The sequence below is a fragment of the Xyrauchen texanus genome, chromosome 8, assembly GCF_025860055.1.
Source record: "Xyrauchen texanus isolate HMW12.3.18 chromosome 8, RBS_HiC_50CHRs, whole genome shotgun sequence".
Lineage (NCBI taxonomy): Eukaryota > Metazoa > Chordata > Actinopteri > Cypriniformes > Catostomidae > Xyrauchen > Xyrauchen texanus.
Window position 1 is genome coordinate 42,844,365 of NC_068283.1, and position 72,089 is coordinate 42,916,453.

The 72,089-nt window shown below is 38.2% G+C and overlaps 3 protein-coding genes across 5 annotated transcripts; all 3 read right to left on the reverse strand.

Annotated features, from left to right (window-relative positions):
* Window positions 1-8,894: 8,894 nt before the first annotated feature.
* LOC127647778 (uncharacterized) lies at window positions 8,895-43,160 on the reverse strand. Its single transcript, XM_052132245.1, has 16 exons — window positions 43,004-43,160; window positions 23,189-23,533; window positions 22,754-23,110; window positions 17,354-17,455; window positions 16,279-16,380; window positions 15,948-16,040; window positions 15,731-15,781; window positions 15,409-15,522; window positions 15,083-15,241; window positions 12,523-12,600; window positions 12,134-12,235; window positions 11,891-11,971; window positions 9,994-10,098; window positions 9,798-9,896; window positions 9,457-9,494; window positions 8,895-9,359 (listed from the first exon to the last, which is right to left on the reverse strand). The coding sequence occupies exons 1-16, from the start codon at window positions 43,080-43,082 to the stop codon at window positions 9,222-9,224; spliced, it is 2,043 nt and encodes a 680-aa protein (XP_051988205.1). The 5' UTR covers window positions 43,083-43,160; the 3' UTR covers window positions 8,895-9,221.
* On the reverse strand, window positions 41,199-42,014 carry LOC127647789 (uncharacterized). Of its 2 annotated transcripts, none has more exons than XM_052132263.1 (2): window positions 41,509-42,014; window positions 41,199-41,412 (listed from the first exon to the last, which is right to left on the reverse strand). In XM_052132263.1, exons 1-2 carry the CDS (start codon window positions 41,810-41,812, stop codon window positions 41,351-41,353), a joined length of 366 nt encoding a protein of 121 aa, XP_051988223.1. In that variant the 5' UTR covers window positions 41,813-42,014; the 3' UTR covers window positions 41,199-41,350. The 2 variants fall into 2 exon arrangements, with proteins under 2 accessions (XP_051988223.1, XP_051988221.1); XM_052132261.1 differs by having other exon boundaries at window positions 41,461-42,014.
* Window positions 43,161-59,526: 16,366 nt separating the features above from the next.
* LOC127647785 (uncharacterized) lies at window positions 59,527-68,952 on the reverse strand. 2 transcript variants are annotated; one of them, XM_052132258.1, is made up of 9 exons: window positions 68,650-68,952; window positions 68,387-68,485; window positions 62,223-62,306; window positions 61,978-62,073; window positions 61,551-61,649; window positions 61,244-61,272; window positions 60,966-61,037; window positions 60,397-60,431; window positions 59,948-60,088 (listed from the first exon to the last, which is right to left on the reverse strand). In XM_052132258.1, exons 1-8 carry the CDS (start codon window positions 68,858-68,860, stop codon window positions 60,399-60,401), a joined length of 723 nt encoding a protein of 240 aa, XP_051988218.1. In that variant the 5' UTR covers window positions 68,861-68,952; the 3' UTR covers window positions 59,948-60,088; window positions 60,397-60,398. The 2 variants fall into 2 exon arrangements, with proteins under 2 accessions (XP_051988217.1, XP_051988218.1); XM_052132257.1 differs by lacking the exon at window positions 60,397-60,431 and having other exon boundaries at window positions 59,527-60,088.
* Between the last annotated feature and the right edge of the window lie 3,137 nt (window positions 68,953-72,089).

Consider the following 72,089-nt stretch of genomic DNA (forward strand, 5'->3'; position numbering starts at 1 on the left):
AATCCACTATGGGTACTTAATCTACCCTGTACTGGAATAGGTGCTCCACAGGTCAAGGCCTCCTACGCGGACTCCCCCTGTGTGTAATTTCCGCGGTACTGTCCCCTTATGAGTGGACTCCCGTGTCTCCCTTAGGCAGTTCCAGCTGCCTCGGTTGCCATGCTGTAGCAACTCCCCCCTCTCTGAGGCTGGATCTACCACCGTGTCATCTTTCCCACATAGGACCTAAGCGGCCATGTGATGTATTCGCCACCTTTACCTCCCCTGCAGGGTCTTCTCCGCCTTGCTCAAGGACACAATGGTGGTGGCTGTGGGAATCAAACCCAAAACCTTCTGCTTAACAGTTTAGTGCTTTATCCCACTACACCACCACCACTCCCAAACCAAAACCAAGATGTCCGTCCATCCTTTGTGTGCTTTCTCTTGTCTTAAACATGTTATAAGACATTCAGTTGAAGGACTGCAATTGGTGCATCCTGCACAACGCTGCACAAAGTAACAGGTGCCACATTACAACATTATTTATGAACTGTTTCAGAAGAGGCAAGGCAATAATTTACACATGAAAAATTATATGAAGGGCTTTTAAAGGGATAGTTCACCCAAAATTAAAATTCTCTCATTATTTACTTGCCCTCATGATATCCAAGGTGTGTATGGCTTTCTTTATTTACCAGAACACATTTGAAGAAATTAAGAAAATGATCTTAGCTCAGTGGGTCATTAAAATGCAAGTCAATGTTGATCAGATTTTTGAAGCTCCAAAAATCACAGACAGTCAGCATAAACGTCATCGATACGACTCTAGCGTTTAAATTGGTGCAAAAAATATCAATATTGAAGTACTTTTATAAACTCTAAGTCATGATTACGGTTGGCAGCGGTATGTGCATGTGACATAATTGCATTAGCAATTGAAACACGGGAGAACTGATACATGTGCCTCACAGCCGGAAGAGCAGCACTGTTTACAAGTGAGGATGAACACTGCACAGAAGCTTCGTTGGTTATGGATTAGATCTGTTCTTATCTTTTCTGTGTCTGTGTGCTTATCCCTGTATGTCTCAACCAAGAGGAGAATGTGAGATTACATCCGTATCATGGCAACGGTAATATGTCACACAAGAGACCGCGTGATCTCCATCCTCTCATGAAGCTCACTGGAAGCATGATTTAGAGTTAAAAAGTACTTAAATGTAAAAATGTTTTGCACCCAAGAAACCTTTAGAAAACATTAATTTAACCACTGGAGTCATATCAATTACGTTTATGTTGACTGTCTGTGATTTTTGGTGCTTCAAAAATTGGATCACCATTCACTTGCATTTTAAGGACCTACTGAGCAAATGTTTTCTTCTATTTTTCTTCAAATGCGTTCTGGTGAAAAAAGAAAGTCATAGACACCTGGTATATCATGAGGTTGAGTAAATAAAGAGGGAATTTTCATTTTTGTGTGAACTATCCCTTTATTAGTTTAATAGTTTAAAATAAAAATAAAAAATAGTACAAAGTTAAAATATTTTCTGTGTGGTAAAAATGCCGAAATGTTGGTCGGGACATTTCCGATTTTCTGAAAGTTGATCCCTGTCTTTCCTCCTTAAATCTACACCTATGCTAAAGATAAAAGAGCCGAAAATGTCTTCAGACTTGGTAACTGTGTTTTAAACGGACTATTTGACATTTAATGCAAACCCATAATGTAACACCCTGTCTACATAAGTGATAGAACCCCATTATAATCAATGATGCTGTCTACACTGTAAGCTTCCGTTTTGGCACGTCTCTCGCGCCGACAATAAATGCGTAGCAAAAATATTTTACCACCACTGTAGGGGTTATAATACTCAATAAAATCCTTGGGTAGCGGAAAGCATGACAGGATATAGGTCCCCACCTTTCAGCACAATTTATTCCAGCATTTAAATTATAAATGTTTTTATCTTGTTTTTCACAGGACGGACTGGTAAAAGAAGGCTCTAGGAATCAGTTTAGACACGGCAGCCTCCTAGAGTGAGTTGTCGTGAGTATGGTGTCTGTGTAACTCCTCTTACACTTCCTTCGCCAGCCTGCAAGATAGATGGAATGCCCCTACTCCAAGGTAACAACACAAGTTTAGCATGAACTGTTATTTATGTTAATTAATTCATGTTTTACTTTCTTTTTATTTTATATTTGCTGATAATTTACTCACCCTCAATCCATTCAAGATATATATGACTTTCTTTCTTCATCAGAATAGAAATTAAAATGTTTAGGAAAGTATTCCAGCTCTGTAGCTCAATAAAATGCCAGTGTACAGCAACCAATTTTTGAGGGTCCAAAGGCACCTTTAGGCAGCATCACAGTAATCCACTCCAGACGATCAAGAAATGGTTAATTAAAACTTTATTAACTTTAAAATGGAGCAATCGTTAAATGTGTAGCTGTTTGGATTTACCGAACTCTTGCGTGAAGTACGTTCCTTTGAGGTAAACAGAACTACATTTTTGAATTCTCCCATGAATGCGCCAACAGGATTACATCACGCGACTGCGACATGAGGCGTGGAGTGCTACCAGGTAGCAATTTATCAAAAGATTTGTTGATTTGTTCTTCACAAACATATCGATTCACTTCAGAAGACATTACTTGATCGACTGGAGTCATGTGGATTGCTTTGAAGCTGCCTAAGTGTGCCTTTGGACCATCAAACATTGATGGTCGTTCACTTGTATTGGATGGAGCAACAGAGCTGGAATACTTTCCTAAAAATGTTAATTTCTGTTCTGATGAAGAAATAAAGTCATACATCTTGGATGGCCTGAGGGTGAGTAAACTGTCATCAAATTCTCATTTTTGGGTAAACTATTCTTTAACTTTAGGTTTAGGGGTAGTGGTTGCTGTCATTTTTCTGTGGGACTCCAAATAAACCATAAACACACTGCAGAGATGACCCTATACTTTGTTAGTATCTACACTGGGGTGCAATGCGGTAGTATCTGACACTATTTGCACCAGTTTATAAACAGCATGTACTATTTTGTACATGGGTGCAAATATCATCTGTCTATAGTATTTGATTTTCAAAAATTGGATTGGATATAATCAAGCTGTCTCTTGGCCAATCAAAAGGCAACATGTTCATAGAAACAACTCAAAATTCAATAAAATAATGAAAGTGAAAACATAAAAATGTATAGATATTATTTTCATAGCGTGTCATGGTGTATTGAAATCCTAATTGTAAACTTAACATATTATATATTCAATCACAACGTGCCTATTATTATAAATACATATTTTCATTTATTGAAAAGCCAGTAGAGGACTGGCTCCAACAGCTGAGTCTGGTTCCTTGCAAGGTTTTCATCACAACTCTACTTTAATATATTATGAAGCTTTTTAACTTGTCGCAGTTGCCTTTGGCTTGTTCTCTGGGGGCTTTGAGACATTACGGCATGATTACAGCAGTACTTTTCATAATACTGAGACAATATTTATGATGAAAAGGGCATAAAACACACAAAATATTACACATAAAACTGATTTAATTAAAGTTAATACATAGCAAATGTGTTATTACACTGTTAACAATTAGAATATTACTGTTTCACTATTTTCAAGCAAGTAAAAACAACAAATACAAAAAACAGCTCACAGTACAGAACCACCTGCATTCATAAAAAACCAAATTCAGATTGTGGACAAATCTGCAGAATCATTTTCTCTCATTGCAGAGTATATACAGGTATTAGCACGTCCAATTTGATGCTTTTAATACCTTTTTCAAAAACTTATTGTGGCAGGGTGGAGGGCGGGGCCGGGTCGTGATCCAACACGACCGGTCCCGTATTAGGCTAATTATGCCTCCGTGAGGTTTAAAGGCTGACTGCAGAGGGCCGTGCGGGAGAGAGAGATCCTTAGCGGACATGTCCGTCATATGTGTTTGTGTCTTCTTTTAAGTTTACCAATAAACTATCATTTATATTGAAAAGCCGGTTCTCGCCTCCTTCTTTCCATTGAATACGTTACATTGGTGCCGAAACCCAGGAAGGAGGAGGGATACGCTGTAGTAGAGTTCTCGCCACTACCGTCCACCCCAACGGAGCAGCCGCGGCCATCTGCCGGGGGACGAGGAGCCCAGCCGCCTGATCGAGGACGATGGCCGCCGACCGCGAGGGGAGAAGGGGCTCCTAGCCGACCGCCTGGAGCGGTAAGAGCCGCTGCCAGGGGCGGAGGAGTCGCCTACCGGCCACTGAAACGCAGCTGGGTTTAAGACCACCGACCGCGAGCGGGGAGGGGCTCACTGGCAACCGCCTGGAGCGAGAGAAACGCTGCCAGGGGCGGGGGAGACCCCTTCTGATCCCCGAGAACGCGGCGGGGCGTTCCGTCCGCCAGAGGCTGGAGGACTGCCTCGGATCTGCCCGGAGAGGCGCGGCTGTCGTCCGATAAAGGGTGGAGGAGTGGCCGAGGAACAAGCTGCGGCGTATCGGAGAACTGGCGAGTAAGAGTTTTTTTTCCATCTCTCTCTCCTCTCTCTCTCTCACTGTCGCTCTGCGTTGGCCTTTATCGTCTTTTAAATTTTACAGTTGTTGGGGGGGTACTACACTGTTACAGGAAGTACCCCCCATTTTAATTATTTCTGTTTCCCTCCCCTTGTCCCCTCCCTCATCCAGGTAGATGGGGTGACCTGCCGGCAGACAGCGCAGAAGGCGCGCCCTCCCCCAGGGAAAGAGGGGAGGATGTACGTCAGGCCGGGGGTCCCCAGCCTGAGAGAACGAGGGAGGAATGTGGCAGGGTGGAGGGCGGGGCCGGGTCGTGATCCAACACGACCGGTCCCGTATTAGGCTAATTATCCCTCCGTGAGGTTTAAAGGCTGACTGCAGAGGGCCGTGCGGGAGAGAGAGATCCTTAGCGGACATGTCCGTCATGTGTGTTTATGTTGTCTTTTGAGTTTCTCATTAAAATATGATTTATATCATCAAGCCGGTTCTCGCCTCCTCCTTGCCCATCCTTTAACTGTTTTACACTTATATATATATGTTTAAGAACTGTGTCACTATAATCACTATTGGGCTATATCAGCTACAACATGTATTGTGTTCATGCATACACTTACAAAACCATGCAATATGCTGTATTAGCTATATTCATTATTTTATACACTGCATGAATAAAACAGTTATTATATTAACATTACTTTAGATTTTATCTTTCTTTCATAGATTTTAACAAATTAAACATTTGAACTTGTACACAAACACACTTTTATATTGTAGAGAAAATACAGACCTGGAATAAATGAAGAGACCACTCCACATGTTCAGATTATCTGGATTTACTATTAATGATGTTGATTTGTGTTTTATTCTATAAACTACTGAGAACATTTCTCCCAAATTCCAAATAAAAATATTGTCAATTATAGCATTTATTTGCAGAAAATGAAAACGGTTCAAAATAACACGAAAGATTTTTAGGCCTTGCAAAGAAAACAAGTTCATATGAATTTTTAAACTACACAATATTAATGTTTTAATTTATGAAGAGTTCAGAAATCAATATTTGGTGGAATAACTTTCAAGGATCTTGTCATGCTCTCTACCAGTCTTTCACATTGCTTTTGGATGATTTTATGCCACTCCTGGTGAAAACGTTGAAGCAGGAATTCAACAGACACGGAATGAACGGCAGCATACATGTAGACATGCTTATTAAGAAACATTTTTCCAGAGCTATGTGTTGAAACTCATCAAATTAAAGGTGCTATAAGCGATTTTAGCCATGCTAGAACTTTCACAAGACTGAAATTTCACAAGCCGTTGAATTAGACACACACCCTCTTTTCAAAACTCTGCACATCAAACATCCGTTGTACCATTTACCGAGCAGAAGAGTAGCTTCACATCTTCTCAAAGTGTCAAACACAAAAGTAGCAAAATGGCAACCTCAACTGAAAACTCGATATCACATTAAACTTGAATGATCTGCGTCAACTACAACAATGCAGAAAATGAATGACTGGCAGAAAGCCCATTAAAGTCATGTGATCAACTGATCATGGATTGTGTCCGCAAGCCGTGGTCACTTTTTTGTTTGCTGTTTTCACAGTCTAGCGCTGTCACAGTGACCAGTGAGATATCTCAGGACATTTACTTCAGTGATATCTTTCAAGGAGTAGTTACATTTTCAGGATATCTTTCTATATAAAAATGGCTTACACACCTTTAATTTCATCTAGTTTAAGGGTTAGGGTTAGGGTTATCATAAATTCATATAATTTTTTATAGGGTTTTACAAGCCCTGCAATCATGTACTGTATGATACCATGGCAACCATAGTTAATGCCAAAACTACCACAGTTGCTACAGGTATTGTTACTACAGTAATACTGTTGCCTCTTAGACAGTGCTGAAGTGATACCGTATCAATGTAGAAGTTTATAGTTGGCCTATAATCAGATCATTATTCATCTTCAAATCACAAACTGTTACACTATTTATTTAGACTTTGAAAATAATGAACTGTATCACACAACACAGAGTGATATTTTCACTCTTAAATCAATTCTTTACTACATCTTACAAACTCTTAATTCTTGAAGAAATGCTTTTCGTCTTCTCGTCCTCGTTGTAATTATTCACGACTTATTAATTAGAACTTGCCCACGTAACGCATTGTGGGTGCACCTCAGTGTTTCTGATTCTTTTTTACAAAACAAATCAAATCAGTCACTGAATCTGTCATACACGGGTGCAATGTGAGAGACAAAGTGAGTGATAGCTCACCTCATGTGCATGGCTGAATCCACAAAGAGACGTGCTGTTCCTCTGGTGCGGAGTGCGTATGATGATATCATCATAGAATCATCATAAAAAGAGCAGAGACATGTCCTATGGCATTCATTCCAGGATGTTTTTCCTGTAACTCACTGCTTAACCACCAATCTATGATGCCTCATTGGAAAAAAAAACTAGCTAGCTACGACTGTTTCCCAAAACCGAAGTATCCATGTCGTATATTTATAGCTCGAACCATGTTGGATCAGCAATATAGACCTGTCGTTAATAACGTTACATAAGGGGTGCAGTAATAACATTAAAACAATCTACATTTATGGCTTTATTGGGATAGGAAAATGAAGAGATTGGACAGGAAATAATGGGAGAAAAGTGTAATGGCATCGGGAAAGGACCTCACAAGCCGGGATCTGATCTCGGGTCACCCGTGATGCATTAGCACAAAATGTCGGAGCATTGCCCCTTAGGCGACGGCTCTGACAGGAGTAACAACTTCTACTGAGTTTAAATGTATATCAAATTATAGCTCACTTATATCGACACCAGAAAGCTGTTTATTATGAGAAAGCTGCTGAAGACACGAAAGCCACATGCACCGTAATGTAATGCTAAACATGCAACAGTGATATTTCTCTCTCACGTCATCTGGGTTTCAGTTGAGCACATGTGCACTCTGAAAACTAACAGCACTTTTGTGATCTCATGGGCATAATATGTGTCTTCCGACAGATATGAGTGTGTTATTAAATTACTTTTTCTTAACATTTAATCCCTTAAACAGTGTTTCAGAACACCGCTTTCTTCAAAACCCCAGAAAAATCCATTTCCTTAAGTGCATGTAAACATGGTCAAATCTTAACAGAATGAAAGTTATACAGTATAGGCCTATGAAATAAAAGATACAGAAGCGTCAGTGAACTCAAACAAAATATGCTTCTAACCGCAGGTGGAGAGCTGCAGTTCCAACCACACAACTTTACGATGCTGTTTGCAAATGTTTGTTGGATTGATGGTCTCGGGAAACGCCAAATTGTTGAACTATGTTGGTAACTTGTGACCACAGTTGGCTAAAATTGCTTTTGGGAAACTCACCGCTGGTTGGTTCTATGAGACAATCCAACCCGATATCATGAGCAGTGTGACATAATGAGGAGCCAATGAGATGCCGAATGTGTAAAGTTGAAATAATCTGGGGGTTTTTTTATCCCCCAACCCTAACCCCACATCTAACCCTAAACATAGGGCAGAAAAGCTAAAACAGAGATCATAAACAAACATGATTTTGGACCAAACAAAATACCTTTTTGTGCACACAGAAAGAAAGCAGAACTTCTGGGTTTGGTGCAACATAGTTTCTGACAGGAATAAATTGTACAAATTCGCACAAACAAATTTGAGGCTGTGTTGGACGAATGCGCAAACAGTGTGGAAGAGCAGACTGAACAAAGTGCATTCACAATTTCCAATACTCTAACCAGAGAAATAATTGCACCTTTATTAAATCAAGCTGTGACCCAATGTTTATAGTAATTGGGTCGCAATCCATTGTTGTTGTTTTTTTTTCTCCCCAATTCCCAATGCGCTCTTAAGTCCTCATCATGGTGTAGTGGCTCGCCTCAATCCAGGTGGCGGAGGACGAATCTCAGTTGCCTCCATGTCTGAGACCATCAATCCGCGCATCTTATCACGTGGCTTGTTGAGCACGTTACCCCGGGACATAGCGCATGTGGAGGCTTCACGCTATCCTCCGCGGCATCCACACAAAACTCACCACGCACCCCACCGAGATCGAACCACATTATAGCGACAACGAGGAGGTTAATCCATGTGACTCTACCCTCCCTAGCAACCGGGACAATTTGGTTGCTTAGGAGACCTGGCTGGAGTCACTCAGCACGCCCTGGATTTGAACTCACGACTCCAGGTGTGGTAGACAGCGTCTTTACTCGCTGAGCTACCCAGGCCCTGCAAACCATAGTTTAAGCACACGCTGGTTCACACTGTTCCTCGATTCAAATCTGCTCAAATGCAGTGATCTACTTTTCTGTGATACTGTGTCACATTTTTACATTTGTATTATAACTTGTAGCAGTTCCACATGTTTGGAATTGCACTAATGTGTGAATCTACACAACCGCACTGAGAGCAAACAGCTGGCGATCATGAGACTGTGCATGGACAGTGTGGTACCTGTTCACTCTAGTTTGATAGTATTACCCTGCGCAATAGAGATATCCACATAAACAATATCATTTAACTTTATGACCAAAGGAGGTTTGTAACAAAATAAACAATCAAAACAATCAACAAAAACAAAACAGAGAAAAAATGTCACCTCTTGAAATTAATTTAAGACTTTAATAATACTTTTTCATTTTCACCAAATTAATTTAATTAGTTTTATATATTTGAATGACACTGTTGTTACACCAGTTAATCAGTCTAAATGTCCTTTGTCTCTTCACTCCTACCGGCCTCCTGATCTTCAGTGTTAAGTCCAATTTCCATTTCTTGTGTTTCTACTGTGTTCTGGTTCTGGCTTGATCCATTAGTTTGAGTGCCATCAGATGTTGCTGTGTTCTGTGTTCAGCATAAGACACAAGTATATAAATGTATGTTAATTACATTTCAGGTTGATTGTAAATCTCACATCAATGCGGTTCAGTATGACACTAACCTGATAACACTGCTGAAACTTTGTTGTGTTTGAAATCCCTGCATGATCACAGCGGTGAGAAGAAAATAGATTTTTTAACATATTTTCAGCTAAAGCACAGATGTACTAAATCCATCAGACTGTTTAATGGCTGATTTCTTGATTACATTAACAATTCAATTACTATTCATTCATATAGCATGCACTTATATCATGGAAATATGATACGTTGCCGTGTAAAATTTTATTGTAAACAAAAGATACCAAAACACAAGAATGTGTAGTATGTGAAATGTAGCATAAACCGTTTTAAACCAAATTAAATATTTGTAATAAAAACAAGAATTCCAGTTTGTACTCACAGGGTGCAAACATGAGTAAAATGAGCATAATTAAGGTGAAGAGGCTTTCAGAGGGAAAGACAACAATTCTCAGATCCCCCACTAGACGCTCACCATTAACTGAAAATAGAATATACAGTAATAATCATAAATCTCATTTTAATGACTTTCATGTGCTAACATCAAACACAGTGTGATGATAAATGTGTTCATTTACCTGTTTTAAATATCAGTTCTGTCATCAGAGCAGCAGAGTTCAGTAAAACAACACCGACTGATCCAAACAGGTACACGATGTTTTTATGTGGAATATCTGTCAAATCTGCAGATTCAAGATTTATTTATCAATGGAATGGTTTACAAATTTTCTTTCAATTTACTTATGGATAAGATCAACCGTTTTAATTACACAATAAATACAATGTTGAAGAAATTCAGTACTAAAATATTTTTGTGTTTAAAGACCCTGTGAAATCAACATTTGTTTATCTGCTTTTAGTCAACATCTATTAGCTTTAAGGTCATCTATATGCTTGTGTACTTCTAAACACTGATTTTCAAAATGTTTTTCAGAAAAAAAATAAGCATTTAATTTCTGCAATCTCTCTCTACCAGCAGACCGAGGCACAGTCATGACTTCAAAGAGCACCTAAGAAACTTTGTCCAGTCATATGCTTAATAGAACTAGAAAGCACCCAGCGCCCCCCCAGCACGTGTGGCTGTCTTCTAACTGGTGCTGAATCAGCTGATCAGCAGGAGAGTGAGATAAAGGGGAGCCGGAGGCGCCACTTCGAGAGAGAGAGAGACGGCCGCGTTGCATGTGTGTCTGTTTGTTTATGTTTGTTTTAAGTTAAGTTTTACATTAAACCTTTATGAGTGGTTGCGAGCCTGCTCCTTTAATACCCATATGTCCGGGGGAGTGGCATGCAAATTCCACTCGCCAATTCCAATTGGCATTTTCTCAAAGATCAGAGGTGATTGGGGCTCCCAAGGGCGACCCCTAGTGTCACTACATCGACACAATGTCTCGTTCCCTCCATCAGGGAATGGAGGTTAAGAAAGTAACCAGGACGATCTCCGGCTCTGCAGACAAATGTCTTCCGAGTGTCAGGTAAGCTCAAACCATGAGATTCATCCACACAGTGAGCAGGCCTGAACATGATGCATGTATATGTTCCTCTGCAAGTAACTTGCAGTTTTATGCTTCAAACGCTAGAGGGCCCAATGCTGCATAGTGTAGCTTTAAAGCAATAGTTCACCCAAAAATTAAAAGTTGCTAATAATTGACTTACTCTCAGGCCATCCAAGATATATATGACTTTCTTGGCAGGAAATCATAGCTCTGCAGATGCATAAAATGCAAGTGAACGGGTGCCATCACTTTGAGAGTCCAAACAGCAGATAAAGGCAGTATCAAAGTAATCTACATCTTGCCATTTCAGTCTACAGGCACAATCATGATTTCAAGCTTGAGTACACTTTCTAGTGCCATCTAGTGGCTCTGCCCATGCACTAGGAAGTTTAATTGAGCTTGAATTCATGATTATGTCTTTAAATTGCAATGGCAAGATGTACAGTGAAAAAGGAGTTACATTTTGGTCTGTTCACAACCAAAACTGACTGGATCACTTCAGAAGACATTTATTTTACCACTGGAGTCATTTGGATTACTTTCAGCTGCTTTTTTGTTTTTAGAACTTCATAGTTTTGGAATCCGTTCACTTCACTTCTAAAAATCTTGGTTTGTGTCCTGCTGAAGAAAGAAAGTCATACATCTTGGATGGCCTGAGTGTGAGTAAATTATCAGCAAATTTTTATTTTGGGGTGAACTATTCCTATAAGAGGCGACTAGGTTAATTATGCACCTTTATTAGAATACTATACAAAGATTAAATGTGTTCTTACTGGATTTGTTCCCCCACAAAAGTCACTAAAAGGCTCAGTAGAACCTGCATATTTATTCTCTGTGTAAACGTTCTGTTCAACCCCTTGTGTTGCCCTTGACCTTTGAACTTGGACACAAAAGAATCATACAAATGGGTTTACAGACAAGAAATTAAACATGAGGATTAAAAAAAAAGCATGATAGTACATGTCAAATGTTAATACTGCACCTAGATCATTGTCAGCTTCAGTGTACACAAACAACATCCACAGCATTTGTTGAAATAAAGCTGCACAGATCCATCCTGCATCTGTACATAAAGTTTTATTATAGAAAGAAATAATGGAAGAGCTGTTAAATAGGAGATATTAAATAATAAATTAAACACACTGTATATCACTATTTAACACATACTGTATATTTAACTGGATAAAAATAGAAATACTTTCCATTATTAGAAATAAAAGTGTACCTTTTTCATTTTTCACTGCTGCAATAAAGAAATTACTGACTATTATTGCATTCACTAAAAGCATGAAGATTATCCATGTTATGTTATTGAGCAAATATGAACCTGAAAAAGATTTGGAAAGGTTTGTATTAAATAAACTGATCATAAATTTATTTGATTTTTAAAACTGAATATTAAAGTCAAATACACCAGACTCAAGACTCATACATTCAGATTAGACAGCCTGGCCTTCCTTCCATCCATACAGTTAGAAAAAGGTTTCAAAATTGAAAGTTTGAGGATCCACAAGTACTGAAACTGGATTTATTCTTTGAACACAGAACAAGATATATATATATATATATATATATAGCCATGCAGTTATAAGTAAGAATTAATTTCATACTTACATCTTTTCTCCCTCTTTACTTTCAAACATGTAAATGACAGTAAAAAGGCAACTGGGAAAATGAGTGCAGCATACAACACTAAAAAGAGAAGAATAAAAACATTAATGTGAAATTTGAGATTTATTGACAGATTTAAATTAAATCAATCTAAATGTGATAAAAAGTCAATAAACACATTAATTTATCATTCACCCTAAAATGAACATAATTGTTAAAACCTCATATGGCTTTCTTTCCTCTGTGGAACTCAAAAGGAGATGTTAGGCAGAATGTTAGTCTCAGTCACCATTCACTTTCATTGCATCTGTCCTCCATATAAATGGTGACTGAGGCTGTCATTAGGTTGGCTTGAAAAAGCCAGTCTACTGATCTACTATTTAAGCTTATAATTATTATTATTCTGAGACCACACATTTCAAAATGTTGTAAATGTATCTCCTCCTAGAGCTTTCAAGCTGCTTCAACCACCAAAATTGACAGATTTCAGACATTTCTGAGTTAGTGTAGTATATATTTTCTAACAGATCGGAATTACGGTATTCCCATTGCAGACTTCTGAACAGGCCCAATTTCCCATTTAATCCAGTTCAAAAATAAATTCATGGACCTACTGTTAGGAAGATTTCGAGCTATATATCAAATCCAAGATAAACTAATAAGAAATACAAGAAATGCCTAGCAACATGCTAAAGCATGCTAGCAATGCCAAGCTAAGCACTAAAACATGCTAGCAAAGCCCAGCTACATGCTTGCAACATCTGGCAAGGAAAACTTTTATGTAGCACCATGGTCCTGGAGGAACGTTGTCTCGTTTCAGCTGTGTACTGAACTAACTGTATATGGTTGAAACGACAATAAAATCCACTTGACTTGACTTCAGACCCGGCTTTTACAAGCCAACCTCAAAGTTTATCAACAAACTTTTTTTGTCTAGTTTTTATTATTATTATTCAGAGACTAAAATGTCTGACTGTATCTCTGAGGAGAGCTTTTAAGCTACACACAAAACTCTGTGCAGATGTTTATTAAATCAGCTTCTCTACATGTATGGAAGCCATTCCAGTATCTGCTGAATTCCTGCTTGAATCTTTGCGCCAGGAGTGGCATAATTTCACCCAACAGCAATGTGAAAGACTGGTAGGGAACATTCCAAGATGCATGAAAGCTGTGATTGAAAATCATGGTTATGCCACCAAATATTAAAATATTAGTATTGTGTTTGTGGCAGGGCGGTGGGTGGGGCCAGGTTGTGATTACACACACCCAGCCCCTAATCAATTAAGCCCTCGAGAGGGATAAAGGCTGACCGGACAAAATGTGGTGAATGAAGGCTGTGAAACGAGGCTGCCTTCCAAGCGTCGTCACAATTGAGACGGCCTTCAATGATGATTGATGACGTGGCTGTGGAGATATGCAGCCTTCTGATAGAGAAGCACCCATGGACTGACAGCAGTCAATTTCACCATCTCCAACCTCCGGATATGAGAGTCACATTTCACCCTCTATTGACAATCTTGATTAACTCTTAATTTTCTCGTTATGGATAATATTTGTTGCAAGGGAGAATATATACGGAGATCGCAATGTGAAACACTCATCTGCCCTTGTGTCCTGCCTATAAGTGCAGCTCAACATTCACCAAGGGATAAGATACAACATTTTACATTTACATTGGCAGATGCTTTTATCCAAAGTGACTTACAGTGCCCTTATTACAGGGACAATCCCCCCGGAGCAACCTGGAGTTAAGAGCCTTGCTCAAGGACACAATGGTGGTGGCTGTGGGGATCGAACCAGCGACCTTCTGATTATCATTTATGTGCTATAGCCCACAACGCCACCACCACTACCAACTGTCCAGAGATTGTAATTTAAGCAGGAAAATTTGCAGTCTTTGCTTGTTATAGGGTGACAACACGTTGTTTTTCCCAGGACATTCTATTTTTTGACCCTTTAAGTCCGGACAGGATTTCTAAATTACCTACAATACATGGGAGTTGGCTTTTCCATATTAACACGTCATACATACATGTTATACATTCTGTGTGTGGCCAGTTAAAAAAGTGAAACCCAAAGCATCAGTTTACATATTTCTGAAAATGTCTGTTGTATCTTATCTCAGTTTCAAGGGACTTGTGTACGTTCAGTTGATCTGTTCACTGTTAAAGTTAGTAAGAGCTGTCAGATATAGATAAACATAACTTGTGCAGGCTTTTAAGAAGCAGGAAAGATTCTCGACTGTAAATAAATAATTACATGCAATGGAGGTTTGCGTTGTGAGGCTGTAGAGGCAGATTTCAGATATAAATCTGTGACTGAATGACCGTTTACTCTTTATCTATCTTAAGATAATTGGCACAATGGAATGTTTGGGCATACAAAGATGGTGGTGTGGTGGCAACATTGAAATGATGTCATCAGCAATCCAGTTCTATATTCAATGGCATTAATACACCTCTCCTCTAAATGATTAAATGCCACCATTACAGCTGTTTCCATTTGAGAACATTTTCATTTTTATTTTTTAGAAAAGTACTAGATGTGATAAAGGGTCACTAACCATTTTTGGGAACTCCAAATATGTAGAACATGAGTATGAAATGTATTGAAGAGGTTATATGAAAGGTGAATACAGCGACATCTGTTAATTTATCCCATATCCATTCACACATCTCTCCATGAGATATCCCGATATCCAGATCCCGTCTTTTCATCAAGCCTATTTTTTTCAAATCAATAAATGTCCATATCAATAATTATTCTGTTTTTTTTCTTAATTGTATTAAAATAATGTTAAATTAAAAAAGAAAAGAAAAAAACAGTTCCTCAGTACAGCACTAAAACAGAATAACAAATGGAAATCAGAATCACAAAGCTGATACTTACGAGAAATGATGTAGATGAAAAAGAGCAGCATACTTAATCCACACGTGACTATTGCCAGAGATCTGTCAACCCATGAATAATGTACAAGATATTCCCAAAAACGTCTGAAAAGAACTGGCACAGAAAAATGACCAATTTCAAATCTACATGTATTAATGATTGCGCTTCAGTCATTATTTATAAAAATAAATAAACAATTATTCAATTTTGCAAAATATTTAAAACATTTACAAACATCTGTTTTGGTTCAGCAATTAATGTGTATTAATATCACCATGAAAATAAACATTATCAGTGTGGTGCAATATTTGGATTTACCAACCTGAATAATAAACTAACTCAAAAATGGCAAATTTAATGTGAAGAATGGCATCTGTAGAAAGAAATGGATGACTCAAATGAATGATAATATCAAAATATCATGTTAAGAATTAAAGCACAGCAGTAATGGTAACATTTAAAAGCACTATCAATATGTTTTATTCATTTGCTGAGCTTCTCTGACATCTTAAATTAAAAATGTAAAATAAAACTCAAACCTGATATGTCCTTTAAATATGGAGCAAAACTAATCAACATCAGAGGCCTCAGAATAAAAAGAGTACAGCAGCAGATACTCTCATAGAAAGATCCTGAAACAAATATATTTTTAAACAAAATAATGAGCTCATATATGTCATATATTAAGATAACCTGACTTTGATCATGACACAATAAATGAACACAACTTTAGGCAGTGGTAAATAGTGAGCACATCTGAACTGCCAGTTCTATTAGATTTAATTCAGCTCAAACTGTTACAATGATGATGTTTTCTAATCACATATTGATTATATTTAGGGATATAATTATTACCACTGAAACACTCACCTTCAGTAACACCCCAGAATACAAAAGCCAAGAACATAGCAATGTTTGGAAGAGACACATGAAAATACTCAAGAGCCCTCACAGGTTTCGTTGTAGCGGCATCTAAAGTGGAAATACAGAATATAACTGCAAGTCAACATCCTGTAGTTTGTTTCTTTTAGGTCTCTGCTGATTTGAAAATGTTTTGCGCCATATTTTTGTGGCTATTCCTGAAGACGGTTGATTTAAAACACCAATCTCCAAATATATCTGATTCCAATAAATTATTGAATTTATAACCTGTGCTTCAGTGTCCCTTTATGTTTTAAAATGATCACCCCTAAACAACATTATAACGTCTCTAAAACTAAGGAATTAAAGTCAAACTTGTACGAACACACTTCATTGGCTGTTTACTGTTTTGTATTGTGTATTTGTTATACCCTATGTTTCTCTGTTTAATGTTTAATTTCTGTATAGCATGAACTTGAGCTCTGGAAAGGTGGAAAACAAATTGTATTATTATTATTGGGAATTGTTAGCAAGCTTTCCGACTATATACACCGCCTTTAGCTTTGATTATTCGTAATAGCAGTTAATTCAACATCCTTATGCAACATCACAAAATGTATTTCCATCCAGAGTTGTATTCATTTTTGGCTGAGATCTTGTATTGAAGACGAGAGAGTTGAACCACTCCGTAAAACCGTTCCAAAGACTTTCACTGGGGTGAAGGACTCTGTGTGAAAATGATTCCTCGTGCTCCCTGAACCACTCTTTCACAATTTGAGCCTGATTGAACCTTGGCATTGTAGTCCTGGAATATGTCCTTGCTGTCAGGGAACCTGGTCATTCAGTACATTCAGGAAGTCAGCTGAATACATTGTATTACTGCATAACATTGCTGAGCCTAGACCTGACCAACCCCAGATCATAACACTGCCTATAGAGTCTTATAAAGTGGGCACAATGCATGACGGGTGCATCGTTTCATGTGCAGGCAGTGTATATAAAATCAGCCGATTTGTGTGTTTACTCAAACTAAATATCTAAACACACTTAGAAGGGAAATCAGAAAAGAATATGTTTAACATACTTGCATGTTGTGATGTGCAGTAAATCAGACCGCAGAGCAGAAGTGCAGATCCAGATGCAGTAAAACAAAGAATCAGCACCATTATGTGTAAAGCAGAGAAACCTGTTAGACAAAGACATCAGTTACTGTACAAAGAGGTTATTTTCCAAATTATATTGCTTATGAATGTCATTATTTTTTATGTGTGTAAGTTTCTAAGAGTGTCAGTCATAAAGCGTAACTACGTTTGCCATTAAACCATGGACCTTATTCAGACTAGCACTGTTTTAAAATGTTGATGGGAATAAAAAAGCTGTGAGGTATAGACGGTCTCTTCAATGATTTGTACTGTTGTTAAAATCGATGATGATCATTCACAGCTGACAAAGTCATTAAAAAAATCTATTTTATTTGTATATAGCGCCTTTCACAACACACATCGTTTCAAAGCAGCTTTACAGAAAACAGCAGATAAAATACTCTAGAAACATGAGTTGTGAAAAATAAATATGATCTAGGGCCTTTATACTGCTTTACAACACTGAAGAGAGTATAAAGGCCCCAGCTTACTCACGGCAAAGCTCTTTTTTCATTCTTTGCTCTGATCTAAAAATAACTTTTAAACAGTTAAACAACAATATACTGTTTGCAAACATTCAAACAACAGCCACGCTTCTGGGGAGGAGTTTAGAGGAGTATTTACATATGAAGATGCACAAGACTAAATACAAATAATGAACTAATGTGACATTAAAATGTGTCAATGACTACATGCCTCATTCTATTGTGAGTAGAATTCACATGATATGAGTAAAAGATGCTGTTTTAACAAATCAATGATAATTTAAAGTAAATATATTCCGTAGATAATGTGTAAACTGTCATGTTTACATTCTGGATTCATGCCGATACTGTGCTAACATGCTAATTACGGCCATAATATGCACTGGTGTCATGCTGATTTCTGACTAGTAGGGCTGCACGATTATAGCAAAAATCATAATTGTCAATTATTGCCCTTAATATTGTAATAATCACGATTATTAATGTTAAAATATTAAATTACCGTGATATCACAAAGCAACCAACCATGTGGTTCTTCAGAGTAGCAGATTTCAATGGTGGATAAGAGCTGCACTCCAGTTTCTTTTAAGCATCTTTTAAGCATTATATTGTAATAATGTTTGTTAAGGTAAGGCAAATCAAAATTATTTTAAATTAATATCTATGGTTATAATACATGAAATTATTGCAAAATTACTGCTTAAATTATTAGTCCATGTACTGTAAATAATATGGCATATTCAATATTCAAACTTATTAACAGCTGATTTAAATCGATCAAGTTACTGCTTTCAGTGAGACCTTTCATGGAGAGACAGGGGACCATTCACCCGTTACATCTTCAACGGTGATCTTGTTCATGTAAGATCATCGTTAGATCATTTTTGTCATCAGTGTTTGCGCTTAGTAAGTTAAAAAGTCATTTGTGAACCGAGTTTGTGCAATTTGTGTAAATGTTTATCAAGCAATACCTGCCACGTGGCAAATGGGTTTTATTAGATCAGATGCGATAACAATGATGGTGATTCCTGACATATGCTATTCATGCCATATTCTTTATGTTGGCTACACCTCCAAAACAAACTTAGAACAGTTAAGCTGAATTACTTTATTGCTATTTTGTATAAATCAAATTCATATTGTCCTACTTATTAACATGACAAACAAAATTGTTATTAGATTTTTAATATATTGTATACAGAAATCAAGCAACGTGACAAACTTTCCCATTACAATGACTGCAGGTTTACACTGTTTGAGATCTGTTTTTCGACGTGAGCTCAATGACGCTCCGCACAATGTTCTACACTCTCGCGAATGCTCTCTTTAAAAACAAAGCTGTCTGATCAGCATAATAAATCAATTATTTACACCACGTCTGTGCCTTGATTAGATCGGGATCGTTTTTGTTTTGTCGTGTTGTACATTTGCAGTGTATTTAACATCTACATTCAAAGCGAGAATCCAAAATCATTACAAAGTGCTTTTTGCTCTTGTTCTACAGCTTCTTTTCAAGTGTCAGGTGATGTTTCTTCAGTATTAATTTTCATGTGCCACTTGAACAGAGCAAGAACATAAAGCAAGCATCTGGGCATTCAGACGGTTTAAAACTTGCGCATTGGATCAGTTGTCATTGCTGATAGGACGGAAGACTCTGATTGGCCATTGCCGTTTCATTGCTCAACGGACATGTTAGTGATTGGTTAGAATACTCACTGCTGCAAAAACACATTGTAAATAGAAACCATTGACGCAACAGGAGCAGACTATAATTGAACACTGTAATCATCAGTTTTCACAATTACATAATCGTGGCAGACGTAATCGCGATTAGTTTTTCGGTTAATTGTGCAGCCCTACTCTAGTATCCTCATGTTTAAGGATGGGGACCAGGGGCGCAATTACACATTTGCCGAGGGGTATGCTACATCACAACAATCTTATCCTTGGGGGGCACCAAACAGTTCACTGACTGCCCTTGAAAGGCCAATAGCGGTCACAGAACACTCTCTCCACCAGACGATCACCTCGCTCCTGCACATCTCACGTGCACCCACTCCCCCAGTCAATATGACCAGCTGCGTTTGTGCACAGCACCTGCTGATGTTTCTCAAAGTTACCTCTTAAAAGGCAGCCTTTTATTTCAGCTGATTGTAGGTAAATATCTACTTCATCCAGAGGTGTTTGTTCTCTATTTGTAAGTATCCAGATGCTGTTTTACAGCGTGAGAAACCGCTCCAAATTATTAAGTAAGAGATAGGATAATAAAACGCATATTTGAACCCATTTAAAATGCAAAAAGAAATTCGTTTCATAATAGTTTTAAAATGTGCAATTGGTTATTTGAACTTGAATATAAAGTACACCAGTCCCAATGTTCATATACATTGTAGCGCATGTGCTGTAAGTGGTGACAAAAAGCAGTAGACTGCTAGTTAGATTTGACAATTCAACAGCTAGCACTAGCTAGCTCCTCTAAATATGCTTTAAAAAGATTATTTGGAATTAAATTAGCTTTCGAGTACAAAGCTACCAAGGTTTGGGTACTAGGGCTGAAACGATTAGTCGACATTATACAATTTTCATCGTCGAATAGTCTTTTGATCTCATTTAATGTAACATGGGATCACATTAAACTCTAATGATGGTGCGCGAGAGCAGCACTTCAGTTCGCGCCTGACTGAGAAGAGGAAGAATTACACAGCTCACAGTCCAGACGCACTCTAAACTTTGCAAACAGCTTCAGGTGGTGTACATCACTAAGTACAATGGAATTATACAAAAATACCAAATAAATAAATACAGAAGCACTCTTGTTGTGGAATAAGTGGAGTCGGAGCTCTTTAAGGGAAACACATCTTAAATGTTATTTTATGTATTATGACTATGCCTCAATATCCTGTCCATGAATATCTCAAACAGGATTGGTGACAAAACGCAGGCCTGGCAGAGACCAACCCCCACATGGAACGAACTCAACTTTGTGCCGAGGACCCGGACACAGCTCTCACTTTGGACGTACAGGAATTGGATTGGCCTAAGAAGGGACCCCCCCCATACTCCCGCAGCACCTCCCACAGTATCTCCTGGAGGACCCGGTAATCACTGTAGCAATATGGTCAAGACCAATATTTTTACAGATGTGACATCAAATCGCGAATACAGTATACACTCATTTATTAATTGCAATACCTCATTCGTTGTCTATAGACTTGAATGTCCTTGTGGCTGTTTTTATATTGGAAGAACTAAGCGTAAACTTAAAGAAAGATTAGCAGAGCATAAATATGCGATAAGAACAAGCAACCACCAGTATCCTATGGCTCTACATTATAAAGAGGCGAACCACAGAAGTAGCGAGACTCTAAAAATCTTTGGGATAGAACATGTTAAAATATCACCAAGAGGGGAGATAGACTCAAAAAACTTTTACAAAGAGAATCCTTTTGGATTTATACTTTAAAAGCTAATCAATACCCTGGTCTAAACTTGGAATTGGATTTTTCTCCTTTCTTGTCACTGACTATATGCACATGTCAATGCTTTGCTATATGTATCTATCTATATTTCAAATTGTATCTTGATGTGGAAAGTGGTAAAATATAGAAAGTGTGAAATTATTCATCATCTGAGACTGCACATATTTTAGAGCATGAAATGAAATATAATATGTTTTACAATGTAATATTTTTTGTAACTTGTCTTATATAAAGTAACATCTTGCTATATGTATCTATTTATATTCATATTTTAAACTATCCTGATGCGAAAATGTGACTTGTCTTATCTAAAGTAACTTGTTGTAATTGCTCTCTATCAGGTGATATGTGCAGATGAGCACCTGTGCTTCTAGGTCATGTGACCACATGCAGATATATAGCATGCAGTCTACGGACTGCCATTTTGAATTTGCTCTGAGGAAGGCCAAAGAGGCCGAAACATGTTGGCATATGTTTTTTAATGGATAGCCAAGTTTAAATAAAGGCTTTTTAAACTTATATTCCTTTTGAGTGCCTCAGACTTTCTGTTTATTTGGGAAACATTTTGGATCTCCAAACTGAAGAGCATCAAAGGAACACATCTCTCAACACCCAAGTAGCACTCCTAGTAACTCATTTGTGGACAGAAGTGAGTCCTTGTTTGATTAATATATGTAATTGTAATCTAAATGTAACCAGTTACAAGTAATCCCTTACAGTAAAACGATTGTAAATGTTTTGTCATAAAGAGTTTTCTTTACTGAAAGTGTTTCTTGCAACTGGGTCTCAGTTTTATTACATTTAATCAATTCTTTGTGTTCTCATTTGTTTTATTGGTTTTTACAGTGGCATAAAGTTATAAGCCCCAGAAATATTTAACAAATAAAACATCAGCCTGTGTTAAAGACATCGACTTAAAATGGGTTTGACACATCTGTAAATGCACACGGCCAAAAGTATTTATGTAAAGTGCCACACCTGCAATATTAATAGAAAACAAAATACTGACCAAAACACAGACACACACACACACAAACACACACACACACACACACACACACACACACACACACACACACACACACACACACACACACACACACACACACACACCCCTAAAGCAGGACTATCCCACATTAGAGGTGACTGAGGTGCTTTTTGTCCACAAACAGGAGTAAATATTCAGACTTTACTTTGAAAGAGTTTCTGAAGAACTGAAGCAGTTAATGAACAAGATCAAACTCAAACTGTTACTGTCACATTTATAATGCTAATTCAATTTACATGCAACTAAACAACTAAACTGTATAAAACTCAGAAATCAGTTTAAACTTCAATTATTGCATTTATGTGTTTTTCTTATTTATCTGTGACTCACCCAGTTGTTCCAGTTCTACAGTTGTGTTGGCTGAAACTCCTCCAGCAAACACTTGACACATATAAACTCCTTTATCTTCAGTTCTGACACTCTTCAGTCTGAGAGAGAAGTTTCCTTTGGAGATTTCATCAGTGAAGAACTCAACTCTGTCTCTGTATTGCTCATGTGATGATTCGGGTAAAGGTTCATTGTTTTGGTAGAGCAGGACCAGAATATCTCCATCTTTATCTGTTTTCTTCCATGAAAGCTCTTCAATCTCTTCAGGTGTGATGTGAGAGTCCACAGAGCAGTTCAGAGTGACGTCTTCACCCGCATACGCAGATATGGAGTGATCTGATCCCGAGACTATCAAACGCTCTGAAAAAGAACAGTTGCAAATATACAGCGTACAATTTTATTATTCAATGTTAATATGCACCTCAACGAGATTCTTACCAACATGTTTTATTTCGACCTCAGTTGCACCAGAATCCTGCCCACTGAAAACTGTACATCTGTATTCTCCCTCATCTTCAGCTGTCACATTGTTCAACAGGAGGGAGAAGTTTCCGTGTTGAATCTGGTCAGTAAAGAAATGAGCTCTATCATGATAATCCTGCTGCTGGACCTCTGGTCGACTCTCACCATCTTGATACAGATGAACCAGAGTCTCTGAGTCTGATCTTCTCCAATCCACCTCCAGATCCTCCATTGTTAAGGGTTTGTCGACATAACAAGGCAAAACCACTGAACCTCCCAGAGGAACAACCAAAGGATCAGAGAGACCTTTCACTGTAATGCCTAAAAAATTTAAAAACACTTAATTTAATAATCATCATGAAGCCATTATTGTTTTATACTGTGATACATCATATCACTTTGATGAAGATGAGATCACATTATCTCTCAACACACTCAATTTATATTCTTTCATGGCTTTATTGAACACATCCCATTAAACATTTGCAGTGTTGTGGAAAAAAGTAAGTGAACCCTCAGATTTAATAACTGGCTGATCCTCCTTTGGCAGCAAATAACCTCAACCAAGCGTTTCCGGTAGCTGCGGATTAGACCCGCACAATGTTCAGAAGGAATATTGGACCATTCTTCCTTACAGAACTGCTTCAGCTCAGCCATATTCTCTGATAATAATTCTACATCCAGTATATTCTACTTTAAAGTTTCAATTCTGGGGCAGAAATTATGTTTATGTTTTGGCCTGTGTGATCCCGCCCACTGCTCACTCACCAATAGTATTTCAGCATTGCTGAGTTGCCAGATTTGAATAAGTTTGCAGGCAAACAACACTGCATAATGCAGCCATGTACGCCAGCAAACGAACTGGATCAGAGATAACAGATTCCACCCGACCTACAAAGCCTCACCATCCATCTAAAAACCACCATGACCGGAGGCGTAGTAAAGCAATGATAAATATTGGAGATGCCTTTGGAAAAAGGAGACAGCTTAAAGTCCTGAAATCCTTTAAAACGCATGTTGAGTGTCCTAATTTGCATGTCAACATTCTGGCAACACTCATGAGCTCTGAATCTGGGGCGGGCAGACAACTCACCAATATTTTGAATTTGGACTGCAGTACCCATTTCAAACGCTTGTTGTCAATCTTACATATAGCACCTTTAAGATAAAATGTTGATTTAGTAATTAAAGTATAAAATATTTATTTTTATATTTTTTGTTAAGGACACAAGCATTGAGATTGTTTGCCAGTTGCAACGATGTAAAGGAATTGTGTGTTGTTTCATTTCTTCCCTTTCCCAGGAAAGGCACGACTAGATGCATGACAACATTGCACGATAACCGCTGACCAGCCGGCCTGCTGTTGTCTTTCCCTAGATAGGGATGTGCGTTCAGCGTGTATCAGTGGCCACCCAGAATTTTATGCCAGATTTGTCCGGTTTATTGACCATACAGCCTACTCTGTGACATGACAGCGCGCCTTGGTAGGGAACAGTTATTTATCAATTGTTATGTTCTCAAGGGGCATGTATGAAGCAATGCTGTTTTTCACAAATTTGTCAAATATCTCAGATATCATGGCAAATCTATCTGTCACAAGGTGGGCAGTTCTTGTGTTCTTGTTATCAAAGCACAGATAGCACATGATATCTCAGGATTTCTGTCGCGACATTGTCTCTTTGAAATAAGAGTGTCCAAATTAATTAGACCAAAAGTCACCCAATCTCATGCTTTTGCCTCCCGTAACACCTCTCAAATAAACGTCATCTGTCAGTTTGAACTTTTCAGCATTATTCCGCCCATCTTCCACATTAGTGTACTTTCGTATATTTTTCCACATTACTGTGTCAATCAGGGCGGGGCCGACACAATAAACAAACTAAACATTTGTTTAGGGCCCCGCAATCGTTTGGGCCCCCCCGCACCCGCACTTGAACCGTATCAATGAAACGTCATTTTCAAAATTTCTTAAACCTAATTTTGGAACGAGGATGGAGGATTTTAAATTGTGTGGGTGCAGAGAGGATGATGCGTTCTGCCCGCAGCACTCTGCTGGTTACGTGTCAACTGCCAGGAGCAGTAGCTAGGCAACAGACGTCCAGCCATCATGAAGGTAACGTGCCCACCAGGATCAGAGAAAAGAAAAAATTGAAGACAAGAAAATAAGTGAAGATGAAGGTAAGCTGCAAGTAGTAAGCATATTGGTATCTATCGATATAATTTTTAAACCATCACAACAGCAGCTGCAGCGCCAAAGCTCTTCTAAGCTAGATACAAACTTTAGCTAGCTAGCGAATGTTTACCAAGGTCCTAATGCTGTTTTCCCGAATCAGATGATCTGTGGCCTCTTTTAATACTGTTTGCTACTTTTTTTTAACCCTTTCCTGCCGGAGCGTTCAAATTTGGGAACAATTATTCCCATGGTTAACATTCTAAATGTTTGTTTTATTCCATTTTCCCACTAATCACTAGAAAGGTCATAACTTTTAAACAGTTGATTATATTTCTAATCTGTCTGCTGTTCTACATTGCCCACAAAATGTATATTGTATATTTCATACAATCTAATTTAACCTCTAGCTTGTGATTTGCCACGATCCCTTGTTGTCTGCCCTGTGTTTTCTGTTTCACATGTCACTTATCACATTCCATGTCACGTTTTCCTTGTTGTCCGCCCGAGTTTCACTAGTCTTTGTATAAAAACTACACTTCCCATGATTCCCGGCCCTCATCACTGCCTGGACTGTGTTATTGTCCGCACCTGTTTGTTATTTTGACATTATCGTGTCTGTTTATTTAAACCCTGCTGTTTCCCCTTTCCTTTGTCGATCGTTGCCAATGTTCTCTGATGTTCAGCTTATCATGTGTCCTGTTGTTCCTGTTTTTCCTGTTGTCCATTCGTGTTTGTTCGAGGAAACCTTGCCCTTCGTGGATGTTCTATAAACCAGTGTTCTGCTGAGTGTTACTTTGTGTTTGAGTTTGTTTTTTCCCATCGTGGACTTTTCATTTGTTCCTGTGTTTCTGTTCAGTTATTGTTGCAAATAAAACCGTGTTTAGAGCTCAACCTCCAGTCTGCCATCTCCTGCATTCCTGCAATCATAACAGAACGATCGACCAAACAATGGATCTAGCGGTGCAACACGCCAACTACAGTCTGCTCTGCCTGAAACAAGAGGACCGACCGGTGGAAGACCACATTTACATTTACATTTACATTTACGCATTTGGCAGACACTTTTATCCAAAGTGACTTACAGTGCACTTATTACAGGGACAATCCCCCTGGAGCAACCTGGAGTTAAGTGCCTTGCTCAAGGGCCCAACAGTGCCCCACATCCGCGACTTCATCTTCCTGGCGAATGTCTCGGACTTCCCGGATTCCGCCCTGGTGGTCTTCTTCAGGGACAATTTGAATAGTTCGCTCAAGGAGCGGTTGCCACCGGCGACGCGCGGCTGGACGCTCCGTGACTTCATAGAGGCGACTTTACTGGTCTGCGGCTCGCCGTTCACCATGGGCTTTGCTGAGGAGGATCCTACCTCTCCTCCCACAGTGGTGACTCTCCAGTCGTCCATGGCGCTTCCTGTCACGCCAGCCTCACTTGGCATCGAGCTCACCCCCACACCTGTCGTTGTCCATGAGCCAGCACGGTCAACTTCATCCGCCCAGAGGAGGAAGAGAAGATGGGCTTCCGTCTCCCGGCCCCCGCCTGCCCCGGGCTGCGAGCCAGAGCCCCCGCCTGCCACGGCCTGTGAGCCAGAGCCCACGTCTGCCACGGCCTGCGAGCCAGAGCCCACGCCAGCCACGGTCAGCGAGCCTGAGCCCACATCAGCCACGGTCAGCGAGCCTGAAGCCACGCCAACCTCTTCCAGCCTCTTCCATCGCCTCCTTTGGCTCACCCTCCTGAACCGGCCCTTGCCCTGCGGCCAGCTCCGGGCCGCTCAAACCTGTCCCCATACTGTGGCCGCCTCCCAGGCCTCCTAAACCTGTCCCTGCCCGGTGGACGCCCCCCAGGCCACCTGACCCGGTCCCCGTCTCATACCCCCATGGACTGCCTGCCTGCCCTCTCGGCCTCCGTGGACTGCCTGTCTGCCCTCTCGGCCTCCCTGGTCTGTCTGTCCGCCCCTTGTGCCTCCGTGGACTGCCTAATTGCCCCTTGTGCCTCCTTGGACTGTCTGTTTTCCTCCTGTTCCAGCCCCTCACTCCTTGGACATTTTTTTGTTTTTGTGTTTTTTTTTAGGACCATCTGGAATCCAGTCCTTTTGAGGGGGGGGTTATGTCACGATCCCTTGTTGTTTTCCCCGTGTTTTCTGTTTCACATGTCACTTATCATATTCCATGTCACGTTTTCCTTGTTGTCCGCCCCGAGTTTCACTAGTCTTTTTATAAAAACTACACTTCCCATGATTCCCGGCCCTCATCACTGCCTGCACTGTGTTATAGTCCGCACCTGTTTGTTATTTTGACATTATCGTGTCTGTTTATTTAAACTCTGCTGTTTCCCCTTTCCTTTGTCGATCGTTGCCAATGTTTGTTAATGTTCTCTGATGTTCGCTTATTATGTGTCCTGTTGTTCCTGTTGTCCATTCGTGTTCGTTCGAGGAAACCTTGCCCTTCATGGATGTTATATCAACCAGTGTTCTGCTGAGTGTTATTTTGTGTCTGAGTTTGTTTTTTCCCATCGTGGACTTTTCATTTGTTCCTGTGTTTCTGTTCAGTTATTGTTGCAAATAAAACCGCGTTTAGATCTCAACCTCCCGTCTGCCTTCTCCTGCATTCCTGCAATCATAACATAATTAAAATGGTTGAAAATGCAGTTGTCTGATGAAGTATTGTGGCTGGAGAAGATTTTTAAAAATTGCTGTGTAAATTCTTATTGATAAATGATTATTAGCCTTAAATAATCATACATACATGTATATCATTTGAAAGCCCTAGTTCTTCTCTTCAATATGGTATAGTTCAGGTGTGTGACGTTATATGAATATTCTATGAATTTGTATATGAATACCATATTCTGGCACAGAATGGAATTTTCAGAATTTTGGGCTCAGGCTGGAAAGGGTTAATTGTAATGCTCCTTCCATCCATTTTTTGTATGTATAATTTCCTTCTCCTCAGGAGCACTATTAAAGTATTTCGGTACAGGACCACAAACCACCTCCACCGATGACACTGCCACCACCATCATCCCCATGCCAAAGAAGTCTTCAGTGTCCTGCCTCAACAACTACTGTCCCATCGCACTCACACCAATCATCATGAAGTGCTTCGAGAGGCTCGTCATGAGGCACATTAAGACCCAGCTGCCCTCCTCACTAGACCCACTGCAGTTTGCGTATCGTCCAAACCATTCAACAGATGACGCCATCGCCACCACCCTCCATCTGGCCCTCACCCACCTAGATAAAAAGGACTCATACGTTCGAATGCTGTTCATAGACTTCAGCTCAGCATTCAACACAATAATTCCAGCACGGGATTGGAAAGCTGAACCTGCTTGGCCTGGAAACCTCCCTCTGCAACTGGATCCTGGACTTCCTGACTGGGAGACCTCAGTCAGTCCGGATCGGGAACAGCATCTCCACCACCACCACACTGAGCACTGGGGCCCCCCAGTGCTGTCTGCTCAGTCCACTGCTGTTCACTCTGCTGACTCACGACTGTGCAGCAATGCACAGCTTGAACCACATCATTAAGTTCGCCGATGACACGACCGTGGTGGGTCTCATCAGCAAGAACAAATAGTCAGCATACAGAGAGGAGGTGCAGTGGCTGGTGTAGAGCCAACAACCTGTTCCTGAATGTCGACAAAACCAAAGAGATGGTTATTGACTTTAGGAGAGCACAAGGTGAACATTCTCCGCTGAACATCGACGGCTCCTCTGTGGAGATCGTCAAGAGCACCAAATTCCTTGGTGTTCACCTGGTGGAGAACCTCACCAGGTCCCTTAACACCAGCTCTATCACCAAGAAATCCCTGCAGCGTCTCTACTTTCTTCAAAGGCTGAGGAAAGCACATCTCCCACCCCCCATCCTCACTACATTCTATAGAGAGACTATTGAGAGCATCCTGAGCAGCTGCATCACTGCCTGGTTTCGGACCACAAAGCCCTGCAGAGGATAGTGAGGACAGCTGAGAAGATCATCGGGGTTTCTCTTCCCTCCATCAAAGACATTTACAAAAAACACTGTATCCATAAAGCAACCAGCATTGTGGATGACTCCACACACCCCTCACACAAACTCTTTACCCTCCTGCCGTCTGGCAAGAGGTACCGAAGCATTCGGGCCCTCACGGCCAGACTGTGTAAAAGCTTCTTCCCCCAAGCCATCAGACTCCTCAATACTCAGAGACTGGACTGACACACACACACACGTGTCCTGAGTTGCACTTTAATTATTGTCACTTTATTACTGTCTGCTACCTCAATAACTGCTAAGTGCATAGAACATTATCTCATAGTATTTTATGTTTACGTTTTTAGAAACTGTCATCTTTTTGCACTACTGTGTACTGATCGGCGCTGCACTGTCTCTCACTGTGCCTATTGTCCTGTTCATTGTTAGAAATTTCTTTTACTGTCCCGTAATTTTTGCACATGTTTGCACGTGCACTTTATATAGGTAAATAGGTATATATAGGTATTTTATATAGGTATTTTATTTAGTTGTGTAGTCTCATGTGGTTCTGTTTTTGTCCTATGTTGTTTTTATGTAGCACCATGGTCCTGGAGGAATGTTGTCTCATTTCGCTGTGTACTGTACTAACTGTATATGGTTGAAACGACAATAAAAACCACTTGACTTGACTTGACTGCTAGTGAGTTCAAATGGCCCTTACTACAGTTCTGGTATCTTATTGGTAAAATTCTCTCTCTGAAATGAGAGGTTTTTGCATTCATAAAATATATAATTTCTCTTCTTTATTTCATGATACCAGGTCCGTCATCTCCAGCGGCTGCTGGTCATTCTGGTGCTGCATCAACAGGTGAACCAAGACTTTGTTTTTCCAAAAGACAAAATAGAAGATTCCACCATCGTTCCACCATTAAGATTTGCAAACAAATCTGCTAATCTTAATGCAGTGGGACAACAGGACTGGATGAATATTGGGATGATACTGGGAATACATGAAAACAGCACAGAACATGTAAACAACTTAAAGGCTTGGAAGGAACTAGAGCTCCATTTAAAAAGAGAAAACTATAGACCAAACTGAAATTGACCTCCTGGAGGCAGAGAAGAGGAGATGGATAGAGGTGCTAATTCGATTAGTTTCAATCATCCAGTATCTAGCAGAGAGAATCCTTGGATTCAGGGGTCTGTTGACACCCTGCATTGCCATAATAATGGGAAGTTTCTCAAAGAAGTGGAACTAATAGCCAAGTTTGACCCGGTTTTAAAAGAGCATATCAGGCGCATTGAAAGTGGAGAGAATTATGTCACATACTTGGGCAAAACCATCCAAAATGAGCTCATCACCTGTATCAGTGACTCAATCCTAAATGCATTGGTGGCTAAAGTAAAGAAGTCAAAATATTTTGCAATTATTCTGGATTGCACCCCAGATATCAGCCACCAGGAGCAGATGTCTGTCGTAATCAGATCTATCTGCCTAGACAAAACTCCTCTAATCAATGAACATTTTCTTGTGTTGCTAATAGCCCCTGAATCTACAGGCCTTGGGTTATACACTCTTATTCTGAACAGACAGGAAGAGCTCAAAATCCTCTTTCAGGACTGCAGAGGCCAGTCTTATAACAATGGTGCTAACATGAAGGGGAAGAACAATGGGGTTCAACCAAAATGCTGGAGAGGAACCCTCTTGCATTTTATGTTCCATGTGGAGCACATACGCTCAATTTGACTGTTGCAGATGCTGCCAAAGGGTCAGTGGATGCCACCAGCTTCTTTGGAGTGATACAGAAGGTGTATAAATCAGCTACTATGCAGAGGTGGGCCATTTTAAAGAATCACGCCAACCTCACTCCCAAGTCTTGGAGTGACACCAGGTGGGAATGCCGGCAAAATAGCATTGAGCCTTTATGCTTCCATTCAGACAAAGTCAGGGATGCCTTACTTGAGGCCAGAGACGAGGCAAAAGATCCATCTGTGAGACACGAGACACAGTCTCTAGCTGAAGAAATAGGATCATTCCATTTCCAAATATGCACCATTGTCTGATATGACATTTTGAGCAAGATTACTATTACAAGTAAGCATCTTCAATCTGTGAACCTGCAGCTGGACACTGTGGTCAGTCTAATAGACAAAACCAGAGCATCGCTAGTGAATTACAGGGCCACTGGCTTCAGAGATGCTCAGACCACAGCAAAAGATCTCTGTGAAACAATTAATGTGGAGGCAGTGCTTCAACAAAAGCGGCTGAGAAGCACAAAGAGGCACTTTGCCTATGAGACAGCTGAAGAACCAGTGGCTGATGCCATGAAGAAACTGGAAACTGCCTACTTCAATGTTGTGGTGGACAGTGTCATCCAGTCTCTGGATGACCGTTACAAGTCTCTAGGAGAAGCCAAAGGTACATTTGGAGTGCTCCTGAACTTCCAACATCTTGATGACACCACCTTTGGAAACCAGTGTTCACAGCTTGAGGAGACACTAACATGTAGTGATGCAGCTGACCTTGATGGGAGAGAGCTAGTGAGGGAGATCCAAAGCCTTCCAGACTTTCCAAAATCAGAAATGACAGTAATGGAGCTGCTTTCCTTTATCCACCAAAAGGAGCTGTCCGAATTGTACCCAAACCTCTGGATAGCTGAGAATAGCATGCGCTCTTCCAGTCACTGTCGCATCTGCAGAGAGAAGCTTTTCCAAGCTGAAATGAAAAAAGACCTACCTGAGGTCATCCATGGCTCAGGAGCACCTAAGTGGACTGGCTATTATTAGCATCAACCATGAAGTTGGCAACCAGATGATTGACAGAAACTATGAAGCAGTTATAGATGATTTTGCCTCTAGAAAGACTAGGAAGCAGAAGTTCTGAGGTCCAGGCAACCCATGGTTATTACTGAAGCCTAGGCCATTGCCCTGCTGTGAAGAGCCATTTTGGGCTATAGAGTTTTTATCTCTTATTGTACTTTTATTGCACTTGTGTATTTGGACTTAAGAATAGATTTATAGCCTGTTGCACTTTGTTAAATCTGCTCTTTGAATTTGTTAAATCTGTTTTATCTAGATATAAATCTGTTTTAATATATTTTTAAATAAATAATTGTGTTCCCTAAAACAATGGCTTTTTGTTTAATCTAATGCAAATATATTCTATTCATAGGCAATGGGGGCAAGGGGTATCATGTTTTGTTGTACTCTAGGGCTTAATATGTGTCAGATCGTCCCATCATTGTTGACATGATTGGTGCTTCATGCACATCCTTTGGCTGGTTCAGAAACCTGTAGGGCCCAATACACTATTTTTGTTTTGGGCCCCCAAAACCCTAGGGCCGGCCCTGCTGTCAATCAAGCACAGTAAGCTGCTCAATGGACTTGTAATATTGTCCTTGGCATAAGATGTTGGCCCTGGGGATTCTCTCATTATATAGGCCTGTATATTTACTACATGATTATGGATTGATTTTAGTGGCATATAGATCTGATGCTACAAGAATGACACTTCCAGGATTGCCAACACAAATATCTCATATCATGAACATCGACAAGTGCACTGAGAACAAATGAATGGCCACTGTTTGTGATTTTAATTTAATCTTAATCACGGTAGACATCTGTTTATTTATTAAAGTTGCTTTCCACACCATTCAGGATAATGGACGGCAATCTTGGAATTAGCAAACAATACAAAACACATATACTTTAAGTGCACAAAGATGTTTTAAATAAAAACATTTTACTAGTAGAAAATCATCAGTGCTTTTTTTTGTTTTCATTCTTTTTTTGGAAAAATTACAGCCTGTTTCTATTAAATTACTGTTTAGTTTACTTTTGAAATAATGCCGGCAAAATTCAGTGAATTAAATAAAATAAATGACCAAACGAAAAAAGCATTACATTTAAAAAATGTATTACCAAACGAAAAAGATATATATATTTTTAGACCTTTATATGCCTTTTCTTTTCTCAAACTTAAATTAGCCGTACCCTGTTCTGTAGATGAAGTCTTCTGAATGACTCTCAGATTATAAACTATCAGAACTATTTGTCCAATGCTGAGTTCACTTTCAGAAAACAAGCATTTGAACCTTTTAAAACGTTTACAATTTTTTAATCTGACCCTCTTTACCTCAGATGGCATTTGCTGAGCTTCTTCAGACAATGTAAATCGCAATATGAAGCTAAAATACATTTTAGATGATAATCAAGTTCAGTTGGTGGTTAAAAGTTGCTTGAAAAATATGCAGGACATAAAGCAGTTGTGATTGTGATGCTTTTGATTAGATGATTGTTCAAAATATTAAATATCACGGATGTATAAACCCTGATATTACACAGAACAAATGATTATTTAACATATATAATGCACGTATCTATGTTTATATATATATATATATATATATATATATATATATATATATATATATATTGTACAAAAATGTATTAATATAAACTCAGTATATTCACATGGATACTTGCGTTATTTTAAATATATAGACTATATGCCTACTGTCTATATTTTCAATGTGTATATATATATATATTGTATTTAGTTATAAAATAATACACTTTACATGGATATATATATATGCTACACACATACAAAATTATTGTAGGACTTCAGTGATTCCCTGCGCCATCTGCTGGGAGAAAAGAGAATCGCAGCCTTGAACGGCACAAATAAACATCACGTGGACGCGAAGCGGCCGTCAATTCACAGAATTAGAAGCAATATACCTTTAAACCAGCTTTTCCTGGTGCTATTTTGAAAATTTAAGTGCACTGGCGATAAAACTCAAATATCTAGGATAAAAGAAAGTAGGGCCCTGGATTTTGATTGAGTGCAAAGATTTTTTTTTCTTAAAGCACAAAGGTCGGATGACCGCATGCTACCCTTCTAGTGTTAATAACAATGGTTTTACTTTAGAAATGTTGTAGTAACCATGACTGAAATAACCAGGACTGTTGTCACCATGGATTTCTTAGCAGACATCATGGTTTTGATAGAATTAACCATGGTTTTTTGTAGTAGTAGTACTTTAGTAGCCATATAGTAACCATGGTTTTATGTAGTAGTAGTACTGTAGTAGCCACATCATAAACATTGTTTTTTGTAGTAGTAGTACTTTAGTAGCCATATAGTAACCATGGTTTTATGTAGTAGTAGTAGTAGTAGTACTTTAGTAGCCATATAGTAACCATGGTTTTATGTAGTAGTAGTAGTACTGTAGTAGCCATATAATAAACATGGTTTTATGTAGAAGCAGTTCTAAGGTAGCCATAAGTAACCATGGTTTTTTTGTAGTAGTACTTTAATAGCCATATAGTAACCATGGTTTTATGTATTAGTAGTGCTATAGTAACCATATAGTAACAATGGTTTTATGTAGTATTAGTACTGTAGTACCCATATAGTAACTATGGATTTATGTAGTAGTAGTGTCTGTAGTAGCCATAGAGTAACCATGGTTTTATGTAGTAGTAGTAGTACTGTAGTAGCCATATAATAAACATGGTTTTATGTAGAAGCAGTTCTAAGGTAGCCATATTATAAACATTGTTTTTTGTAGTAGTAGTACTTTTGTAGCCATATAGTAACCATGGTTTTATGTAGTAGTAGTAGTACTGTAGTAGCCATATAATAAACATGGTTTTATGCAGTAGTAGTACTTTAGTAGCCATATAGTAACCATGGTTTTATGTAGTAGTAGTACTGTAGTAGCCATATAGTAACCATGGTTTTATGTAGTAGAAGTACTGTAGTAGCCATATAATAAACATGGTTTTATGTAGTAGTAGTACTGTAGTAGCCATATAATAAACATGGTTTTATGTAGTAGTCGTTCTGTAGTAGCCATATAATAAACATGGTTTTATGTAGTAGTCGTTCTGTAGTAGCCATATAATAAACATGGTTTTATGTAGTAGTAGTACTGTAGTAGCCATATAATAAACATGGTTTTATGTAGTAGTAGTACTTTTGTAGCCATATAGTTGTAACAGATTGACCTAATTGATTGGGGTGCCAAGCAGGTGTTTAAACCTACTACATTTCGTTGAGTCAGTCAACCATACAAAGGATTCAAACATAAAAAAGTAGGAACCCTTAATATGTGGATGAAGAATTAACACACAAACAGCAATAGGCTCAATTCATATAAATTGTTATTAGTTTTTTGAGCAAGATAATATTCAGTGAGGGGAAAGCATTAATGATTCACAAATGCCAACACAAAAAACAACAAAACCGGAAACCCAAAAAATCCCAGAAATTAAATACTCATTTCCCAATTCTGGGGCTCATTTAACATGACAAAATCTTTCAACAAAACAAATCAGTTCATTCAAAAATTAAATTAATTCAAATTCAGTTCCTTTCTTTTCAACTCATTTAGGGTGCAAACCACCAGTTTCACAAGTTCAGCATGAACAGTTCATGACTGAGTTCTCAACCCAGCATAGTTGCTTGCACATACACTTAGACCTTTAAGTCCATTCAGACCAGCACTGAGCAACCAGTCCACTGTGCAGTCAAAAAGAGTTTTCTCAGCACGTTAAACAACATTTACACAGTCTCATGGTCAAAAGTCTCCACTGGCAAACCCAACATAAGAATAGTAAAAAAACAATACTTGTTTGGTTTTGTCCAGTCAGTCAGTTAGAGAAATGATCTGTCCTCCATGGTTGTTTGGACCATAAGTAGTCTCTCTGAACATCCATCAACTTCCAAAAGATCCATAAATCCCAAGGCAAATCAATGAAAGGTTCCTTTTCACCTCACAGGTTTTTTTTAAAAGGAGATATGCAGGGATTAACTTCCCACATCTTTCCACATGGCATTTTTAAACTGCCATCTTCCCACTCTCTTAAACCATGTGCTCCACACATCATGTGACTCAGTGCATCATGTGACTCAGTGCATCATGTCCGTCACATAGTAACCATGTTTTTATGTAGTAGTAGTAGTACTGTAGTAGCCATGTAGTATAGTAACCATGGTTTTATGTAGTAGTAGTACTGTAGTAGCAATATAATAAAAATGGTTTTATGTAGTAGAAGTACTGTAGTAGCCATATAGTAACAATTTTTTTGTAGTAGTAGTACTGTAGTAGCCATATAATAAACATGGTTTTATGTAGTAGTAGTAGTAGTACTGTAGTAGCCATATAATAAACATTGTTTTATGTAGTAGTAGTAATGTAGTAGCAATATAGTAACCATGTTTTTTTGTAGTAGTAGTACTGTAGTAGCAATATAATAAAAATGGTTTTATGTAGTAGTAGTAGTACTGTAGTAGCTATATAGTAACAATTTTTTTTGTAGTAGTAGTACTGTAGTAGCCATATAATAAACATGGTTTTATGTAGTAGTAGTAGTAGTACTGTAGTAGCCATATAATAAACATTGTTTTATGTAGTAGTAGTAATGTAGTAGCAATATAGTAACCATGTTTTTTTTTGTAGTAGTACTGTAGTAGCAATATAATAAAAATGGTTTTATGTAGTAGTAGTACTGTAGTAGCTATATAGTAACAATTTTTTTTGTAGTAGTAGTACTGTAGTAGCCATATAATAAACATGGTTTTATGTAGTAGTAGTAGTAGTACTGTAGTAGCCATATAATAAACATTGTTTTATGTAGTAGTAGTAATGTAGTAGCAATATAGTAACCATGTTTTTTTGTAGTAGTAGTAGTACTATAGTAGCCATATAATAAATATGGTTTTATGTAGTAGTAGTACTGTAGTAGCCATATAATAAACATTGTTTTATGTAGTAGCAGTAATGTAGTAGCAATATAGTAACCATGTTTTTTTTGTAGTAGTAGTACTGTAGTAGCCATATAGTAACCATGGTTTTATGTAGTAGTAGTACTCTAGTAGCCATATAGTAACCATGGTTTTATGTAGTAGTACTGTAGTAGCCATATAGTAACCATGGTTTTATGTAGTAGTAGTACTTTAGTAGCCATATACTAACCATGGTTTTATGTAGTAGTAGTAGTACTGTAGTAGCCATATAATAAACATTGTTTTATGTAGTAGTAGTACTGTAGTAGCCATATAGTAAACATGGTTGTATTTAGTAATAGTACTGTAGTAGCCATATAGTAACCATGTTTTTATGTAGTAGTAGTACTGTAGTAGCCATATAATAAACATTGTTTTATGTAGTAGTAGTACTGTAGTAGCCATATAGTAAACATGGTTGTATTTAGTAATAGTACTGTAGTAGCCATATAGTAACCATGATTTTATGTAGTAGTAGTACTGTAGTAGCCATATAATAAACATTGTTTTTTTGTAGTAGTAGTACTTTAGTAGCCATATAGTAACCATGGTTTTATGTAGTAGTAGTACTGTAGTAGCCATATAATAAACATGGTTTTATGTAGTAGTAGTAATGTAGTAGCAATACAGTAACCATGTTTTTTGTAGTAGTAGTAGTACTGTAGTAGACATATAGTAATTATGGTTTTTTGTAGTAGTAGTACTCTAGTAGCCATATAGTAACCATGGTTTTATGTAGTAGTAGTACTGTAGTAGCCATATAGTAACCATGGTTTTATGTAGTAGTAGTACTTTAGTAGCCATATAATAAACATGGTTTTATGTAGTAGTAGTAATGTAGTAGCAATATAGTAACCATGTTTTTTTTTTTATTGTAGTAGTAGTACTGTAGTATCCATATAATTACCATGGTTTTATTATAATAATATTGTAGTAGCCATGACTGAAGTATCAATGACTGTTTTCACCATTGTTTTCTTGGCATAAATCATAGTTTTGATACAATTAACCAATGTTTTACAACAGTAATACTGTAGTTTCCATATAGTAACCTTGATTTTACTATAGTTTTGTCACCATGACAATAAATAACCATGTTAACCCTCTGGGGTCTGAGGGTGTTTTGGGCCCTGGAGAAGTTTTGACATGCCTTGACATTTGTGCTTTTTTCAGTTGCTTAAAAACACATTAAAGGCTAAAGTCTGATAACACTGTATTCAGCACAAACTGGGCTACAATAATATGTGAGCAACATGTATGTACAGGTTTGTATTTTTGAGAAAATATCGTTTATGCATGGTTTTTGAAAAAACGAACATTTTAAGTCACTGAAATACGGCCATATAACACATACTAAACATTTGTCCACAAGACTTTTGAGAACTGGATCTTGTAGTCTAGAGTTTTTGCTACAAAATTATGTGAAAAATCATCCTGATCACTCATTCATACAAAACAATATAGTAATTTAACTTTTGTGTGACAATTTTAGTGCTGAATGGTAATATGCGAGGAGGCGTGAACTATCATGAATATTTATGTGATTCACACCTGAGGACACAAAGACCCCTCCTCTCGGCCTATCAATGAGGAATGTGACAAAGAGTATGAATGTGAGGAGATTTAATGATCAAAATCAAGTTTTAAGTTAAAAGAAGTTATCTGACTATATATTTTCTTTACACAAAGACTTTACTTAATTTTAGACCTACACTACCATTAAAAGAAGTCTCTTCTGCTCACCAAGACTGCATTTATTTGATCCAAAATACATATGATAATATGCTGATTTTCTAATATGGGCATATTTAAAGTGCATTTTACTCATTTAACCTAAACACATATTTGCAAGCACAAGCTTTGTTGATGATAACGAGGCAGCATAAACACATTAAAATATAATCTAACATTCATATTATTTTTATATCATATTACATATCATATTTATTTCATACAGCATACAATGTAAATAAAACTTGCCTATTAGGACATGTCAATACTTTGAATCCTGTCTGGAAACAGTCCCACTAATTAAATATGTACATGTTTATATAAAATAGCATGTCAGCTAATGAAAACTAAATGACTTACTCGTCTGAAATTGTATCCTCTGCTGGAACAAATCTCTCTTCAAAATACAAATGTTCATCTGAGTCCCGCTCTTCTTCTGTTAACTCATCCTTACATCCAGGAGTATCATTACAAACATGCAGAAAAGTTGAGTTGTGTTGTGTTTACATCAAATCTCGCAGTCGGGGGCGTGTAGTTTTCCCTTGATCGCCTCAGCACATTAGCGTATGAATGGCGCGCTCTGCTGGTGGGTGGGATCACATTAGAGATAATGAAGCTGAGCCAGGAAAACCGTACATCGCTTTGTTTCATACAGATTACATTGCAGGAGAATATTTGTTTTAAATTTGAATTGTTTTATTTATAAGTAGACATTTTAAGCTTTCTTTAGACATATGTTTCATGTTTGTGTGAGAAGAATTCGCGGAGTTTAAGTTAATTTTAGTGACGTGTTTCTGAAATATGATCGTGAACACTGAGACTGCTGAAAGCTCAACCTTTTTATTTTATTTATTTAAAAAAAACACAAGGGTTTGATGTTAATATGAGTGTACACAAAAAAAGAAGACCCTCTATAGTTTATAATCATGTATTGATTGTATTTATATGACCATAAATGACGGAGTATTTTAAGTCTATGTTGCTGCTATGTGAAAAAAAAAAAACAGCAAAACGCGCCGGCGCGTTTGCCGACCCCAGAGGGTTAATGTTATGGTGTGACTGTCCGGCACTTGTTTCTCAAAGTGAGAACTTGAATAAAACTAAAAAAAATAAATGCAAAAATTCTCAAAGAAAATACAGAAAAATAATACAGATGTCTATTTGTGAGCCTACTCTTTTCAAAGTCCAAGCATAATGTTTTGAGTCAGTTCTAATCAAAAAGATTTTGTCACACAAATCAAAATCATATGGTGTGACACTATTTTGGGATATTTGAACAGGCAACTGTTTTGAAACCCTTGGGAAGGAGAGGACCTTCTTCAGCAATGTTGTACAGAACTAGCAGTGTATTGCTGCTGTACAACCTGAGGTGAGTCATCATTTTTATATTTACAATAAATCAGATCTTTTTGGCACTCTGACAAAAGTCCCACTTCCAGATGTCTTTTGGTGTGACACATTTTTTATAAAAATGCAAAAGAAATTTGTCATAATTATATGTAAATCTATGCTGCTTTGTTATAGCTAGCATGTTGTTAGTATGCTAATGTGTAGCTACAAGACTCAAGGTTGTGCTAAGTGCAGAAAACATCATATGGTGTGACACTTCATCATATGGTGTGACATGTCTGCCTGTCACGCCATATGATTTGATTGTCACACCATATGATATGAATTGTAATTCCCTGCATATATAACAATAAATAACAAAGTCCAATGTATGTTTTGTCTTTTTAAACATTTATTCGGGTCCATCATCACATACAAGCTGTAATTATCCACCATCGATTGTGTTTAGTTTAGTTTTATTCGGTGATACAGATTTCTAGTTCATCAGACAGACACAGCAGACCCCTTCACAGAAACCTTAGAATGCTGTTTAAGTCTAAACAATGTTGTCTTCATCTCAAACCATACATTTCCTTTTATTTTGTCAACTTGAGGCAGGTAATGATGACAAGTGCAGAGAGGACAAAGAGATACAGGGAGAGACTGAATTCAGACCCTGCAAAGAGAGAGGAGTTGCTGAGGAAAATAAAATAAAAGTAAACAACAACTGTCTGTTTCTATTCGCTGACCAATAGGAAAGGTCTGAGGGTGCTTTCACTGTTGATTCAAAATGCCTTGAGGCAGATTTCTTGAAGCCTGGCAATACATGATAGCTAAAATACATGATAGCTAAAATATCATCACTGTAGGCAGTGCAACTAAGAGGAACGCAGTTAGGAAACGAAGAGAATAAACAATGTTGAACAGCTGTTAAAATGTTTACACCATTCTGTTAACAGATATCAAGAAAAGAAACAGAAAGGGAGATGCCTAAATTTAGAATCCAGACTCTCCCACCGTCAAGAAGAGAGAAGCTGAGGGAGATATGGAGAAATTCTCAAACAAAATATAGAAACAAAAGAAGAAATTTAAATGCATTACTCAACATGACTCCCCCAGATAACTCCATCTATGATGGAGACATCCAGGTAGACCCAGATCAAGTCCCAGGTCCTACATCACCACCACCAAGCCCACCTTCATCACCACCACCAAGCCCACCTACATCACCACCACCAAGCCCACCTACATCACCACCACCAAGCCCACCTACATCACCACCACCAAGCCCACCTACATCACCACCACCAAGCCCACCTTCATCACCACCACCAAGCCCACCTACATCACCACCACCAAGCCCACCTACATCACCACCACCAAGCCCACCTACATCACCACCACCAAGCCCACCTTCATCACCACCACCAAGCCCACCTACATCACCACCACCAAGCCCACCTACATCACCACCACCAAGCCCACACACTGAAGAGATAAAGAAGGGAAAACCATATGTGGGACAAATTGTTGCCATAAGTATGGAGGGGCTGCAGGTGAACTGCATGAAACAACGTGGAGACAAAAATGGTTTTGTCTGGCCAAATAGGCGAGACTGCATTTATTATCAAGATCAGGAAGTTGTTTGTGGCTTATCACAACCTCAGCAAGGCAGTCGGTTTGCTACTCTCTCCAAATTTGACTGGCTTATGTACAATGGAGTCTAGATGAACTGATTTATTTGTGGATCCACTCAGCTACGCTGTATGTTCACGGTTCAAATGATATAAAACAATTGTTTGTTTTACTTATATTAATACATATTGCAGACCAGTTTTGAAATGAAATGACATTTGATACACAAACATATGTTCATATGGTTCATACAATATTTAATCAAATAAATCAATAAAATTTGAATATTACCTTCCAGCATTTAAGAGTGGTTAAATATTTCCTGCCATATGAGTGATCAGTACTCACCAATAAGTAGGATAATACATGGTTTGCATTGACACATGGCGACATTATCATATGGTGTGACACTATATCATTTGGTGTGACATTCCAAATTGTGAAAATAACATACCTTTATTAATGATAAAACCTGAAAATATTCATGGAATACATAGAAAATAGTATCAGCAAGAGTCACAAATATTTTTATAATTTTCTAGCAAGGTTTGTCACAATAAATAGAAAATATGTTGAAAGACCGACGGCATAGGTCTCACATTGAGCAATGTTTTAGAAAATAATACACAAATGTAATAAATTTTGACAAAACTATAATGGATCACAGTTTAGTTATGATAAATGACTTTGATAAAGTGAGTAACTTAAGAAAGGTATAATCCATTTTCAGTTTATATACAATTATTTTCATGTCACACCATATGACGATTGTATGCACTAATACAACAAATTTTCACATAAATTCTGATTCCAATTGAAAATTTGAAACAACATATGTTTCTATAAAGATGAGAGTTAGTAGAACAAAAGTCAAACTTCAATCCTGCATCTATCAACTCTTTCAAATTTCACTAATGTTCCACAGAAGAAGAAAAAAGTATTTTGAATAACATGAGGAGAAAGTTTTTGGTTTTGTGGGGACTCCTTAAATGTTCAGCTCTTTCAGACCACAGCCCAATACGACATCCACTTGTGGATCTGAAGGCCGATGAGTTCATGATCGGTGTAGGAATAATTACTTTACCGGCCAGAAATTCGGAAAAATGCTGCTAAAGTTATCACCGCACTGCTGCCAAACAACCACGCCCATAACCCAGAGGATAACAGATATACTTACCATCAGCGATCATCAGCAGCATTGGCATCAAAACACAGTTAGACAGGTGCAGCATCTTCAAATATTTAAAAGTCGTCATGTTTTCTAGATATTTCTGAAAAAATTTCCTTTTCCGTGAAGGACGTTCGTGTTCGTATGAGTCAGTCTAACATGTTACTTTCATATTCATTTAACTTTCACTTTCGGATAGCTGTGGGCTGGGTCTATGTGATTATTAAATAAGAAAATAAGATCAGCACAAGCGCACAGGCTTAAGATAGACATAATATATATCAACTTGAGATCATTTAATCAAATCACACATTATGTCGCCATAAATAATTATCAAGAAAGTACAATTCTCAAAATAATCAAAAGTCTTGACATTTAAGATTTTATATATTCATTCAGCCTAAAAAAAACTAAAAACATCAAAATATCGGTTTGGCATAAAAGTAAAAGTGAACACACTCCGCGGTTTATACAATGTAAAGGACTGGAAATGAGTCTGATGGTGAAAGAAATAAAAGTTTTTTCAGTTGTTTTATATATCAGAGTTTTTATATGTGCTAGTGTTACAGTGATTCAAGTTCATGTTGTTTTGACAAAGCAGCCTATATGATAGAGAAGTTGTGTTCTGTGTTACTGTCGGTTTGTTTTTCTCTTCTTTCTCGCTCTTTTACGTTCACTTTCTCAGACAGACGCTATTGGTCCTGAATCCTGTCAATCATTGTTGTCTCAGTGACGTCATCACAGTCCTCTCGCCAATCAGCGCGTGACACAGGTCTGTGACCCGCGTGAATTTGGCCTCCACCCAACGCAAAACGTCTGCAAAATAGTCTCAATCGTTTGTGCTGGTTCAGTTTTTTTTAGATATTTAAAGAATATTTATAGGTCATTCTGAGGTCACTCAGCCCCCACATGCTCTAAATTTACCCAAATAGTCTCAATCGTTTGTGCTTCATTTGTGCTTGTTTGTGCTGGTAAAAGTTTCGTTTGTGCTGCTTCAGTTTTTTAAATATTAGACATTGAATTACAGGCTGAATTATAAATGCTGATATTTATTGAATACAATAATCATAGTTTAGTAGCAGTCTCGGTCATTCTGATTACTATATTAGGCTACTTTATTATATATTTCTAAAATAGGTCTATCTAGTTTTGTGTGTTACGATTTATGAGCAGTGCGGGTTTGTTATTTCAGTCTCTTGCCAAAATGTTGGATGAAGATGTTTTAATACAACAACAACTCCTTATTAATGTTTTTGTAGTCGCTATGGTGTTTATTAAAAACGTATTGGTGTTCAGACAGCAGCAGCTCAATATTCATCTGGTGTCTGTCGGACTCTTTTTCTGTCACTCACTTTCGATCAGCTCTGGGCACGAGAACAAAAGCAAAAACCTCCTCGATGTGAACACACTTGAGTCACATTTCCGAAAAATTTCTGTCCAGACTAATCATCACATCATTTGTTCAATAAACAATTTGTTCAATAAACAATCTTTACTTCACTGGTGTTTCCTGATTGAACTTTTGATTTATTTACATGGAGTATCATCTGCTACACTTCACTGCCACCACTATAGGCCCAAGTGACACTTCTGTTCAAGATACTATTGTGGACATTAGTGTAGAGTAAGTAGAGAAAAAGGCGACATAAATCAAACTGCAAAAGTCGTTACTAAATCAAATTTCTGGCCAATGTAAGTACAATGTTTAAACACTGTCAGTAACAATATTATTTGTTAACTTCAAGAATAATGGTACAACATTCAAGAGAGCTAAGATTGTCAATGTTTACTGAACAGAATACTCATTGCTAATACTAATACATGCTAATTACAGTTTTACATGTGACCCATGTTCGTTTTTTGAATACATTGTGCATCTAGGGGTCAACATTACCATATTGGTCCTAATATAAGATACATTATCCTTATATATTAATAATATATTATATTATCCATATATTCAGACAAATACAGTAATACATGAAAACAATTTTATTTATGTTTTGCTTATGCCAGATGCCCAAGAAACCAGAAGTTGACAGATTCCATTTTCACAGTCCTGTGTTCATCAAAAGAGGCCATAAGTCCAAAATGGCAACATAGCTACTCCTAATCAGAGCATCTGGACAGAGCTTAGTAAGCAGCTAGAAAACAAGAACACTGCAAAGGCTCTATACACTTTTGTTAAAATAAATAGACACAACATCTGGACCGCTTTAGGGTTTACTCATGAATGTGATCATGAAACAAATGGCAGTAGTGATGACACTGAACCAGGGTCCCTTTCACCCAAACCAAAAGATTGCTGGACTTTTGATCTTGAAGTTCCATTACAGAAATGGATTGAATTCATGCGTGAAATGGTTAAATACAACAACAAGTTCTCTAAAACACCAAAAAGGAATACACAATTTTGAAGCCTGGCATCTGGACACATGTGATAAATAATCACATTTGGCAAGAAGTGAAATGCCCCTGCACATTTGCCTTTAAAAGAGCCAAGGTCTATCCATCAGCCACGGAGAAATACATAGAAATCAGAGGCAACTGTAAAGAGTGTCGTGGCCACATTCACAGAAAATGTGACAGAGAGCCTGAAATGAACAGCCCAATGGTGCTAAAGTGTTTAATTAAAAACACTGATGACTCCCTGCACACTGGCTGTTCCAAGCGTGCGATGTCTGGTAACTTGCATAGCAGATAGCCAAAGAACTGTGTGAGGGTAAAATGGGACCCCATGTATGGAGGGCATCAGAGGCAACAAAGCTGATGGATTTTGGAGATCCTGAGCCAAGTGATCTTCCTAATTTGGCCACCCTGCACAAAGCAAAGCAAGAGAGAAATTATTTAGAATTAGGCGACAAGGATCCCATTGTGTCACTGCAGATGTTAAAATACAGTGCACTGCACAGTGGTAGCATTAAAGACATTGGACTGGACAAGTTTTTCTGTCACTATTGGAGTCAAACACAAATGTATATTTACAAGTCTATATCAAAAACATCTAACCCCACTGTGAGTTTTGATGCAACTGGCTCAGTAGTGAGGAAACTACAGAGACCAAATGGCAAGTCTGGCCATATATTCTTATATCAGGGCGTTCTGGCAGGGGATGAGAACTCAAGTGTCCCAGTGGTGCAAATGCTGTCAGAGAGACACGATGTTAATGCAATAACACATTGGCTGACAGATTGGATACGGCGCAGGTGCACCAACTCCAAAAGAGGTTGTGAGTGACTTTTCTCTGGCTTTGCTCGGAGCTCTGGTCAAGGCTTTTACTCCTCATCCTGATCTAAAGACCTACATCAACGAGTGTTGTGGTGTCTTACTCAGTAAAAAATCAGCAAAAGTGCCACCTTGTTTTGTTCGGGTTGATGTTGCACACTGCATCATGATGATCTGCCAGTGGGACTGCTTGAAGAAAAAACCACATCACATTAAAGATTTCTTTGTGAGGTCAATGGCACAGCTTCTCATGTCACATTCCATGGATGATGCAAAAGAGCTACTACGCAGTATTACTGTTGTGGCTCTCAGCGAAGCAGAGGGCAATGACAGTTCTGGAGCCCCTCATATCAGAAAGGTGCAAGAAATACCTGAAAGCCCGAATTGCAGAAGAGTGTGTCATCATTCCAGATGTAGAGGGTGATGACCTGGAAGTGGATCCATGTGACCAAACACAGACAGACCTATGACAGTGGGTAACAGACATATGTGAGGAGAGCAGGTCACTTGCTGTAGCTCATGGGGATCATGATAATTTGCACTTCCTCCTGAGATTATTCCCAATATAATCTGGCTCGCAAGTTACATACCACTCTGGACAGGGGTAATGATCCCTCACTTTCGAAGCATCACCGCAAGTTCAGCCAATGTTGAAGCAGAGTTCAAAAACATAAAACGTGGACTTTTCAAGCATGAAAACTTGCCTATTCGAGTGGATCGATTCATTGCTCGACATCTGTCCTTCATTGAAGGCAACATGCTAATTTGTTCTGCAAAACAAAAAGGTGAGGAAAAAGAATAAAATGTACTTTAAAGAGGACCTCACGATCAAAGACCGGGCTACGCTGGAATCTCCTTTGGCCTTTCATAGACAAGGCACGAAAGGAGGGCAAAAGGGCCTTCTTTGTGGGAATCAAGGCAATCGTTGATGGTAAAGAAATTAAAACGTAAAGCACTGCTCTTTTACTTGGACTCTGAGTCTTAAATTACTGTGAAACGAAAAGTCTGTTTGCTTTAGTTTATTATTCTTTTAAAACTTGAAAGAATTATATAAGGCTTTTTTATTGGTTCTTTTTTTTTATTATTAATGTTTATATTCATTCAGTAATGTGGAATTACAGCTAATGTTACAGGAGGTTGTTATTCTTTATCTGTTACTCAAATTGAAGCAAACAGGATCTCAAGACTTACTGAAATGTGACCGATCCTCGGAAAAATGGGAGTAAGATTACACTCTCAACACTTTCAACCTTAATTTGCTCATTGTTCACCTAATTGTTCTATTAGGTTTTTTTCCTTCTTGTTCGAAGTTTATGTCAATAACAATATTTTCTGTTAATGCTAGGGGCATACTGAGACATGCTAAAGAGAAAAGCTCTTTTTTTGTTTTGTAAAGGTAAAGAAGCAGATTTTTGTTTTATTCAAGAAACTCATGCCTGCCAAGATGATGTGCTTTTTGGAAGAATCAGTGGGGTTGTGACATTTGGTTTTCTTTTGGTGCCTCAAATAGGACAGCAGGTGTCGCTATTTTAAAGGACAGGTTTTCAGGGAAGGTTATAAGTCACAAAACAGATGATCAAGGTCATTGGATTGCGCTACTTATTGATATAAACCAAACTAAAATTATTATTATAAATGTATATGCCACCAATAATAAAAAACAAATGAGTTCATCTTTCTAGATATTGAAGGCCATTTTAATCATTTACATTCAAAATTCCCCTCAGCTGAAGTAATTTGGGGAGGTGATTTTAATACAGTGTTTGATGGAAGACAAGATCGATTACCACCTAGAATTGACAATATGGCAAGTGAATTAAGCGATGTTTGTTTACGACTGAACATAATTGACATATGGAGGTATAAAAATCCACAGTCACTTTTGTATACATGGAGTAATAGGGACAGATCTCAACAATCGCGTATTGATTTTTGGCTCATTTCAGAACTTATAAAAGAGAGAGTTGAATTTGTTACTATTGAACCATCAGTTTTAACAGATCACAAAGGCATATCTATTCAAATTAATGTGGTAAGTTCTCAATCAAGTAGAGTTAAACGTGGATATTGGAAGTTAAATAATAGTCTATTGAAACATAATGATTTTTGTGACCAAATTAAGAATTTAATTGTTAAAAATTGGCAACAAGCTTCTTTGATTCAAACTTATGGGAATTTATGGGAACAAACTAAATTTGAAATAAGGAAATTTGCAATAACGTATGGAAAATCCATTAAAAAAAGAAAAATGAAAATGAAAACAAAATAATTAATGAAATAATATCCCTCACTTGTAAAAATAACAAAAATATGTCAAGCACTGACTTATTAAAGCTTGCTACACTGCAGAATGATCTGGATGATATTTATGAAGAGAAAGCTGAGGGTGCGTTTGTTAGGTCTAGACAAAAATGGATGGAAGCAGGAGAAAAAAATACTAAACATTTTTTTGGTTTAGAAAAAAGAAATTGAGAAATAACTTCTGTAAACAAATTAATAATAAATGGACTTACTAATGATAATCCCAAGGATATTTCTTGTTTTGTTAATCAATTTTATAGTAAATTGTATAGTTCAAATTGTCAACTAAATGATGCAGATTGTTTTCTTAGTAATTTATCAACCAGTATTAACAAGATTACATCAGATTATAAAAATTCATGTGATAAAGAATTGAATAGTGAGGAAATAACAAATAGTATAAATAGTCTTAAAGAAAATAAATCTCCTGGGAATGATGGCTTGACAGGGGAGTTTTATAAACTTTTTTGTAATGACCTTGCACCCTTTTTACTTGCTGTTTTTAAGGAAGCAGTAGATTTGGGAGAAATGCCCGCATCACTAAAACAAGGGGTAATTACATTTATACCCAAGCCTAACAAAGATAGATTATTCTTAGAAAATTGGAGACCAATTAGTTTGTTAAATAATGATACTAAAATATTTTCTTTAATTTTTGCAAAAAGATTTAAGAAAAATCTTATTACAATAATTGATGAAGAGCAGTCAGGTTTTTTGAAAGGCCGCTACATTGGAAATAATATTAGACTCATTTTAGATTTAATTGATTATAGACACCTTATCCCTGATGATTCTTTTATATTATTTATTGATTTCTATAAAGCGTTTGACACTGTTGAACATTCATTTATGTTAAAAGTTATTGAATTCTTTGGTTTTGGTAATTTCTTTCAAAAAGCAATTCGTAGGCTTTATAATGGTTCGAATAGTTCAGTCCAGTTATCTCACGGTACCTGTCAGAGATTTGATATGGGCCGTGGGATAAGACAAGGATGTCCTATATCACCTTTTCTCTTCACATTGGTTACTCAGGTCATGGCTGTTCATATCAAGAAAGCAAGTTTTCAAGGAATTTCATTGTTTGGAAAAAGATTAAACTCAGCCAATTAGCGGATCATACCACAATTTTTGTCAAAAATAGTGACGAATTGGATGAAGTTGTTAAATGTATTGGAACATTTTCTGGAATCTCTGGATTAAAGATGAATAAGAATAAGTCCACTTCATTCTCTCTTAAAGATTGTGTGCTGAAAGAAGTTTGTGGGATACCAATTAAAGATAATACCACATACCTTGGGATAATGGTGTGTAAAGATTTGAAACAAATAAGCCGGTTACATTTTGAGCCTATTATTGAGAAAATTAAAAACAGATTCAATATGTGGCTTATGAGAGATCTGTCCCTAAATGGACGTGTTCTACTTTCAAAAGCAGAAGGGATCTCAAGGTCTGTTTATATATCCATGTCAGCAGATGTTCCAAATAATGTTCTCAAGGAATTAGATAATGTTCTTTATGATTTTATATGGAGGAAGAAAATACACTATTTACGGAAAGATATTATAAATAATAATAGAGACTTTGGGGGCCTTGAAGTTTTACATTTTACAGATCTTAATAATGTGTGTAAGATAAAATGGATAATCGAATTTATTAAAAATAAGGATAGTGTATGGAATGTTTTCCCAAATTACATATTTAACTCTTTTGGTGGCATTCATTTTCTTTTAAAATGTAATTTCTCAGTTGAAAAAATCCCTGTTAAACTGGCAAACTTTCATAAGCAGGCACTGCTGGCTTGGCAATTAATCTACAAACACAACTTTTCACCGCATCGGTATTTAATATGGAATAATAAAGATATCTTGTACAAAAAAAAATCAATATTTAATCAGACATGGTAGGACAATGGCATTCTTACTGTTAATCAGTTGCTTAATGAACAAGGTTTACTTTTAACATATTCTGAATTTCTCAATAAATGTTTGTTTCCTGTGAGGCCAAAAGAATACGCTTATTATTTTAGATGCAATCCCTGGTAGAGTTGTTTCACTATTACAAAATCCTGGATTTTATCCTATAAATGTTGATCGTCAAACCAGTTTTTGTAGTGATGCAATATTTATTGGGGATATTAATATATTAATAGATAAATGCAGTAACAAATATATTAGAAATACTTTAAAAACAAACTATTTGCCTTGTTCAATTGGGTTTTGGCCTACTAAATTTGAAAATATTAACTGGAAAAGAGTATGATCTATAACAAATAAGTTTTTTATTAATAATAAAATTAGAGAGGTATCATATAAAATTGTACACAGAATTTACCCTGTCAAAGAGTTACTTCATGAACGTTTTAAAATGTGAATTTTGTGGTAATGCCAAAGAATCTGTAATGCATCTTTTTTTTGATTGTATATATTCAAAAATGTTTTGGTTGGATGTTTCAAATTTCGTTTCTAGGTTGTTTGAAACATGTTTACAAATTAATCTGTATGATGTAGTATTTTTTTTTGTGCAGGAAAATGTTGATTCCAAAAGTACGATGTGCTTCCTTATACAACTTTTTATTTTACTAGGAAAATATCACATTCATGTGAAAAAATGGACTAAAGCTAAGCCAAGCTTTGAACACTTTATAAAAGAGATTATTTTTTATTTATTTTCATTTTCTTATGTTTGTTAACTTCTATTGGTTGAGAAGTGTATATTCATGTACAAATCTTTGTATATTTTTTTGTTGAAATAAATAAAAATAATTAAAAAAAAATTAAATAAAAAAAAAAGTCAAGATGATCCTGAACCAAGGCAAAGCAAGTATAGGAAAAATAAGGTAATTAATTGTTATTATTATTATTATTATTATTATTGATGTTGTTGATGGAAATGATTATGAAGTTGTTATTTTTTAGTTCTATTATTGTTACCATTAGAAGGCTAAATTATTAGTTAATATTTAAGGAGGTAGGATATACTGTAACTCTGACACATATCTCATTTAATATGACAGGTTTCAAATAGAACGACCTATAAACATTTCTTAAAAAAACAGAACATATGTCCAGACCTTTTCTGCACACAGTCAAAGGTAAGAATTTGTCTCTCTTTTTTTATATGCCCACTTTTGATGTTATTATTGTTTCATAAACATTTTTAAGCAATTAGTACAATGCAACTGTTACTTTAAATTATAAAATACAATAAAATGATTTTATAAACACACATTCACGCACATAAACACACAACAGTTTTAAATTTAACTTATAAATTTAATAATTTATAACTAAATCAATGATGTTATAATGTAATAATGTTATTTTTTTTTTTTGTCTGAGGTCATAAATCAGTCACTTAACAATGAGGCTACCCTTACCTCATGTAGAAAGCCAGTGCTACAGGTGAGTATGCTTCCAATTTTAAAAATCCATAGAATGGTTTGGAATGAGTTCTTGCATTCATTGTCTTTACAAAATGGATCTTTAGTTTAGCTTTGTGAAGTTAGATGTGTTAACGTCAGTAGCAATTTGCTATAATTTTTTGCTTGGATTTTTACCCTGTGCAGAAGACCACAGGAGAGAGAAACAAGCATATATTATCAGGGTGGACACCACCATTAATTACATTTTATATACTTTTCCATATATACAATCATACAGACAACATTACATGATGCACGTTATGAGGACAATTTCTCCGAGACTGATCCTATCCAGGAGCAGCCCGAGCCTTTGGAAAGTAACAAATCACAGGTAATGTTACACACATGTGATGGACACATTGGTTTACAATGACACAAATACACATCACATCACTTTTTTAAAGTTGTGCATCAATTCACACTACATTGATATCATTGAAAGCTGCTGTGGTCTTGTAGATTATGCTTAGTATTTCCTAGGTGTTTTAATTTTAATGCAAAATATATAACAGACATTTGTTTTATTTGTTATTTATCATACAGACAACCTTAACTGAGCTTAACTATGATGAGACCCTATCTGATGCCACCCAGAGACTACCAGATAGAGTTGTAGAGTCTCAAAGCAGCAGATCACAGGTAAATGCATGGATTATGGATTCACTGTAAAAAAAAAAAAAAACAATAAAAAAACTCTCCACTCTAAATCAGATAGTGAGAATGTCTTATTGGCTATTTTAAGGTACTGGATGAAAAAATCCATAATTGCTGTAACTATATTTCAAATCAACAAACCAGTCTGCCCTAAACCAGTCTGCCTGGAAATCCAGACCATAAATCTGAAAAGATTAATGGTCTGGCGTTGACTAATGAAAATCGGCCAGCTCGAGGGCGGCACCAGGCATGCATTTGAAAATCTCGCTGCACGCAATTGGATAACACTACGACCAATCACAACAAGCTATCGCTTAGCTACCAGCAGGGCTAACTTTAGACTCTTACCGTATCCGGTCGGCAAAACAGCAAAAACGCCCTTCTTGCAAAGGAATGATTTGAGCGCCGTCTTCTGTTCCTCTTTTAGATAAAAGGTCTAAATCTTTAATTGTAGCGGCCAAAGCCGTTTCAAACAACTGGTGTTCATCCATAGCCATCTTCCAATGTTTACTAATGACTTCGACGTCACAGCGCTGTCGTCATCTCTGGCCCACCTATATCAGATAACCCGATGTGATTGTGGATACAAGGGCATATTTAATGAGCATCATTACTCGACGCCAGAGTAACTCGCTGAGCAAATTCAAATTGTGCTCTCGCGAGAACTCTGGATTACCAGGGAAAGTCTGCCCAACAGCATGTTCAAAAATCAAAATAAGCATTAAAAATGTTAAGCAAGAAAAAAAATAACACACTAGTGTTAATTTCGTCAGACGAGACGAGACTAAATATGTTCGTCAACGACCTTTTTTTCCATGACTAAGACGAGACGATGACGAGACTGCACCAATGTCCAAAAACGCTGACTAAGACTAAATTAACATGCATTATTGTTGACGAAAAAAGACGAGACTAAAATGTTTTGCATAAAATAAAAACGAAGATAAAATCTATCTTCATTTTCGTCAACAATCGTCTCTACTTTTTCATCATGAGATAGAATATTCAGCTGTTACGAGCCTTCAAAATATTCCGAATGAGTTACAAGTGACGGTTACAGGTCTCATACTCCTGTTGCTGCCAGCCTGTGGATGCAACACGAAACTACATGGAGCAAGAACACAACAACCAGTGGCGAACACGCGACGAGCGCCGACGACATGCTAGGTAGAAGGAAGAGGCTCGATATTTGGTCGCATTTTACTTACAATGACATTGACAAAAAGTCAGAGTGTGTCATTATAACTGACGGGAAGCACTGCGGACAAAAAATATCGGGGAAAAACACCACCAACCTTAAGCGACATCTAAAGGCTAACCACCCACACATTCAGGTAAGTTAACTTAAATGAACATCTCATAAGCTAATGCTGATTTTAGGCATCTACGCTGTAAATTAACCAGTTAGTTATGGTGTTGTGGCACATACATTATGCAGGTTATATATATTTTATGTAACTTATTTTGCCACATGCGTGTGGGCCTTCACATCATAATCAAAATGAATGTAATTAACGTTAGGCATAAAAGCTAATTTATGTAAGGAAATCAAGTTTAACAATTACATGTAATATTTCTCCAAATATCATCAATAATGGTGTGTGCAATACCATGTATAACTTGCATTAAGTTGGTAATTTACTTTGTCTTATAAAACGGTTAGTTCCAATCCTTGATTCTGATTGGTCAATAGCTGTGTTTTATTCACGATAAAACATGGCTATGACCGCTTCACCCAACGGTTCTATGTATCACAACACCCCTAGCAACCGCTCTTAGCAACTTAAACACATTAATTGAAGCTATAGTAGAGTATTGTGAGAGAGTAAGTGAGTGTACCTGCATTTACAGTAGACATAGCATTTTCCGTCAGGTCAGTCCTATATTCATAATTTAATTCAACAAGTGTATTTTGTCAGGTAATTATGACATTTAACCAATATTTGAGATGTGTTAAACACTATTTGACTGAAATGGTTATCTCAGAATTAATCTCAGAAATAATTTATTTTAAAAAAGACAAATGTTTTGACTTACACTTGACTAAGATATATTGAGTTTTCTTTTGACTAAAATGACGAGACTTTTAGTCGACTAAAACTTGACTAAGATACCTTAAATTCTCTTTTGACTAAAACTAGACTAAAATGACGAGACTTTTAGTCGACTAAAACTTGACTAACAAAAAAAGATATGTGAATGACTAAATATGACTAAAACTAACAAGGACATTTGGCACAAGACTAAGACTAAATTAAAAATAGGTGACAAAATTAACACTATAACACACACACACACACATATATATATATATATATATATATATATATATATATATATATATATATATATATATATATATATATATATATAGTGATATTTCTTTCATGAAATCATTTACCTAAAAATAAGTATTGACTAATCTAATGCATGCTATTAATATAAACATGGAAAAATAACGTACAATTCTCTGTGCATGTCCTTTTTAGGAGCCGTATAACGGTGATGAGTTGCTGTATCCTGGATCATCTCTTACCAAAGTGTCATGTGTCATTTTACTGTGTGTCATGTTGTAACTACTTAGGAACAAGAGAGAAAAGCCCAATGCATTGTGCTGTCTGTAAGGCAGCATTTGTTGCAGATGCTAATCTGAAAAATGGCTCTTTTTTCTAGTATTGAGCTTGTCATCACAGCTCAAAGACATTCTCGAAAATCCAAGTTGAACTTTGTCAAGGCACACTACAGCTGAGAAAGAGGTACTAAATGACATACAGTGTGGAGCGGAATATAGAAAATTGAGAGAAAATGGCCAATTAGGTGATTGTGACATAAGTTTACTGTGGAATTGTGATGGAATTCCCATTTTCAGAAGCTCAAATTACCAGGTGTGGCCCATTCAATGTCAGGTCATAGAACTACGGCCAGCAGACAGAAAAAACAACATCTGTGTGCCGTGTATTTGGTTTGGTGAAAAGAAACCAGTCATGTCTGCTCTGCTAAGCCCTTTTGTGAATGAGCTGTGTTCTCTTGAGAGGGAAGGGTTAATCTGGAAAGACTCACAAAATGTAGAACATATTTCCAAGGTGTATGCACTAATATGTAGCTCTGACTCAGTTGCCCGCCCACTCCTAAGAAACACGAAACAATTCAATGGACAATATGGGTGTGATTTCTGCTATCACATAGGTGGAGGTCCTTATCCATATAGAAGACCAGAGCCTCTTCTCCGATCTGAAACAGAACATTATGACCATGCTATGGCAGCTACAGTACAACTGCCGGTCAAGGGTGTAAAAGGCCCAACGGAATTGATGAGATTACAAAAGTTTCAGATAATTAATGGTTTTGTCCCAGAATATCAGCACAGTGTTTGTCTTGGTGTCACTCGACAACTGGCAACTCTGTGGCTTGACTCCAACAATCACAACGAAGAGTGGTACATAGGCACGAAAGCTGACATAATTGACCAAAAACTGCTGGCTATAAAACCTCCAGTAGAGATAACAAGAACACCCAGGTCAATACAAGACAGGAAATACTGGAAAGCCTCAGAATGGAGGTCATTTCTTCTTTTCTATTCTTTGCTAATACTTAATGGTGTTCTAAAGAAGAAGTATTGGGACCACCTGTTTCTTTTAGTTTTTGCTTTGCATATACTTCTTCAACAGCAGTTCAAACGCTGTGAAGTCAGTGTAGCGGAAATAGCACTGAAGAAGTTTGTGATTCAGTTTGAGGTGCTGTATGGTATTAAGAATGTGTCATTCAATGTACACCTGTTGACACACCTTGCAGACAGTGTTAAGAATTGGGGTCCTTTGTGGGCAACATCAACGTTTTCATTTGAATCTTTCAATGGTACTTTATTAAAGTACTTCAATGGGACTACTCATGTCCCTGTGCAAATTGTGAAGACATTCCTTAAGTGGAAGAGTCTGTGAAAAAGGGTGGAAAAATGTTTAGTCAACACAGACGATACAGTAAAAGACCTCTTCTCCCAACTTCAAAATAGTAATTCCATGAGTAGTAAAGCCAAAAATCTGACTGGAAATGTCACTGTGTTTGGTCCTCATTCTGACACTGTAAGTGCATCACACGTCTTTGCCATCGAAGAATGGTGGTATAGTGTGTAACTGTACATCCTACACTCGTTTCCTAATCGGTGAGACACTGTATCATGCAGAAGATAACACCAGATTAAAGAAATAATTCTATTGCAGAATTAAAAGATGGCACATTGTGTAAAGTCTTGAGCTTAGTTTCTTATGAAACTGTCACCAGTGCTTCAGACATTGATGTTGGAAATAAATGCTGTGTAGTCGTGCAGAATCTTGAAAAGTCAAGAAGAGCATTGTGTAGGGACATTCAATTGAATATCTCTAGTTTGTGTATGAGGTGTCTGAAAACAGTTATGTGTATGCTGTGAACACTGACTCATTTAAAAGAAAATGTGTAATGGTAAAATTACAGGACAGCACATTTGTCATACCTCTCCCAAATAATGTAGAAAGGGACTGAAGGGTCTGTACAGTATAGATGAATTGGGTGAGAATACCATAGAAACTAGATTTACACCATCAGAAACATGATTTTCTTGAAAATGAAGAGTTGACGTTAAGCTTGAAGATAAATGGTTTCTTTGACTGAATAGAAATGTTATAACAATCCTTTGTAAAATTGTGCTGTATATACTCAATGTAACCAATAAATGAATAAGTGTGTATTATAGCACATGTAAGTACTGAGATCATTAAAATAATCTACACATCAATCAGCTATGCTGTGTGCTTTATTATTTTGTTTATTTAATTATTTTGTTTACAGATATACAGCACATTACTATTACTACTTGTACTGTAGCATACTCCACTCTCATAAATGAAACTCCATGTAAAAAACACTGTACTGACACTCTTGTAGATGATTTTGTATGGCAGGAGCCAGAGATGATATTCTCAACAATAATTCAAATTAAGCACATTCAAAGTTTAATACCTTAACTTATTTATTATATCAAAGTTTCTGTCTCAATACAATACAATTTTAACCAACCTGTACTAGAGTATTCTGTAAGCAAGTATATTTAAGTTACACTATGTAACACAATGTTTGTTTCTGGGTAGTGTTTCCTAATTGCTTATGCCTCAAAACTATGGAAAATGGCTATTATTCCCCACAAACTTTGTTTTTACTTTCACTTTCTATAGGCTATTGTGAATACTTATTCAAAGTAAAAACATTTAAAATTTATTGAATGTAATTCTAGTCCACAGACTCACAGAGGTTGTCATTATAATCACTTTTTTTTACATGTGTATTAAATTAGTATATTAATCAATATTTCAATATATGTGTACTTAGTGAAGTACTACAAAAACATAATGATTTAAAATAGTTTATAACCAAAGTAGACATTATTATGAAGTGCATTTTTGCACATAAGTCTGTTTAGAAATATTGTAATGGAAGTGTACTTTCTTTAAGTAGAACTAAATTCAACATTATTATAAAATTATGTTTTTAAAAGAACAATTAAGTGTGTTACGAAATATTGTCATTAAAGTGTATTGTAATTAAGTATAATTAAGTGGCCTTTAATTTTAATTATATTATATTATATGTAAGTACACTTTTTAAAAATTATACTTTTAATATTTTAAGTACATAAAAAGTTCACTTTCAATACAATTAAGCACACTTCTTTTTCACAAGCACCCTTCATTATTTGACTTGTCTATACTCTATTTTCCATAAGTACAGCATATCCTGTCACTTATGTTGACGATTCCCAATTTGACTCACCAGTGAGCTTAGACAAGAAGTGTTCATTTGATAATATCCTAAATTGCTTCAAAGATATTAAACATTAGCTGGCAAATAGTTTTTTACAATTAAACGAAAGCAAAACTGAAGTTCTGATTTTAGGTCCCTCCATGTCCTCTTTCCTGGCCTGGTTGCCCAGTTTGGTCCTCTGTCATGAATGTACATGATCATGTGAGGAGTCTTAGAGTGATTTTAGATTCATCATTACTTTTAATCAGCAAATTAGTGCCGTTGTCAAGGGGAACTTTTTCCACCTGAGATCTATCTATAATCATTTTCTTTCCAGCAAAGACCTGTCCCAAAGAAATCGTCCCTTACTCCCCCACCAGAGCACTCAGGTCTTCTCATCAACTTCTTTTGAATGTTCGTTGTCGTTGTAGATTCTGGAATATTCTCACTTACCATGTGAGGTCAGTTTCTTCTATAGCCATTTTTATATTTGAAAACATATTTATATTCTTTTGCATTCGAAGAGGAAGTTTTATAGGTTAAATTTGGTAAACACTTGATTTGAATTGTATCTATTTATTATTATTATTTATTTTTGTATATAATTCGGTATTTGTGTATTTATTTGATTAATTTGTAAAGCACTTTCTGTCAGCTTATGTTGTTTTTAAATGTGCTCTATAAATAAATGTTGCCTTGATATAACTGTAAGAGGAGGATTCATACTGAAATAAAAAGATTATAATTATGATGAAAACTCTCACAGCAACTGCAGCATTTCAGCACCACTGGAAATCAAAAGCATCTGTTCAAACACAAAGCATAGAAATATTTATTATACTATATAAAAACTGACTGAAAAATCTGATATCCACAAGACATAAATAATATGTGTGTGTACATGTTTTAAGTGTGATAAAATCATCTCAGTAACCTTTTCTGTGTAAAGTCAGATCCAGTTTAACTTCATTGCCATTGTGAAATAATGCTGTAAAAACCAATGATTAAACAACTCAAATAATACACAACTATTAACAGAAGAACTGATGAAAGTGCTTTTAGAAAATTAGTTTATTTCCAGTGTAAGTGCCTCACTGTGTCCCCCAAGAAAACAAGAGATAAGTTATTATTGAATTATTATTTGTGTCGATCGAGTCGAGCTTCTATTGAACTTGTAATTATTACTCCTTTAAGTGCAAGTACTTATTTAAAAAAATAAAAAATTAAATCATAATAGACTTTACAAGAGTTTATTTACATGGACCGCACATTTATTTTCATATAGTCAAAGCACAATGTCTAACACAAGTATGAAAACAGAGCAACTGATTTACAAGCAAAACAAGCAGTTTTATTACACAATTACTTAAACACAGTCTGCATTTATTTACAGCTCTTCTCAAAAAGGAGAAAACATAAAAAACAACATATAAAAATGCTCACAATAACAATAATAATCTGTATGTTTTGAACTGAAGGACATCAGAAGTTTCAGTTTGTCAGCACTCATAAGAGTTTGAGTAAACATGTACAAGTGTTTGACACATTTGTTTTCTCTCATTGTTGATTATGTTTGTGTCTCGACTGAATCAGGCCGAGTTTCCTCCGTCTCTTTTCTCTGTCCAGCCTCCTGATCTTAGCGTCTGTAGTAGAGGATTCATTTCTACGGAGTTCTGGTTCTGGTTTGATCCAGCGACTGGAGTTTCATCAGATCCTGCTGCATTCTGAGTGAAAGACACATCATGTATTTTATTCAGTATCTACATCAATGATTGTGAGTATCACAGCACTGCACATGCTGAATGTCTCTTTATGCAGCATCATTCATTTCAATCATTTGCTCTTTAGAAGCTCCGTAACCGGAATATATTTGTGTCAAATAATGGAGACATGAAGAACCACTGATCTACACAACATCTCTCTGCTATTGGAAACTGATCAATATCATGAAGTTTCCTTTTATTGCAGGTTAAGTATAAACCTTAATTAAATATTTACATAAAAAATTATAATTCTCTCATCATTTACTCACCATTATTCTGTCTCAAACTCATATGACTTTGTCTCCTGTGAAACACAAATATATTTTGATGGAGATATGAGGTGAATATATCCATACAATACAAGTGAATGGTGTCCTGAACTTTCAAGCTCCAAAAAGCACATAAAGGCAGCATAAAATTACTCCCATGTCTTCAGTTGGTTTTTAGGTGAGAACAGACCGAAATAAAACTTATTTTTCACTGTTCATCTTGCCATTGCAATCTCTAGACACGATCATGATTTCAAGGTCGATTATATTTCCGATGTCGCCATCTAACGTGCATGCATCAAGCACCAGGAAGTGTAATCGAGCTTGAAATCATGATCACAAGGAGACTGCTGATGTCAAGATGTCCAGTGAAAAAGGAGTTTTATTTTGGTCTTTATCGATGCAGAAGACACTTCTGGAGTCTTATAGAGTACTTTTATGCTTTTTCACAGAAGACAGAAAGTCATATGGTCAGTAAATGAGAGAATTTTCACTTTTGGGTGAATTATTCCCTAAAGTCAATAAAACTGTTGATAAACTTAATTAAACTTTATTTATAAAATACTCACTTGAGAACTTTGGTTCTCGTTCTGGTTTGATCTGGCGTCTTGAGTTCGATGAGATCTTGCTCTTGCTGCATTCTGTGTTTAAGATGAGACAAACATCTTTATGCTTTTGGACGGATATTAAAGCCTAACTAAAAACATCTCACTGACAGGTGTCATTATGAAGTCCAAGAACACTGACATCAACAACATCAACAGAAAATGACTAAGTGAACTTTTAATAAGTGAAACATTCTCCTGATAGAAGTCAATTGAAACTCTTAAAGTAACGTGATACTAACCTGACATGACTGCTGACAGGTTTTGATCCCTGTGTGAAAAAATATATTTGGTGTATTATTTAGAGATTGATCAGTCTCAGTTACAGATCAAATACATCAGATGATCACAGATATATCACAGACACCTTTAAATATCAGCTTTAGATCCAACTGAACATGTGGAAGTGTTTCTTATTGATAACCATAAAAACTGTTGAATTATGTCTGATAAATAACGCAGATATCTCCTTAAAGAACACAATAAATAACACTTTTACAGACACACTTATTAAACTGATTGTCTTTATTAAAGTTAGTTTATACTCACAGGGTTTAAATACGAGTAAAATCAGCAGGAAAAAGATCAAGAAACTTTCACATGAAAAAACAACAATTCTCAGATCTCCGACTGCACGCTCACCATTAACTGAGGATGAAATACAATATTATTAATATATTCATCACATTTCAATATTTTCCTCACCGTGTTTGAGGAATCAAATCTGTCCGAACAGCATAAACTGATTCATGATCAAATTATTGTTTTCATCAAGTTTATTTGATAGAAATAAAGACACGGATCATTTAATCAGAATAACTTTGAGATGAAAATATGAGTAATTTCTATTCTGTCCGTCAGTAAAGAAAACATTGTATTGTATAAATTAACATCTGTTTATAAGTTATTTACCATGAAATATTTAATCTCAGTTTAATAACTGTATTCTGTTACTCTGTTCAGTTTGTTCACTCACCTGTTTTCAGTATCAGTTCTGTCATCAGTGAAACAGCGCTTATTAAAACAACACCAACTGATCCAAACAGGTACACAGGGACAAGACGGGGGAAATCTGTGAGTTTAATTTACACATTTGATCATTATTTAGAGAAAATGAGGCCACATGAGGCTCATACATTTATTTGTATTAAAACTAAATGTGACAACACACACACACACACACACACACGACACACACAGGGAAGATGATCGATACGTTACCCCAATCATTAAATGAATATGTGAAGTTCACAACTGTCCAGAGTAACCGCAGAAACCCAATCAAACATCCCCATCCCACAGAATCTGAACATGGAGAAACGTCTCGGGTTACATGTGTAACCCTTGTTCCCTGAAAAAGGCGGAACGAGATGTTGCGCTGCTAAGCGCTAGGGGAACAGCTCTTGCTGTGAGCCATGCTGAAATAATGTGTGAAACACGTCAATGAACGTTGACCGGAATTTATAGCCTCGGCTGATGTAATTATTAGATGCACCTGCGGCCAGGCTATAAATGGACACGTCACCAGGTGTCGTCAGATACTTCTTTTGAAGAGCAGTCCTGGGGCGTCCCAGTCGCGGCAAAGCAGCGCAACATCTCGTTCCGCCTTTTTCAGGGAACAAGGGTTACACATGTAACCCGAGGCGTTCCTTTACAAAAGGCTTCACTACGATGTTGCGCTGCTAAGCGCTAGGGGAACGCAATACCCACGCCGCCGCACTTGGGGCTGTCCGGACCCCTACGGTTGTGCAGTGTACTCACAAAAACGCGAGAGGTCTCAGACATGAGTTTTAGATGTCGACTCAAGGGCATAAGAGCCCGGAGTAGCATAAACATCTAAACCAGGGGTGCCCAATACGTCGATCGCGATCTACCAGTCGATCGCAAAGGCAATGCTGGTAGATCACACAAAATTAGTTTCTGTCTGTCTTGCACTTGACGAGTAAATATTGACCAGGCGAGGTTTTTTTTATTCAGTTGCCATGACAACTACGGTAGACAATTTCGCGCGCTGTTCTCAGAAGTCCTTGGAAGGCGCGTATGCGCAAACCTAGTTGTCATGGCAACTGAATAAACAAAACCTCGCCTGGTCAGTGTTTACTCGTCATCAGAATAAGGGAAATGCCCTGACTATTGTAATCTATTGTGCTGTAGGTGTGTTGGGTTTAGTGTTAAAACTGAACGATATCAACATTGAACATTACTATATATTTCTTTATTAATTAGAAGATTAATTCCATGTAGGGATACATGCAGTAGTCCCAACAAGCATTTTCTTATTTTAAATGAAACTGTGTTTTTTTTAAGTTGGTAGATTTTATTGAGTTGCTCATTGAAAAGTAGATCATCACACAAAAAAGTGTGGGTACCCCTGATCTAAACCATTAATTTTTTGATGAATGTGTGCAGAGAGGACCAGTCTGCCGCATCACAAACCTGTTCAGGCATGAGCTGAGATGTCGACTCAAGGGCATAAGAGCCCAGAGTAGCAAAGCATCTAACCCACAAAGTTCGATGAATGTGTGGAAAAGAACCCTATCGCAACACAAACTTGTCATAAAAACTGATGAATGTGAGCGGAGAGGACCAGCCTGCCGCATCACAAACTTGTTTAGGCATGGGCTGAGATGTCGACTCAAGGACATAAGAGTCCGGAGTAGCAAAGCATCTAAACCATAAAATGTGATTAGTGTGTGCGGAGAGTGCCAACCTGCCGCACCACAAACTTGCTCGGTGTCAACTCAAGGGCGTAAGAGCCAAGAGTGGCAAGAACATCCAAACTATAAAAGTTTAATGAATGTGCGCGGAGAGGACCAACCTGCCGCACCACAAACTTGCTGCAGAGGGAGACCTCTAGCCAAGGCTTTAGAGTAGGAGAGCCCTCTGGAAGAGTGCGCCCTAAAACCTACTGGCGAAGGTAGGCCCGGGCAGTAAGGTCCCTCACCCAAAGTGACAACCCGGTCACGGCTTCAAAGTGAAGAACTGCTGCCCTGACTTTACGCCACTAGCAAATGCGGTGGACATAATTCTGAAGGGCACAGACTGGACAAAGTCTGAGTAGTCTTTAGCTGCTCCAGCATTACAAACGGCAGGGAGCAGAAGGCTTAGAGAATGACTGGCCAAGGGTCGAGAAAGGCACCTTGGGCAGGTAGTCAGGGTGAGGGTGCAAAGAATGCTCTTGGTCCTACCTGGGGCAACTCAAAACAGGCCGGCAAAAGAGACAGAGCCTGTAGGTACCCAAGTCTCCTTAGAGACGTAATTGCCATATGAAAAACCATCTTGAGAGTCAGAAGTCTACCAAACGCTGACTCTAGAGGTTTTAAAAACGGGGGTCTTACCCTATGAAGAGGTCCTAGCAAGGATGCCTCTTAGAGGGCACCCCGCCCACCAAGGCGTGGCAAGCCGAAGTGGGAGCCACATAGACCTGGCAGTGGCGAGGCAAGTGCCCGCTGACAGTTCTTTCCACAGAAAATCCAGAACTGAAGCAAACTGGCAGTTAGCTGGTTCTGTAATTTGAACTTATTAGAAGGAAACGCATGCAGGAGCATTTGTACCATGTATGCGCCACCACGATCAGCACCCCTGAGGGGGGGGGGGACTGGGTGACTCGGGGAGAAGTAGAGGAGACATTGCGCTATCAACAGAGGCGAAGAGGTCCTCTTCTGCCCTGTAAAATCTACCCAGATCAGTTCCAAGGGAGGGAGCCCTAGCACTTGAAATGGTCTCGATAACTTCAGGAGAAAGCCCTGTGAACCTCAGTTGGTACCCTACAGGGGCCAAGCATGAAAGGTTTCACAATTCGGGCCGGGGATGAATATGTCCCCCGAGCCTGAAAAAGAAGGTCCTACCTGTTCGGAATCGCCCAAGGCGAGCCGTCGAGGAGAGATATTAACACCGAGAACCATATCCTGTTCAGCCAGCGCAGCGCCATTAATAGGAGGCAAGACCCTTGCTGGTGAACATTGCCAAGACTCCCGGGAGCAGAGAAACCGAGGAAAGAAACGCATACAGACGCATTCTGGGTCATGTATGTGTCTTAACGTCCAGACCCAAGGGGGCTGGGTGATTTCAGGGAGAAGTAGAGGAGACATTGCGCTATTCATAGAGGCGAAGAGGTCCTCTTCTGCCCTAAGATCTCACCCAAACTCGTTCCAAGTGGAAAAAGCCCGGCATTTAAAAAGGTCTCGATAACCTCAGGAGAGAGCCCTGTGTCCTTCAGTTGGTACCCTTAGGGGCCAAACATGAAAGATTCCACAATTTGGGGCAGGGATGAAATATTGCCCTGTGCCTGAGACAGAAGATCCTTCCTGTTCGGCAGCGCCAAAGGCGAGCCGTCGAGGGAAGAGATTAGCTCCGAGAACCAAGCCCTGTTCGGCCAGCGCAGTGCTATCAGTAAGAGGCAAAAACCCTTGCTGGCGAACTCTGGGCAACTACTACCTTAGGGTGGAGTTCTTAACTCCCCCGTTGGTATTTTCTGTCTGGACCGTAAATCTGCTCCCTTATATGGGCATCCAGGGATATAACTGACCTGAGTGACAGGAGCTTGCCCTGGGCCCTAAGGAGAACCCAACGTGTCAGAAATACAGCTGACAAGAACGTGGGTGTCCTTGATGATTTATGTAAGAGGCTACCGCTGCATTGTCCACCCGCACCAAGACATGGCAGCCTCAGGAGGAGGTATTTCAGGGCCAGAAATACAGCCATCAACCCGAGACAGTGACTGTGACAACCAAGCTGACGACCCTCCTATCCCCTTAAGCTGGACGACCACTTAAGGCCGCTACCCCGCCCATCAGGGAGGCGTCTGTCGTTAGCAGCCTGCGACAACAAGACGCACCAAGAGTGGGACCCAAGGCAGAAAACCGGGTCTGAACCACATAGAAAGGGAACGAAGCCTGAGGCGTGAACCCTATTTAGCCTAGGGGTTTTGGCCCTTGGAAGAAATCCCCTGGCTTTTGGCCACAACAAAAACGGTCTCATGAGCAGAAGGTCCAGAGGGATCACTGTGGACGCCTTCGCCCGAGACCTGGAAATCATTGATAATGATAACAGTGCAACCTTGCCCTAGCCTGACTTTGCTCAGGGTGATCTAAATGGACTCAATACTAGCGGGAGACAGTTGTGCCCGCATTGAGATTGAACTCCATACGATGCCCTGATAGACAGTGTTCTGAGTGGGAGAGAGGACGCTCTTCTAGGCGTTGAGCCTCAACCCCACAGAAACAGATGAGCTGAGACGATGTCCCTGTGCTGAACTGCCAGTTCCTGGAACTGCGCTAGGATCAGCCAGTCGTCTACATAATTCAGAATGCAGATGCCCCGGAGTCACAAGGAGCCAGCGCTACATCATGCATTGTGAATGTGCGGGTAAAAAGGGCTAGGCTGAGAGAAAGAACCTGACCCTGGAAGACTTTGCCCCCGGAAGTGAACCTCAGGAACTTTCCATGTTGTGGCAGAACTTCTAAATGAAGCATAGAAGTGTGTCATAAGATCGATGGTGACCAGCCAAACGAGTTGTAGGGCTTGAGACACGACCGTCTTAACAGGCATCATCTTGGACTTGAACACCCACGGGTAGTTCAAGCTTTAAGATCTAAGCCAGACGCCACCCCTCACCCTCCATGGGAAACAGGAAGTATTTAGTGTAATAGCCTAACTCTCTCTCTGGAAGGGGAACACACACCGTGGCCCCTTTAACCAGGAGATTGATTTTTCTTTTTACATAAAAAAGAAATCCGGTTCACAGTAGTGAGAACATACTGTTGAAGCACGGAAAAAACGGCGAGTGAATTAAATCCTGATGCCCTTATAAGACCCACAGAAAAGAATTCATCCGGCAGAAGTTTCCACGCTGCCGGGATCTATGAGGTGGGTATTATATTTTAACACTTCCTGTTGAGGGGTTGTCGGGTGTTTCGCGTCCTGAATAACATACAGGAACAGCGAAAACACACAATTTTGACGGAAGCCTCTGCAACCCGAAACACCAAGAGGTTGCGGGAATGGAGGGGCTTCGAGGGCGGCGAGACTGTCACCAATCCCTGGGAGGAGCAGCATAGCGTGCAGAGCAGCATAGTGTGCAGAGCAGCACCAGCCTTACCTGCTGCTTAATAAGCCCTTCCCACTAAAGTGGAGGTTGTCCTACAAGGCTTTGAGGGGAAAGAGGGCTTCTTAAGTGACGATGCCGAGCCCGGCGAGAGATAGCCCGCAAGCGTCTCTTCGACCGGCGGCATCACTGAATACTGCCGTGCCTCAGCACCCACGATAGTCGAATATAATGACGTCGAGGGTATGTGAGAAAATATATGTGTTTTTTTTGTTTTTTTTTTAGGGGTTCTCCATGAGCGAAAAAGCTCTTCATGGAGGTTATCAAAGAAGGGAAGGAACCCATGAGGCGTTCCCTTTCTTAGACTGGAAGATAAAATCTATCCCCTAATTTGGAGCGTTTGGGGGTCTCTTTTCCGCGTGGCCATGACCAATCTGGCAACCGCACGAGTAACAACATCGAGCAATTCCTCCGTAGATTTTTTATCGCAGACGGAAAGCTCGGAGGCGGGAAGAAAATCGCGATCCACCTCATGATCCGAAGAAGCGTCGAGATCATGTGAAGGAACAGCTGGGTTTGGGGAGAGAGTGAGAGAAAGGGATCAACCCGTCTCTTGCTCCTCAACCAAATCCATTCGAGAGTGCTGACTCCCGGAAGCAAGCGAGGCGAGCACGACGCACTCTGCCTGTTAAAGCAAATCGCAGTGCTCGCACCCGCCCTGCTGCAACGCGAGAGCAGCGTGCTCTTACCCCCAAACAAACAGCAAAAACTGATGTGTGTCGTCTTCAGCTATAGAGCGAGAAGAGGGGAACACGCACCGTTTGCTTTCAGTCATTCTCTCTTTTTTTTTTTTTGAAATATATATATATATAATATTTTCCAAACAGAAGAGAAAAGAACAACGTTCACTGCACACTGTCTGATTCTATCTCCTAACAGAGGAAAGAAAGTTTTGACAGCGTGTGTGAAACACACAGAAACAGAATCGCTCTGAAAAAAGAGTTTCTGACGACACCTGGTGACGTGTCCATTTATAGCCTGGCCGCAGGTGCATCTAATGATTACATCAGCCGAGACTATAAATTCCGGTCAACGTTCATTGACGTGTTTCACACATTATTTCAGCATGGCTCACAGCAAGAGCTGTTCCCCTAGCGCTTAGCAGCGCAACATCGTAGTGAAGCCTTTTGTAAAGGGAACAATATTTTACCTTTATATCATCAAACAGTCTTTAAAGTGACTTTATAAAGCTGAACTTTATAATACACTGAACTGTAAACTGAAGTTATATGAAGACTGTTGAAATTCATTTACAGAGATTATAAAATCATTATTGTACCTGTTTCATTTGCGAGTGCTGTGATGTAGAAATATATCATTACTGCATTAATGAATGACATAAACATGAACCACACTGATCTTCTGACCAAAGGTGAACCTGAAACACATGAAACAATATTTTTATTCATCATATTTTCTATATGAACATTAATAATGTTAATCAGGATTATAAGTGACACACTTTTCCTTCATAGATCCTCAATTCATGATGACTGACAGTGACAGAGACTCATATCAGATCATAATTCATCAAACACTTACAGCCCATTTCTTCCCCACATGTGACATTCCAGTTATATCTTGTCATTGTTGTCAACACTGGCAAAACTGCAACAATGAAGAATCCTAAAAACAGGAGAGTAATTATATTACAGTTTTTGCCCGTTGCTTGAACACATTTTGCAAAACTTTGCTCATTGTGCAAAAACTCTACACACAAGTAAACATGACACAACATTGGGAAATATACCATTCACATCTGTGTCAAATTGAAACTCTGCTATCAAAACCTAAACATTCCTTTGTCAAAATGTAACTCTGATGACAAAATGACACATACTTGCATCATATGCATACACTTTCAGATCAGGGGGATCACACTAGTCTACTTCATATAAAACACTGCAGTCTTTGATTTTCACTGTTTATTCAGAAGGCATATTTTCAGGAGGCACATTTTCAAACAACCAAAAAAGCAAATAGGCCTACTCAATATTGTACATTGCAGCACTGTACATTGCAGTAACATGAATTCAGATAAAGCAAAAAAAAAAATTATGATAATAGAAAAAAACACTATACTGTAAACACAGAAAATCATGGCAATTGTGCATACGTGGGCTCATGGATCCCGCCGTCTGTTGGGGTCTGGCCACAGGACCTCATCGACATCGCAAGCAATGTCTTCTCCTGCTAGGCACCAGGGAAAATATCCCCTTGCTTGTCGAAACCATCCATGGATTTCTGTCACCTGAATGTCACCGCAGGCCTGTTCCATTGCCTGCAGAAGAGGCATGCGGGCATGTGGTTGGCGGTCATATACACGCCATCTCCAAGCCGAAAATAATTCCTCTATAGGGTTTAAAAATGGTGAGTAAGGGGGCAAGTATACCACTTCAAATTGATTGTGGTTGGTGAACCAGGCCTGGACCAGAGCAGCCCGATGGAAACTGACATTATGCCATACCACCACAAACCTGGGCTGATCTGGTCTGTTCTGTACAACTATATTATGGAGAACATCTAGAAATGTGAGTATACAGTATGTTGGCTATTGTATGGACCTAGTTTTGCATGATAACGCAGAAGCCCTCGAAGGGTTATGGCGGCACACAATGTGATATTTCCCCCGCGCTGCCCCGGGACGTGCACAATTCCCCTTTGGCCAATTACATTACGACCCCGTCGTCTTGTTTTGCTCAGGTCGAATCCAGCTTCATCAATGAAAATGAATTCATGAGGCTGTGCTGCTCCATCCATGACCAAGATTCTCTGAAACAAAAAAAACAAACATATTACTGCACTACAGTGCTACACATACAGAACCCTCACCCCATCACACAGGTACCTGTGTAGCTCTCCGAATGGATCCATGTGGTACTGATATGGTACATATTCAGCTGCTACTGGATTTCACCAATACTGTATTGTAAATGTAAAGGACAGTTACACTTACCAGTACATATTCAGCTCAAAGTCCTTTGACCCTGACACTGTTCCTCTCAAATGAGACCCTGTAGAGCTGCTTCATGGTGATGTTGTTTTTTCCCAAGATGCGTCTGATGGTGGTGATGCTCACATGGTTTATGTTGTTGAACACTTGCCTGTCTGCAAGTATTTTCTGTCGTAGCTGTTGGAGACGAATGGCATAGTCTGCCCTCACTAGGTCCACAACGGCAAGTTCCTGCTGTTGTGTGAACAGGCGTTGGCGTCCTCCCCCAGAAGGTCTTCTAGTCATTCTAGAGAAATACAACCACAAATTGTCATCGGTTTGCTTCTTTTTCTTACATTACTGCATATACTGTATCATCCACTGTACTGAAACATCTCAATATACTGCAAGTAATCATGGCAGGGGCGTAGCACAACATCCCGGGCCCTATGTATAGGCAGTCCTGATGGGTCCCCATGTTCCAAATAAAATATATTCCAGACTTTCAAGGGCCCTCTCTCCCCTTGGGGCCCTGGTAATCAGTACTGGTTTTACCCCCAGTCCGACGCCCCTGAATCATGGTATGTTTCACAAAAACTACCACTTTGGCTGCAAAAGGAGCATTAGCACCCTGCAATACCCTGTACACGTGATGTGGTAATGTGATCTACTGTAGTACAGTGCTGTAAATACCATCTGAGTAGAAGGTAGAGAGGTGAAGACATACCTGTTTTCTAGTCGGAATGTTCTTATTACAGATGCCACTGTGAAGCAGCTTAGATGTGGGTGGACTCTCTGCCCAGCTTCCCTCATATTCAGGCCATGGTTGATGACATGGTCCACCAAAGTTGCTCTTATATCATCAGAAATAGGGGTCCGTGCATGGCCTCTTCGACCTTGTCCTTGTCCTTGTCCTCGTCATCCTCCTCCTCCTCTACCTCTGCCTCTTGCTATCCCTCCATCCATGCTTGCAAAGTTCTTGAAATGGCTAAACTGAGGGCTTTTTGTAGCTGGCTGATTGGTGTTCAGTTTTGCAAGTAAGTGCCTTCAGGTGTGTATTTGAGTGGTTGCAATTACCCGATGTGTTTTGTATTTTGGATACATGTGTTTTCCAAATGGCACCCTGAGATTAAATTTTTGAACGAAGTGTCTTATGTATGAAATAGAGTGTAGTATGCAGGACCAAGTGTGTTGCATAAAGGACCAAGTGTGTTGCATAAAGGAGTAAGTGTGTTGCAGAATTGCAACTAGAGTGCAAAACAGCGCTTTGTTTAAGGTATGGGTGCATGTGTTTGAGGTATGGTAACAAAAGCTTCAAGTTGTGTTACTTTAGTCTAAGCATGGGTCTATAGTGTTCAAGCAACGGGAAAAAACTGTAATATACTGTCAGACAAATCAACACATCTAATAAGATGTAAATAATAAACAAATGTGTAATCAGGTGATTTAGTGAGATTCATAAATAATATTCACAGTAACATTTACTCAACAATTCTGTCTGTGAGACTTTAATTATATTTTAATCATTTTTAACAAAGAACATGAGGGTGATTTATTTCTTTAATGAAGCTAAAAGAATTTAATATATGAAGTGTTGAGAGCGCAACATTCATATAATCAACAGATGTAAAAATATTTAGAAATGTTAAACTCTAATCGCTTTAAATGAACGACTTCATATATATTGATCAAAAATAAATTTTGAAAGGTATGTTTTATATAGAATACTATATAGTGCGTGTGTGTGTGTGTGTGTGTGTTCCTTCGGGATTAGCATTGAGGAAGAACCACAAATATGTTGTTCTAAAATTGAACTGCAGTGGGTATATGAATGGCATGTGAAAAATGATGATTGGCCAAAAATGATCTTGAAATTGGCAAAAGATCGAACAATGTAATTTAACACAGAAAATATGACGCCTGACCAATTGCATTGCACGTCACATGTCGTAATTAAACGAGAACCACAATATGAGGAGGGGTGGTTTAACAGGGTAGAAAATGAGACTGAAATTTGATGAGATTTTCTGGACAGAAAATGTGTGTGCGC

What these genes read in the sequence shown, in the direction of transcription:
- LOC127647789 (XM_052132261.1), bottom strand. Translation starts at nt 41,812, where the DNA reads ATGCAGTCTCGCCTATTTGGCCAGACAAAACCATTTTTGTCTCCACGT. An exon ending in GCTTGGTGGTGGTGATGTAG is followed by an intron (nt 41,413 to 41,460) that starts GTGGGCTTGGTG and finishes GTGGTGATGTAG; the next exon opens with GTGGGCTTGGTGGTGGTGAT.
- LOC127647778 (XM_052132245.1), bottom strand. Translation starts at nt 43,082, where the DNA reads ATGACGACTTTTAAATATTTGAAGATGCTGCACCTGTCTAACTGTGTT. An exon ending in TGTAGAACTGGAACAACTGG is followed by an intron (nt 17,456 to 22,753) that starts GTGAGTCACAGA and finishes TTTGTCTAACAG; the next exon opens with GTTTCTCTGCTTTACACATA. An exon ending in CTGCACATCACAACATGCAA is followed by an intron (nt 16,381 to 17,353) that starts GTATGTTAAACA and finishes TTTCCACTTTAG; the next exon opens with ATGCCGCTACAACGAAACCT.
- LOC127647785 (XM_052132257.1), bottom strand. Translation starts at nt 68,860, where the DNA reads ATGGTATATTTCCCAATGTTGTGTCATGTTTACTTGTGTGTAGAGTTT. An exon ending in ATATTCATTTAATGATTGGG is followed by an intron (nt 62,074 to 62,222) that starts GTAACGTATCGA and finishes TTAAACTCACAG; the next exon opens with ATTTCCCCCGTCTTGTCCCT. An exon ending in CCTGTCAGCAGTCATGTCAG is followed by an intron (nt 61,038 to 61,243) that starts GTTAGTATCACG and finishes TCTTAAACACAG; the next exon opens with AATGCAGCAAGAGCAAGATC.